Source organism: Tarenaya hassleriana, unplaced genomic scaffold, assembly GCF_000463585.1.
Source record: "Tarenaya hassleriana unplaced genomic scaffold, ASM46358v1 Cleome3, whole genome shotgun sequence".
Taxonomy (NCBI): Eukaryota; Viridiplantae; Streptophyta; class Magnoliopsida; order Brassicales; family Cleomaceae; genus Tarenaya; species Tarenaya hassleriana.
In genome coordinates, this window is record NW_010966177.1 from 4894114 (window position 1) to 4951814 (window position 57701).

General features: G+C 38.8%; 14 protein-coding genes across 18 annotated transcripts in view; 9 read left to right on the forward strand and 5 right to left on the reverse strand.

Moving 5' to 3' along the window:
- Nucleotides 1–344, forward strand: part of LOC104819425 (auxin response factor 2-like) — a 5343-nt gene extending 4999 nt beyond the window's left edge. Inside the window, exon 15 of the mRNA XM_010549490.2 lies at nucleotides 19–344. The gene's annotated coding sequence lies outside the window, so the exon portion shown is untranslated. The remainder of the gene's footprint in view (nucleotides 1–18) is intronic.
- A 1785-nt stretch (nucleotides 345–2129) lies between these two features.
- LOC104820164 (putative non-specific lipid-transfer protein 14) lies at nucleotides 2130–2835 on the forward strand. The gene is made up of 2 exons (XM_010550533.2): nucleotides 2130–2529; nucleotides 2729–2835. The coding sequence occupies exons 1-2, from the start codon at nucleotides 2171–2173 to the stop codon at nucleotides 2736–2738; spliced, it is 369 nt and encodes a 122-aa protein (XP_010548835.1). The 5' UTR covers nucleotides 2130–2170; the 3' UTR covers nucleotides 2739–2835.
- A 3110-nt stretch (nucleotides 2836–5945) lies between these two features.
- On the forward strand, nucleotides 5946–8126 carry LOC104820165 (protein NRT1/ PTR FAMILY 2.11-like). The gene is made up of 4 exons (XM_010550534.1): nucleotides 5946–6090; nucleotides 6225–6442; nucleotides 6536–7095; nucleotides 7173–8126. Exons 1-4 carry the CDS (start codon nucleotides 5946–5948, stop codon nucleotides 8038–8040), a joined length of 1791 nt encoding a protein of 596 aa, XP_010548836.1. The 3' UTR covers nucleotides 8041–8126.
- A 618-nt stretch (nucleotides 8127–8744) lies between these two features.
- LOC104820166 (ATPase 11, plasma membrane-type) lies at nucleotides 8745–9651 on the forward strand. Its single transcript, XM_010550535.1, is given in 6 exon segments — nucleotides 8745–8954; nucleotides 9031–9213; nucleotides 9302–9361; nucleotides 9363–9390; nucleotides 9393–9480; nucleotides 9555–9651. Coding segments are annotated over 6 exon segments (666 nt in total).
- Nucleotides 9652–10300: 649 nt separating this feature from the next.
- Nucleotides 10301–12495, reverse strand: LOC104819427 (protein NRT1/ PTR FAMILY 2.11-like). Its single transcript, XM_010549491.1, has 4 exons — nucleotides 12412–12495; nucleotides 11935–12152; nucleotides 11283–11842; nucleotides 10301–11200 (listed from the first exon to the last, which is right to left on the reverse strand). The coding sequence occupies exons 1-4, from the start codon at nucleotides 12467–12469 to the stop codon at nucleotides 10318–10320; spliced, it is 1719 nt and encodes a 572-aa protein (XP_010547793.1). The 5' UTR covers nucleotides 12470–12495; the 3' UTR covers nucleotides 10301–10317.
- Nucleotides 12496–12880: 385 nt separating this feature from the next.
- On the forward strand, nucleotides 12881–14968 carry LOC104819428 (chloroplastic lipocalin). 3 transcript variants are annotated; one of them, XR_772810.2, is made up of 6 exons: nucleotides 12881–13347; nucleotides 13472–13652; nucleotides 13743–14000; nucleotides 14083–14373; nucleotides 14460–14842; nucleotides 14914–14968. XR_772810.2 is itself a non-coding variant. In XM_010549492.2 (5 exons), exons 1-5 carry the CDS (start codon nucleotides 13280–13282, stop codon nucleotides 14736–14738), a joined length of 1077 nt encoding a protein of 358 aa, XP_010547794.1. In that variant the 5' UTR covers nucleotides 12881–13279; the 3' UTR covers nucleotides 14739–14874. The 3 variants fall into 3 exon arrangements, 2 of the variants coding, with proteins under 2 accessions (XP_010547794.1, XP_010547795.1); XM_010549492.2 differs by lacking the exon at nucleotides 14914–14968 and having other exon boundaries at nucleotides 14460–14874; XM_010549493.2 differs by lacking the exon at nucleotides 14914–14968 and having other exon boundaries at nucleotides 13475–13652; nucleotides 14460–14874.
- Nucleotides 14969–16121: 1153 nt separating this feature from the next.
- Nucleotides 16122–19365, forward strand: LOC104819429 (transcription factor bHLH79-like). 2 transcript variants are annotated; one of them, XM_010549496.1, is made up of 6 exons: nucleotides 16122–16579; nucleotides 17818–18024; nucleotides 18313–18378; nucleotides 18536–18604; nucleotides 18700–18777; nucleotides 19113–19365. In XM_010549496.1, the coding sequence occupies exons 1-6, from the start codon at nucleotides 16295–16297 to the stop codon at nucleotides 19155–19157; spliced, it is 750 nt and encodes a 249-aa protein (XP_010547798.1). In that variant the 5' UTR covers nucleotides 16122–16294; the 3' UTR covers nucleotides 19158–19365. The 2 variants fall into 2 exon arrangements, with proteins under 2 accessions (XP_010547798.1, XP_010547799.1); XM_010549497.1 differs by having other exon boundaries at nucleotides 17821–18024.
- Nucleotides 19366–19591: 226 nt separating this feature from the next.
- Nucleotides 19592–29172, forward strand: LOC104819430 (transportin MOS14). The gene is made up of 27 exons (XM_010549498.2): nucleotides 19592–19962; nucleotides 20498–20575; nucleotides 20714–20776; nucleotides 21300–21347; nucleotides 21451–21597; nucleotides 22105–22236; nucleotides 22487–22527; nucleotides 22925–23016; nucleotides 23253–23380; nucleotides 23646–23721; nucleotides 23891–24011; nucleotides 24087–24186; nucleotides 24546–24627; nucleotides 25410–25492; nucleotides 25656–25772; nucleotides 25969–26020; nucleotides 26206–26361; nucleotides 26589–26712; nucleotides 26811–26892; nucleotides 26981–27060; nucleotides 27147–27221; nucleotides 27310–27364; nucleotides 27578–27697; nucleotides 27779–27871; nucleotides 27964–28109; nucleotides 28292–28469; nucleotides 28571–29172. The coding sequence occupies exons 1-27, from the start codon at nucleotides 19840–19842 to the stop codon at nucleotides 28850–28852; spliced, it is 2874 nt and encodes a 957-aa protein (XP_010547800.1). The 5' UTR covers nucleotides 19592–19839; the 3' UTR covers nucleotides 28853–29172.
- Nucleotides 29173–31260: 2088 nt separating this feature from the next.
- Nucleotides 31261–34236, reverse strand: LOC104819432 (microtubule-associated protein TORTIFOLIA1-like). Its single transcript, XM_010549499.1, has 5 exons — nucleotides 33210–34236; nucleotides 33015–33120; nucleotides 32204–32718; nucleotides 31731–32106; nucleotides 31261–31632 (listed from the first exon to the last, which is right to left on the reverse strand). Exons 1-5 carry the CDS (start codon nucleotides 34008–34010, stop codon nucleotides 31616–31618), a joined length of 1815 nt encoding a protein of 604 aa, XP_010547801.1. The 5' UTR covers nucleotides 34011–34236; the 3' UTR covers nucleotides 31261–31615.
- Nucleotides 34237–35574: 1338 nt separating this feature from the next.
- LOC104819433 (succinate dehydrogenase subunit 7B, mitochondrial-like) lies at nucleotides 35575–37483 on the reverse strand. 2 transcript variants are annotated; one of them, XM_010549501.1, is made up of 4 exons: nucleotides 37321–37483; nucleotides 37176–37241; nucleotides 36674–36776; nucleotides 35575–36131 (listed from the first exon to the last, which is right to left on the reverse strand). In XM_010549501.1, the coding sequence occupies exons 1-4, from the start codon at nucleotides 37375–37377 to the stop codon at nucleotides 36076–36078; spliced, it is 282 nt and encodes a 93-aa protein (XP_010547803.1). In that variant the 5' UTR covers nucleotides 37378–37483; the 3' UTR covers nucleotides 35575–36075. The 2 variants fall into 2 exon arrangements, with proteins under 2 accessions (XP_010547803.1, XP_010547802.1); XM_010549500.1 differs by having other exon boundaries at nucleotides 37176–37244; nucleotides 37321–37481.
- Nucleotides 37484–38598: 1115 nt separating this feature from the next.
- Nucleotides 38599–40729, forward strand: LOC104819434 (vacuolar protein sorting-associated protein 29). Its single transcript, XM_010549502.1, has 4 exons — nucleotides 38599–38709; nucleotides 38833–38991; nucleotides 39798–39935; nucleotides 40218–40729. The coding sequence occupies exons 2-4, from the start codon at nucleotides 38860–38862 to the stop codon at nucleotides 40518–40520; spliced, it is 573 nt and encodes a 190-aa protein (XP_010547804.1). The 5' UTR covers nucleotides 38599–38709; nucleotides 38833–38859; the 3' UTR covers nucleotides 40521–40729.
- A 506-nt stretch (nucleotides 40730–41235) lies between these two features.
- LOC104819435 (aldose 1-epimerase-like) lies at nucleotides 41236–42980 on the reverse strand. The gene is made up of 5 exons (XM_010549504.2): nucleotides 42706–42980; nucleotides 42569–42618; nucleotides 42263–42386; nucleotides 42084–42182; nucleotides 41236–41958 (listed from the first exon to the last, which is right to left on the reverse strand). The coding sequence occupies exons 1-5, from the start codon at nucleotides 42887–42889 to the stop codon at nucleotides 41342–41344; spliced, it is 1074 nt and encodes a 357-aa protein (XP_010547806.1). The 5' UTR covers nucleotides 42890–42980; the 3' UTR covers nucleotides 41236–41341.
- Nucleotides 42981–47625: 4645 nt separating this feature from the next.
- Nucleotides 47626–52747, forward strand: LOC104819436 (ABC transporter A family member 2). The gene is made up of 16 exons (XM_010549505.2): nucleotides 47626–47994; nucleotides 48414–48645; nucleotides 48733–48902; nucleotides 48996–49181; nucleotides 49369–49464; nucleotides 49541–49744; nucleotides 49826–49985; nucleotides 50074–50300; nucleotides 50470–50587; nucleotides 50684–50760; nucleotides 50846–50935; nucleotides 51098–51241; nucleotides 51349–51663; nucleotides 51762–51842; nucleotides 51944–52120; nucleotides 52270–52747. The coding sequence occupies exons 1-16, from the start codon at nucleotides 47626–47628 to the stop codon at nucleotides 52561–52563; spliced, it is 2940 nt and encodes a 979-aa protein (XP_010547807.1). The 3' UTR covers nucleotides 52564–52747.
- A 2199-nt stretch (nucleotides 52748–54946) lies between these two features.
- On the reverse strand, nucleotides 54947–56683 carry LOC104819437 (probable inactive poly [ADP-ribose] polymerase SRO5). The gene is made up of 5 exons (XM_010549506.1): nucleotides 56014–56683; nucleotides 55700–55941; nucleotides 55470–55612; nucleotides 55296–55391; nucleotides 54947–55193 (listed from the first exon to the last, which is right to left on the reverse strand). The coding sequence occupies exons 1-5, from the start codon at nucleotides 56502–56504 to the stop codon at nucleotides 55149–55151; spliced, it is 1017 nt and encodes a 338-aa protein (XP_010547808.1). The 5' UTR covers nucleotides 56505–56683; the 3' UTR covers nucleotides 54947–55148.
- Nucleotides 56684–57701: the final 1018 nt, after the last annotated feature.

Consider the following 57701-nt stretch of genomic DNA (forward strand, 5'->3'; position numbering starts at 1 on the left):
TGAAGGAGAGGGGGGGGGGGGGGGGGGGAATGATAAGGAAAGAGGGGGTGGCATGGCATATGCAGAAAGCACAATTGGAATTTGGGCGAAATTGCAGGAGGGACATCGAGAGAAAAGAGCAATGCAAAGAGTGGTGGGGCGGGCCGAAGCAAAATACGTCTATGATTGTTTTTTTTTTTTTAGGAAGAAGGGGAAAAAAAGAAGAAAAGGGTTATCAAGTATTCCGGGCGGGCTTTAGGTTGAATCATGTTTTCCTACCACGTAACATATATTTGTTGGTTATTATGAATATATATTGAAACATGGACATTAATACAAATCTCTGTTTATGGGTTGTTACAATATTTCAGAGTATTTCGTGGGGCTTTGCTACTATTTCTCCGGTAATATTCTTTTGAAGAATATAGCCAAGATTTATACCGTCGTCTGGACAAACATTGTTGATCTATGCACCTAAAATATAAAAAGATACGACAGAAATCAATGATTCTCAAAATAAATATCGAGTTTTGAATTGTAATTTTTTATATTTGTAAGATTTTATCTCGATTGAATGATGTTTCTGGTTTTGTATCGATTTTCCTAATTTATCCTGGAAAAAAAAACAGTTGATATTTTATACAGGAGGAGAGAAAGCTAAAGGAGAGAAAAAAAAAAGGGTTTTGGTTTCTGGTTTTGGTTCGATATCGATTCGAATTCGGTTTTTACTAAAAAAATGTTCTGTATTTTTGGGTTTTTTAATATTCAATTGGTTTCGGTTCCGTTTCAGTTTATTCGGATATCAAGAAACATAATCATAGAGATATTTTGAGTTTTCGGTCGGGAAACGATATTGATTCATATGATTAATAGTCATTGTATGCATTATATGACTCGTACGACTAATAATCGTATGACTCACATGATCTGTACGATTCATATTGTTCACATTACTCGTATGACTCATAAGATCTCGTATGACTCACATAGTTTATGTGATTTATATGACCTTGTACGATCCATATAACTCATATGATCCGTATGATTCATATAACTCGTACGATTCATTTATCGATTACTTGACTTTCTCGTGTCGATAAGTTGTATTGACTTCCCCGTCAACGATCCAATATTCTAATTATTTACTCTAACCCTTTGTTCCATCGAAGTTTTTTCGTCCGTCTTTCTATAAAACTGTTAATTGTAACCTCTACCTAAAATTTCATTAGTATGGCCACTTTGGACTAGTTTCTTCAATCTCACACTTTCGCAATATATCTAGGCGCCAATGACACATCGAATTCAAGGGACACCCTATACCTTTATTTATTTTTCATTATATCGAGATTCCGATATACCACGTCGTAATCGTAAATAGAGAACGTCCCAATATTTTTATATCATTAGAATTCATTACATATAAAATATGACATTGATTTTTGTTTTGTTTATTATCATCTACCACAAAATTCGCATCTTTAATCCGGATTTGGTACTAACTACACAAGAGCGAACTCATTCTTAGACAAAGTTATTATATACAATATACACATAATTCTCTTTATTTTTATTGTTTTGAAATTGAAATAGAAATAATTACTCTAACCAAAATAAATGATTTATTAGTAATAGATTCCATTTTTTAGGCGATCAGAGACTTATCGAGCTTTGGTCCCGACCCGAAGTCTGATCGATCCTGCTCGTCCCGATCGGGTATCTGGATCTATATTTCTTTTTTTTTTTGGAGCAACCGGATATTATAGATCGAAACTTAGATTAATTTTGCAGCCGAGAGCAAGGCATATGATTGGAATTACGTTTCTCTTCCCAACTTAAAGCTCGAACTCGGAGCGGAACATATATTTTTCGTTGAGATACCCAAACTGAGTAACAGGTCTAATACCAAATCCTTGGTATTTTTTTTACGAGCATCGGGTTTCGGGCATCATTGACATCTCTAGTAAAAGATATTAAATTTTTTTTATACAAATAATGTTAAAAGCCATGCTGTGAACAGTGTCATGTGCACACGTATGATGCAGCCTTACAAACTTCATATAAACCACATGACAACCATGCACATCTTGTTGCTAACCAAACAATCCTTTAGCAAGAGGAATTGTATATAAGCCCTAACTTGTGCAAGAAGCAAAACCCACCCCCACACAGTTTTTTTTTAAAAAAAAAAACAATGGGAAAAACACTAAAGCTGATGATGCCCTTGTGCTTGTGGTTGTCAGCAGCAGCTGCCTTGGCCATAGCCGTGGAGGCTGGAATGGACTGTGGGGCGGTGGGGACGTTGATAGCGACGTGTACGGAGTACGTGAACTACGGGTACCCGGATCCTATACCCGGGTCGAGATGCTGCGACTCCATGAACGTGCTGAGCATGTACTCTTCCGACTCCACTGCCAGCAAACGGTGGCTTTGCCATTGCTTCATCCATCTCATCACCCTCTACAACCCCAACGCCACCGCCATTGCCACCTTGTCCGGCTTCTGCGGCGTCGTTTTGGGCTTCACCGTCGACCCCAACACCGACTGCAACTTGTGTGTACTCCCTCCTCTTCCCCCCCCTCCCCCTTTTTTGTTGTCGTGAAATCTACCAAAACCGGTTTATTTTAAACCGTAGACAAAGTATTTATTCCACTTAATTACTGAAACACGATTATTTCCTCATTTTCATGATTTTTATTCCCCTTTTTGTCCCATATGTCATTTGGTGTTCTAATAACATTTTTTTTAACAGCATTCAGTGACACTCATCTGATGCGGACGAATGTGATCATTTTTTTGGGAAGCAAGAAAGAGACTTTGTGGTGTTACATTGGACCGACGATGTTCTCGCGCGTGGGGTCATTACGGCTTGGAGACAAACGTTTAATTTTCATTATAAGTTATTTTATATAGTGCTAATAAAATTGTAACACAATTGTTATCTTAAATGAATGACTTTAGTAAAAATTATACATCAATAAATTAAAAATAATAATAAGCTCGTAGTACTTCTAATGGCAGATATATAAAACGCATGTTTTGATTATATATATTGCATGGAAATGATGCTAGTATACATAATCAAGACAAGCGTTTTATATATCATTGAAATGAATGGATATGTTAAAAAGAATTTGAATAAAGAATACGAAAAGATTTTAGAATGAGAACGTGGAAAATGAATACACTCGATCCATGTTCCACATAGTCAAAAGTGCAATTTACTAAATTTGGAAAATTGAATAGTAATTCTACTATGAGCCTTCTTATAAAGCACCCGTTTTGGGTTTGGGTTTGGGTTTAAAATATTGGTTTTTCTAAATTCTGTTTTTTCATTTGCTAAAATTTTCTATTCCGTTTTCAAAAATATTGAAAATATCTTTTCAGTGATATATAAAAAGCATGTTTTGGTTATGTATAATGAATTCATCAATTTGGACTGCATCCGATATTGGATCGATCCCACTCCAGACCGGACCGACCCCGAGTCACCGGATCGAGAGTGCGGAATTGGGCCGAAACAAGCCGAACGAAAAACCCAACAGTCTAGATCGGATCGGTCAAAATCTAAACCAGGCCTGTTGACGCATTGGCCAAGTTGGGTTTGCGATGAAAGACCCGCGGCGGATTTAGAAAAAAATATAAGCGAGGGTATGGATTTTATACATATAATTTTATAAAATCAAATGTCATTTTAACGGGGGCATTGGACAGTTTTCTTAGTATTTTTACAAAATTTATGCACAAATTTTATTATTTTTTTAATTTGAATGGAGACCTGTGTCCCCACTCCTCATCAAATAGATATGCCTCTGCCAGTAGTATGTGTATATATATGTGTGATTACATGTATGTACGTGTACATATATATGTATAATCCAAATTTGGGTGGTCTAGTGATAAAAGAACAGGTAAAGCATGAACTCGCACATACAGATTCATATATATATTACACACACATATATATATATATATATATATATATATATTTGTTGGAACATGTAATATACATTGGCATTATATACATAGTATAAGAAGATATTTCACCAAATCTTTATTAAATGTTCCAACAAATATTTGTTAAAATATTCTATTATATTTTCTATATATTAGTTGTATCTTTTAAGTCATCAATAATAGAAAAACATTTTCCTATTATGATATCAGAATCTGATTTTTGTTCTAATTTTTTTTCTTCTCATCAATAATATTGGTAGCATCCGAAAGCGACGATGATATACTAAATCCAATAGTATTATTGCCTTAAAATTGAATATCATCTTGCATTCTTTTTGCGCTTCATTTTCGTATAGTATTTTTTTTCCGACGGCGTATTCATCACTGTCAACCTCAGTCGATGTACTACTTTTTTTCCTTTTTCGACGTCTGTTTCTCAACGAAGCTCTTTAAGTCTGGTTTATATCTCTTTCAATTGGAAAACTCCGATCATCGATCTACGTATTTGCATCATTTTTTTTCCTCCGCCAGTCTCGCTGTCATGCATTATACATCGCGCTTTTGCGTCCTTATTTTTTTTCATCCGGTCTAACCGTTATACACACCATAATTTTTTATGTTGGCGACCTTATTATCGTGCAACTCAACTCGCGCATATGCACTGGACATCCGTACCATATCAGTTTCTAAGATTACAACTTTCAAACTCTTCAAATGTTATCAAGCAATACTGATTCAAGTCTGAACTACACCACCTCATGGAAGGTTAACACGATCACAGTTTCAGTTTTTATATAACAAGATTGAATTCATCGTAGATGATTCATCTTGAGAGAACATATAGAATGATGTTATCATTAATATCGTTATGATTTACCCTAAATATTACATCTAAAATATTCTATTGTATTTTTTTATATATAGGAGAACATTTTCCTGTTACATATAATATGAATAGATAAAATGGATAAGATTGAATTTACTGTACCATCTCTCGTATGGGATATATTAAAGAAAAAAATATTTTTCTTCTTTTTTATGGGTAAGAAATCCAATCAAGGTAGGCGTATTAAAATATTTATGGTAAGGACAGGATAAATTGTTTTACAAATTTCTGTCAGAATTTAAGGATTTAGAAATTTTTTTATAATAAGGATTTATGTATTATTTTGTTTCACCGATTAGAATTTAAGCTAGAAATTTCTGTACCCTTTTGGTCATTAGATGAAATTATCCTTACCTGTCTTTATCCGCATCATGTATTTAATTTACTAGATTTTCACTGTTCTATTTTGAAAATTTTGACGTCAGCATACTTGTTAATCACAATCTATATATATATATGCGATAAGTGGTGGACCCGTCGTATATTATTTTTCATACGTGTATACAAATGGAGAACGGTGAGAAGGAAAAATGGAATTTATTATTTTAGGTAATTATAACAACAACACTGATTAATAACATTGCTCAAGACAAACACATTATAATACTTTTGATTGTATGTGGCCGGTAAAACCGGCTAGATTTGACAACCGAATATATTTTTACATATTTTAGATTAATAATCTTGGTGGATATATACTGAGTTTTTCTTTTTATGTTTCCGATGTATTTAATGATTATATCCCCAAAAGAAAATGTAATTAGAGTCAAAGATGGAAGCACTAACTTTTACCCCCAAAGTCAAAGATGGGAACTAAAGAAATTTGTTTACTTGGAAAAATCTTTTTATATAAAGATTTTGTATTTCATTCCATAATGGGAGAAAAACTAATAATTCGTGAGAATCTAAAAATTTATAATGATCAAGAGAGAAAATAATTTACAGTGTTAATAAGTTTGGAACTAAATCGCAGAGTAATTGTGGTTTAAATAAAAAATATATATATATAAATATTCTTAAACGGAGTTTCACAGCGAAAAATTCGCTGCATATTTCCTGGTTGCGACATTTTTTTTTTTTTATCTCTTATCTATCTCTGTATAAATAAGAGAGAAGCTTGCGGCAGATGAAGATCGTGTCTGATCATATGGAGAGAGAAAACCTCGAGGTCGAAACTATTCAAAGACCCTCCGCCGGAAATGGCGGCTTTGCGGCGCAGGAGGCGAAGGTCGTCGTTTACAGAGGATGGAAAGTCATGCCTTATATTATCGGTACGAGTCTTTTCTTTTTCCAATAATTTGTTTTTTTTATAATTAAATTCCGGTGCATATTTCCCAGCTTCTCCAATGTGTATGATCTTAAGCTGTTTCTCAGTTGTGTCTGAATCTCCATGCCTCTGTCTCAGGGAACGAAACATTCGAGAAGCTGGGGATCATAGGGACAATGTCGAACCTTCTGGTGTACCTCACTTCGGTCTTCAACTTGCAGAGCGTTACAGCTGCAGCCATCATCAATGCCTTCAGTGGAACCATCAACTTCGGCACTTTCGTCGCCGCTTTTCTCTGCGACACTTACTTCGGCCGCCACAAGACCCTTACTTTCGCCATCATCGCCTGTTTTCTCGTAATGATCCTTTCTCTTCTCTTCTCCCCAACATCGTTTAATACCTTAAACCTTTTGTGTTCATTGGTGATTGATTCTCTTAATTCCTTGAAGGGAGCACTGGTGATGGAACTAACCGCAGCGATCCCACAACTTCACCCAGTTCCTTGTGGAACAAAGCAGGGGATCGAGTGTGAAGGGCCAAATGTCGGGCAAATTGCGTTTCTGGTAATGGGTCTGGGACTCCTCGTAGTAGGGGCTGGCGGCATCAGACCGTGCAACTTAGCGTTTGGAGCTGATCAGTTTAACCCGGAAACCGAGTCTGGGAAAAAGGGGATCGACAGTTTCTTCAACTGGTACTTCTTCACCTTCACCTTCGCTCAGATCGTGTCGTTGACGTTGATTGTGTACATACAGTCCAACGTCAGCTGGACGATTGGTTTGGCCATCCCGGCTGGTCTCATGTTCGTGGGTTGCCTCATTTTCTTCGCGGGTGACAAATTGTACGTGAAAGTGAAAGCCTCGGGTTCTCCCTTAGGTAGTGTAGCTCAAGTTATAGTTGTCGCTATCAAGAAGCGAGGACTCAAGCCGGTGAATGAGCCTTGGCTTGATCTCCACAACTACATCCCACCAAAATATGCAAACTCGAGGCTTGGATACACTGACCAGTTCAAGTGAGTTTTTCGTGTTTTCCGATGCTTTCTTGTTGTGGGTTTATGTTCCCTGAGAGACTCCTCCAAAATTCTGACAGGTTCTTTGATAAAGCGGCGATCTTGACCCCCGAGGATAACTTAAACCCCGACGGATCACCGGCCGAGCCATGGAAACTGGCTACCATGCAGCAAGTTGAAGAAGTGAAATGCATTCTGAGAGTGCTCCCCATCTGGTTTTCAGCTGCGATTTACTACCTGCCCATAGCCCAACAGATGACATACCCAGTCTTCCAGGCTCTACAGAGCGACCGACGCCTCGGTTTCGGGAAATTCGAGATCCCAGCAGCCACGTACGTCGTGTTCTTGATGGCAGGAATGACGGCTTTCATCGTCATTTACGACACTTTACTCGTGCCTCTCCTAAAGAAGAAAACCGGGAAGAAAACCGGTATAACACTCTTACAAAGGATGGGGATTGGAATGGCCTTTTCGGTAGCGAGTATGGCGATTGCGGGGATCGTGGAAGGACAGAGGAGAACCGTAGCCCTGACGAGACCAACGCTCGGGATCGACCCCCGGAGGGGGGCAATCTCCTCCTTCTCGGGCTTATGGCTGATGCCACAGCTCATACTGGCGGGGATAGCCGAGGCTTTGACGGCCGTTGGGCAGATGGAGTTCTACTACAAGGAGTTCCCCGAAAACATGAGGAGCTTTGCGGGTTCTATCTTCTACGTCGGCACAGGAATCTCGAGCTACTTGGGCAGTTTCTTGATATCGATTGTCCATAAAACGACGATGCATTCGCCGACGGGAAACTGGTTGGCCGAAGATCTGAACAAGGGAAGGTTGGATTACTTCTATTACATGATAACGGGGATTTCCGTTGTGAACTTTGTATACTTCTTGGTTATGGCCAAATGGTACAGGTACAAAGACATTGATGACGAGACGCAGAACGCTGCATGATGAGTCTTATATTCGTTTTCCATCTTTCTTTCTGCATTTTTTTTGGGTGCAAGTCACGGAGGAATTAATGAAGCATACATAATAGGGTTGGCTCTTCCTGCTCCTCTTGTACAGTGGGTTTTTTGAGATTAAGAATTGTGAGAACAAAATTGAAGTATTGGTTAAAAATATTATTTTTAATTATTAATAAAAAAAAATACTTGATGAGGTCAAACAAACATCTTTTTAACCAAAGGATAATCTTTCATGTTTCGAAAAAATCAAATCATAGGTTTGACATTTTTGTAAGGGAAAATCTAAAAAAAAAAACATTGAAACATTTCAATTTCGACCAAAAAAAATTGAATTTGATTTTTTGTCAAATAAATATTAAATTTTTTAAATGAATCTAAAAAAAATACTGAAGCACAACAAGTTAGAGATTGAGCGAAGAGTTCATGATGATGATGATAAGTTTGTTGAACGCGGTTTGCGGTCACTTGCTGTGGCGTACCAGGTTGCTGGCAAATCTTGTCAACTTCTTTAGGGCATCCAGCAATAATTTTTCTGACATAAAAATCTTAAGGTTGAATGTATTTGTCTTGAAGGAAGGGGACTGCAGGAGGGAATGCATTTGTCTTGAAGGACGGAGAGTGCAGGAGGGCCTTGGCAATTTGTTGGTCTCATGCCAAGAGATGTTAACAAAAAGGATCTTAACGACTGGAATGGATATCTTATCTGCGTTTCAACGAGTCTTTAGAGTTTTGACTCTCGAGAAAACAACACATGATGATATTAGGAAGCTCGCCTCAGCGATATACCTGCAATTTAGTATTACAAGTCAGACACTTATCTTTGTGACATGGTCACGACATTGGTCTTATGTGGAACATCCTGGTCTGTTGCTCGTGATGGCCTTCATCGTTGCTCAGTTGGTAAGTTGCCCTTACGTAAAACGTCTTTTTTGGGCGTCGTTTAATTCTATTCTTGGACTCATTTTCTTGCAAACAGGTTGCTACCCTAACTGTGGTCTATGCGAATTGGAGCTTCACGGCGATAGAAGGGATCGGATGGGGATGGGCCGGAGTCATCTGGCTTTACAACATCATATTCTACATTCCTCTTGATCTCATCAAGTTCTTCATCTGCTAGGCGCTAAGTGGTCGTGCTTGGGACCTTGTTATCGAACAAAGGGTAAAAGATTCTGACTTTCTGTATGCTCGGATTTTGGATACAGTTTGGAATGTGAATCCTTTCTTTCTGTCATTTTTCTTTTCCATAGATCGCATTCACAAGGAAGAGGGACTTTGGAAAAGAGCAGAGGGAGCTCCAATGGGCGCAATGCGCAGAGGACGTTGCATGGGCTGCAACCACGGATACTAAGATGTTCACGGAGCGAACCCATTTCAACGAGCTTAACCAAATGGCCGAAGAAGCCAAGAGGAGAGCTGAAATCGCTAGGTAGGTGACACTCTAACACTCGGCTACCGAATCTAATCCACAAGTTTCCATTAGAACTTTCAAGTTTCCATTAGGTTGCAGGAGCTTCACACGCCAAAGGGCCACGTTGAATTGGTGGTGAGACTGAAGGGACTCGATACAGAAACGATTCAGCAAGCTTACACGGTCTGAAACATTCCCGTCACCAGAAAATTCCTCGGCCGTCCTGAAGATGTCTCGGCCATGGACAATGGTTATACGCCCCAGAATCTGAAAATATTGGGTCAGCCAAACTCTGAATACATAAATATTGTGTTTTGTTTGGTTTATTTTTATTGGTCTTGGTGTCGTAATGATGCCAATAATTTTTTTAAAAGATTTTAAAAAAATACCATACTTTATCGGATAAGATAAAGCAAAATCCATATGATTCAATCTTTTTAAAACATTGAAAGATATTTTATCCTCCGATAGAGAAGAGGGAGATGCTATTTATTTCTCCATATCAAGCATTTTAAAAAAAATATTTCCTCGAATTTAAAATGGCATTTGTGCAAATACATAACATAACTTTTTTTGAATGCTCGTTTATTTTTAGTAAAAACATGAAATCATGAATACTCTACATTAATTTTCCATAAAAAAAATATTTTGCGTTTATTAAAAAAAATAAATGAATAAAAAAAGATAATATTCAGTCCATTTTGTAATCAAACTAATCATATTTTTCAGTCATTGCAAAACAAAGACTAAATCAACGAACTTTAATTTTGTTTTCCCCATTCGTTATTTACAAAAATTGATGAAGAGGCCGCCAAAGGAACATAAAACCCTATTTAAAGATGCGGACCAAGCTCATCATACAGAGTTGTTTCTGTCCAGATTCTCGGCCTCAGCTTCGGTCTCGTCATCAATGTCTTTGTACCTGTACCATTTGGCCATAACCAAGAAGCAAACAAAGTTCACAGCGGAAATCCCCGTTATCATGTAATAGAAGTAATCCAACCTTCCCTTGTTCAGATCTTCGTCCAACCAGTTGCCCGTCGGCGAATGCGTTGTCCTCTTGTGGATCATCGATATCAAGAAACTACCTAAGTAGCTCGAGATTCCTGTGCCGACGTAGTACATAGAACCTGCGAAGCTCCTCATGTTTTCGGGGAATTCCTCGTAGTAGAACTCATTTTGGCCGACGACCATTAAGCCCTCAGCTATCCCCGCCAGTATGAGCTGCGGGATCAGCCATAGCCCCGAGAAGGAGGAGACTGCGCCCCTCTTGGGATCGTTCCCGAGCGTTGGTTTCGTCAGGGCTATGGTTCTCCTCCGCCTTTCCACGATCCCTGCAATCGCCATACTCGCAACCGAAAATGCCATTCCAGTTCCCATCCTTTGTAAGAGCGTTACACCGGTTATCCTTTTGAGAAGCGGCTTGAGCAGAGTCTGGTGAATTATGATAAAACCCGTCATTCCTGCCATCAAGAATACGGTGTAGGTGGCGGCTGGGATCTCGAATTTCCCTGAACCGATGCGTCGATCGCTCTGAAGAGCTTGCAAGACTGGGTATGTCATCTGTTGGGCTATGGCTAGGTAGTAAACCGCGGTTGAAAACCAGATGGGGAGCACTCTCAGAATGCATTTCATTTCCTCAACTTGCTGCATGGTAGCCAGTTTCCATGGCTCAGCCGGTGATCCGTCCGGGTTTAACCTATCCTCGGGTGTCAAGATCGCCGCTTTATCAAGAAATCTGCCAAAAATACTTGTAGAAGTTTCTCAGAGAAAATGAATTGGTAACAAGAAAACATCCAAAAAGAGAATTATAAACTCACTTGAACTGGTCAGTGTATCCAAGCCTCGAGTTTGCATGTTTTGGTGGAATGTAGTTGTGGAGATCAAGCCAAGGCTCATTCACCGGCATCAGTCCTCGCTTCTTGATAGCGACGACTATGACTTGAGCTGCACTAGCCAAAGGAGAGCCCGAGGCTTTCACTTTCACGTACAATTTATCACCCGCGAAGAAAATCAGGAAACCCACGAGCGTGACAACGGGCGGGATGGCTAAACCAGCTGCCCAGCTGACGTTGGACTGTACATACACAATCAGCGTCAACGACACGATCTGAGCCATGGCGTAGGTGAAGAAGTACCAGCTGAAGAGACTGTCAGACTTTTTTTTCTCGGACTCGATTTTCTTGTTAAACTGATCGGCTGCAAATGGCAAGTTGCACGGTCTGACACCCCCTGCTCCCACTACGAGGAGTCCGAGACCCGTTACCAAAATCATGATTTGCCCGGCGTTTGGCCCTTTACATTCGATTTCTCGCCCTGTTCCGCAAGGAACCGGGTGCAGTTGCGGGATTAATGCGGTCAGTTCCATCACAAGTGATCCCTTCAAGGAATTAAGAAACTCACCAATAGTGAACACAAAAGGTTCGAGACATTAAACGTCGTTGGGGAGAAGAGAAGAGAGAGGATCATCACCAGAAAACAAGCGAAGATAGCGAAGAGAAGTGTCTTGTGGCGACCGAAGTAGGTGTCGGAGAGAAAAGCGGCGACGAAAGTGCCGAAGTTGATGGTTCCGCCGAAGGCGTTGATGATGGTCACTGCTGTAACGCTCTTCAAGTTGAAGACAGAAGTGAGGTACAACAGAAGGTTCGACATCGTCCCTATGATCCCCAGCTTCTCGAATGCCTCGTTCCCTGATCCAACAATGGAGGAAAACCAATTTGTTTTTTTTTTATCCTATCAATCCCAAAAAAAAATGCAATATCTGTTATTATTCATCTTAAGAACGAACGTGAGTTTCCATAAAGATTCAATCTTTTACGTCTGATTAGTTCACAACCGTGTATACAAATTCGTTGTATCAGCTTGATTTAATAATAATTAATATGATATATATAAAAAGGATGAAAATGTGAAGATATTTTGATCGTAATTTGAATACAAGGCCCGTACCTAGAATGAATGGGATGACTTTCCACCCTCTGTAAACAACCTTCTTCGTCGCTTCCATGGGAGGACTGTTCCCATCAGAAATTCTCCCACTGGCATCGGTTTGGAACGTTTTCTTATCCATGCTACAGTTGTGGATATAATAGTGCGACTGTATTATTTATAGTATAAGATATAAGATATTGAAGTAGGATCACTATCTATAAAATTAATATTTTTGTAAAATCGATTTAATATAATAGATAACAACTAAATCTTGTTAGATAAATATCCGTACAAGTTTATCCTAATCTTATATTAATTAATAAAAATTGACAAATTGTATCCGATACGGTTATCGATTTTCGATTGGGGAGAATTTGTAACGAATCATAAGAGAACGTGATTACTCTTAATCTTTTCTTTTGCTTTTTTTTTTTTTTTTTGGTTTTCTCAGTCGTCGATCCACTTTCTCTCTCTCCTCGAATTGCCGATTCTCCGCCGGGATTTTCTAGCGATGCCGACCGTTCTCAGTCTCCGGTTTGTCTTCGCGGATGGGTCATGAGAATCGCCTCGCCTGAAGAAGTCTCCGATGGCGGCTCCTTCCGACCCGTCCGGGATTCCAGCCGTCATCGGCGCTGACGTCATTCCGGCCGGCGATTCGGGTCATGGAGGAATCATTCGCTCGCCACCAGGACTCCGCCCTAATCCACCGTGTTGGCGTTTACTTCCATCCAAGGATGGATCATTGACAGCCGAAGAACATTTGTGTCTACTCTCGAAACGACAGCGTTTACAGAGGCAGAGCAGCGGGCGAATAAACCGACAAACACATCCACTTCTCATAAAAAGCTAATCAAAGGAAATCCGTGGCGATCGAAAGGAGCGAGGAATGATGGATACCATAAGCTTATCGAAGCCTCTTCTCATCAAGAGCTCCTCTCCATCTGTAACGACAAGGTGAGCTGAACATTTCCACCGCTCAGAGCTCCACAGCTCTCTCGATTCCGAACCCTAAAAGCGATGTGCTTTTTCAATTTTTACTCCCAAATTTCTTATGATATCCTCGCCATGATGAAAACAGCAGATGTTCCAGGATCTGGGTCGACACTGGATGTCGTTTCTCCAACACAACCCGTTGCAGGGTGTTTCGAAAGAAGATGAAGTTGAAATGTTCCTCAGAGAATCCGAATCCAATCAAGACATTGACAACCAGCTTCGTCTCTGGCTTTGCAACTGCTCTGCTTCTCTCGCAGGCGGGCCAGGTTTGAAAAATAATGCTGTTTGTCTTCTGCCGTAAGGTGTCATGGTTTGAGTTTTTATGATGTTTTTGTCATGCATTCTTTTCTTGCCAGGGTATTGCAATTGCATCTGATCTGCTGCCTAGTTACCAAAGATTTTGCCAACTAGCAAGTGTTGCTACTGATGATAATAAACCGACTCTTCTGCTTGAAAATGTACCTGATGGAAGAGGAAGCTCGGGGATGATGATGATGAGAGGTATGACTGCAAAGGACTTTGACCCGATTAGGTACTCGGGCAGATGGTTCGAGGTTGCTTCCCTGAAGCGTGGATTCGCCGGTCAGGGCCAAGAAGACTGCCATTGCACTCAAGTAAAACGGTCTCTTTGGTTATAAACACTTGGGCTTGAACTGGAAAATGTTTTTTTTTTACCGGTTTCTGTTCTGTTTGCAGGGTGTATACACGGTCGATACAAAAGCACCAGCCATCCAGGTCGATACATTTTGCATTCATGGCGGCCCTGATGGGTACATAACAGGGATAAGGGGCAGAGTTCAATGTCTGCCGGAGGAAGACCTAGAGAAAACTGAGACTGATTTGGAAAAGCGAGAGATGATCAAAGAGAAGTGTTACCTCCGATTCCCCACCCTTCCTTTCATTCCCAAGGAGCCTTATGATGTGATAGCCACCGACTACGACACGTTTGCTCTTGTATCCGGGGCCAAAGACCGAAGCTTTGTCCAGGTGCTGTGATTTCCCGAGGTTCTCAGGGTTGAATTCCTTCCATTGCTGCGTATGTATATATGTATATATGGTTTTTCGTGTTTCAGATATATTCAAGAACACCCACTCCTGGGCCAGAGTTCATCGACAAGTACAAGAATTACTTGGCACAGTTTGGATATGACCCAGCAAAAATAAAAGACACACCCCAGGACTGTGAAGCGATGTCAAACAGTCAGCTAGCGGCCATGATGTCCATGTCGGGGATGCAGCAAGCTCTGACAAACCAGTTTTCAGATCTTGGGTTGAAAGCCCCCATCGAATTAAACCCATTCACAAGCACCTTCGACACCTTGAAGAAACTCCTTGAGCTCTATTTCAAGTAATCCAAAGGATCGTCATTTTGCATCAAAGTTTCTGACTGTCGATGCCCATCTCCTTCCTGTGCCAGGCTCATTTGTATATGCTGCATGTATTATACATTGCTGAGGTACATTCTCTTCATTGGTTTCTCTTTCTCCATTGTCCGTCTCCTCTTTTTCTGATCCCAAAGCAATCCAGAGAGGAGATGTAAAAAAAAAACGAAAGGTAGAGAGACGAATGGCTAACTGGAAAGTAAAAAAAAAAATGTTCCAAAGATCAAGCAAGGCAACCATAATAAGGACCAAGGAGCAATAACCGAGGAGGGAAGGGAGCTTTGTTCGTATCACGTGCCTGACACGTGCTTGATTGAAGCATATGCAATTGAACCGTGACTGTTTTTACAGGTTAGCCCCTGGATGTGCTGGATATTTGCTAAAATGCCCTTTTAATCGAAAGTGTAACAAATTTTACAGTGAAATTTCAATTTATGAAGTTGTAAGGAATCTGAAAAAGAAACGACAGAACCCGAAGATCCTATGGTCGTAAGTCCGTATTTGAAGGAGTCCGGAGTAAGTTCGAGATCCGTACACGTCCTAGTTTTCTAGATAATACTTTGATGATTTATCCATGAAATGTAGAGTCGTTATATAGAGATAAAACATGAGCGGTCTTTAGGGATGGACAGAGATCATATATCGAGTAAAATCGAATTATTCGGATTCGTATCTATAAAATTTGGGTATTTTATTTTAATATTTATATTCGAACTCGAGGGTTTATATCCATGTATGAACATCCAAAAACAATGTCTGAGTATTCGTAGATATCTAGTTCCAAATTTATTTAATAAAAAGCAATAATATTTATACATGAAATTAAAAAAAAATTGAAGGTTTGATTATAGAGAAGAATGAACCACAGTTAAAGTAAAAGATAAAAAAGTTTGTGACAGATAGAGAAAACTAAATTTAATTTTCTTGACTTAATGTTAAAAAAAATGAGAAATCTTTTAACCTAAAATAATTATATTTTATAAAAATATTATAAATATATAGAGATATAATTGTTTATATTAAAATTATCCAGGGATTCGTACTAAAATCATTCGAATTCAAATTCAGATTTATAGGTATTCATGGATTTAAATTCGGATTCGGATTTAAATGAAGACCAATACCCTAAAATCGAATAATTTTATCGAATTTTAGTCTCCACGTGTCTCCATTTTCTCCACCTGGACCTCCTTTGTTTAAATAAAAGTAAAATCTATTAAATTCATACATCGTCCAACCCAGCCCAATATGGGCCCAATAAGATCTTTGACGTACGGTAGCTACGACTACGAGCAAGCGAAACGACGCCGTTAGTTTCTTTCAAAATAGGAACATCATGACGTCTTACCCCTCTCTCCCCCTCACTCTTCTCGGTTTGTGTATCTATTCCTCTCCTCACGCCCACACACTCCCATAAACGCGACAAATCGTGAGACCTCGCAAAGCTCAAATCCTGAGATTAAGTTCCTCACTTTTCGGATCTGGTTCTACCCTTTTTTGGATGAACTCGTGTATCATCGTCGGAAATGGACCCTCCGCTTGTGAGCGAATCTTCCTTCACTGCAAATCCTTCGTCCTATACCCTCTCTGAGATTTGGCCTTTCCCTGCCAACGACGGCCTCCGCTCTGGGCTCCGTCTATCGATTAATTCCGGCGGAAAGGCTGAATTTTTCGGCAACAAGGACATCTCGGCGGAGGAATCTACGGTGACGGAACACAGCGGCGGCTGTGGAGGAAGAAAGAGGAGGGATTTGAACTCCGAGGACGAACCTTCCAAGATGGCCTCTTCGAGCAGTAGCGGTAATGGGTTGGTGAGTTTCCCACTGAATTGCTCTCCTTTGTCGCTTTTGGATTTCTGATTCTTCTTGCACATGCCAGGAATATGATTTCCGTTAAGTCTGGTTTATGGCTTTCTCAGTGTCTTTAACTTCAACTGTGTTAGATTCTTAGTGTCTATTTCGGCAGTTGGTCCATTTGTAGGCGTCGAACCTGACATCGTGATCCCGTGTCTGACTCTGAGACTGCTTCTCTTCCACCGCGTTGAAAACTCCGACTAGGATTTGCTTTGACTAGCCGAAATGTGATAGACCGCATTAGATTTTGTTGGTTCCCCTGTGTACCATTATGGTTTGAAGCTGGAATGGGAGTATGACTTGGGAATCACTCGAAAGCTCATTCGTTTACAAGGAGAAAAAAATTTAAGAAGCTTTACCTTGCTTTGTTTTCATTTGATCCGCTAGTTATATAAGCAACAAAATCCGAACACTGGGTTTGACTCCATAACCTCAGCCTCAAGATTCGAACCAAAACGGATGGGACAAAGCATAGTTTTGTATCAGGACTAGTTTGGTAGATGACGTAGAGAAGTGATTATATCTGGAGCAAGTTTTTTGACTTAGTTTGAGCTTCGGACCCCTCATTCTGAAAGGAAACCACAGTGTGACGGTGTCAAAGCTCTTCATTTCCTTATCACTTTTGATAAACAATTGTTTTTATGTTTCTTTGGTATACAAGTCGAGTTTATTTGGTAGGATTTCCTTATCTGTAGTTTATGATCATTGTCCTTGATTGTTAGTACTGTTGTTGACTACCTTTTTTTATGCTTGCCTGGTCATTTAATTCCTGGAAAGTGGTGGGCTATGAGATAAAATCACAAGCAATTGACTAGTTAAGTTTGGCCCTTTATGTGCTTTATCACTTCAATCATCTCAGGAAACCTCCCCTAGCCTTTCTCCGAGAAATGGACGTTGTGAATCCAAAAGTATATCAGGTCCTCAAACCAAAGATATATGTGTATTGTTTCTTATTTTCAGTATGCTTGTTTCTCTGTCTTTGTTCATCTAATATTCGTTTTTAGTATCTTGACTGTGCCTGTATATATTTTTAATTTGAATGGTCAATGGTGCATAATCGATTCCATTTTGTTCTTCTATATACTTGATTCTCAACTCAAGGAAACTGGCAGGGAAATGGGTTTCCAAGAATAAAGCGTTTTTACTTGCATTTCTATCTGTGTAATGTGTAAATGGCTGGGTTGCCTGCTTTTTAGCAGAATGAATTGAGTGAGAAGAAGAAAAGGAAAGTTTCTGGATCAGAAAGAGAAAATGGGGATGTTGCAAGACCTGAAGGTGAAACAAGTTCTGGTGGTGGGAGCAAAGCAATGGAACAAAACAGCAAACCCGAGCCACCAAAGGATTACATTCATGTGAGAGCGAGAAGAGGACAAGCTACTGACCGGCACAGTCTAGCAGAGCGAGTAATTCTCTTTATTAATATTAACCTTTTTTGCCTTTATCTTCATACGGTTTTCAAACTATGATGTTTTCATGATCGAATCTTTATCATCTTACCATTGACATTGGTTGCCTTTTTCTTGTGTTGTAATACGTTTGCGATTGTCAAAAATAACACAAAATCAGGATAGTGTTTGATACAGCTAGGCAGGTTTTGCTTGTTCTCTTCCTGTTATACTCGTCAGCACAATCTTCATACCTTGTTTCATTCCCAAACGATTCTCTGACAATGTGATTTTTTTCTTTGGCAGGCTAGAAGAGAGAAGATCAGCGAGAGGATGAATGTTCTTCAAGATCTAGTCCCGGGATGTAACAAGGTATCTGGTGTTCTTCTAGTCTCACATTTGAAACTGCATTATTTTTTATTCTCTGTACATTAGGATCCATCACTCTTACTGCTGCTATTGGACTAATCCCTCCAGAAATGCATTTATGCTTTTGCAATATTTGATATAGTGTTCCACATGTTATCAGCTTATCGGTAAAGCTCTTGTGCTTGATGAGATTATTAATTACATTCAGTCATTACAACGGCAAGTCGAGGTATGTTGGGACGGACATCTATGTATTTGTATCTTTCTGTTAAGGATGCCATATATATATATATATATTCACGTTTATAACGATTTGGGCTGCAGTTTCTCTCAATGAAGCTAGAAGTTGTTAACTCGGGTATAGGCGTTGGTCCTGCAGGTGAAGTTTTTCCTTCTGGAGATGTAAGTCCCAAATCTAACGTATTCCATTCAATGCATTTATCATGTGAATTTTCAGAGTGTACGTCTAATCCAATCCAGAGATTGATAGCGAAAATCAAAGCTTTATCCTCTAGAATCAAGGGAATCGAGTGCTCTATAACGGGTCTCTCTTTTTTTCCCTTCGGCCTTTGTTGATTGGGCATGAAGCTGGTTTTTGCATTTTTTTTCAAGTATCCATCATGAAGGAAAGGATTCGCGCCGTTGGACCAAATAAATTTGAGATTAAGGCGTTGTTGTTGTTGTTGTTGTTATGCATTACAAAGTTTCACAACTTGTGGCGTTTATTGTGTTTGCAGCTCGGCTCTCTTCCACTCAACGTTCAGAGGAATATATTCGGTTAACGAGAAGCCAATGAAACCCGAGGGCCACGACCAGAGTGGCTGCACATCCATGCTGATGGAAACTCGGACCGATCTTCATAAATCTTCTCATGTTTATTGTAATTAATATCACTTTGTAGGCAATAGAGGGAGGGATGGGATTCGGCCCTATTCTTTTCTTTGTATCTTTTTAACTAAATAAATCACCAGATCATGATTCGTGAGATTGTAACATTTTGTCTTGTTAAAATCTTTGTTTTGGTTTGCTTCCTTCTCATGGTTTTTCAGACAGGAGTCTTCATGAACAAGATCCTCGGTGATTAAGGGTTCCACGTGGCATCGTAGGAGGTCCTACCGAATTCTCGCATACACACTAATATTCCCCTTCTATTTGAACTCAGTATTGACTTAATGTCAAACAGTATTTAGATCTGACGGCCGAGGCTTTGTCTCTTTCATCGTCTTCTCTGATCAAAATCCCGAAATTTCGATCTCTCTCACTCTGACGGAGAAAGGGTGGGGGCGCCAAAAAAAAAAACCCTTTTATCTAGTGTTGAAAAAAAAGGCTCGAAATTTTTGTTTTCGGCGAAATCTGATTCTCGTTTTCGGAGTTTTCGAATTCGATTCGAGGAAAACCCAGATTTCAGCTTGGCGATTTCTTCTTCTCCGGCAGGAGAGTGTTGAGTCACCGTAAAGGTTGGCGATGGAGCACCAGAATGCGGTCAAAGAAGCCCTAAATGCGTTGTATCATCACCCGGACGATACAGTGCGTGTTCAAGCTGATCGTTGGCTCCAGAACTTCCAGGGAACTCTCGATGCCTGGCAGGCGAGTCTCTCTGTCCCTCTCTCTCTCTTCTCTCTCTCTCTCTCTCGCGGCTAACTCTCTCCGGTGCTCTTACAGCTTTGGAATCCTCATTTCCTTAGGTTCTCTTGCTTGTTTTATAATAGAAAAACATGGATTTACTGTATTCGACTTTAGTTTCTTGTTCAGTAGTTTTGCTTTTAGTTAACTTAAAGTTTGTATTTCTTCCGTATTGAAAATGATGAATGTGAGGAGACGAGAACTGGGTTTTCAATACGAGTGATGTGATTTTGAATTTGTACAGATAGACTTCAGATTCAATCATCACTCTTTATTATTTAGCATGGAGAAGTAGGCTTAGAGCTTTTAAGTAGATTTTTCAGTGTTGAAGAATTTGATTTTCTTGGTTTTCTTATGTTCTTTTAGTGGCTAAATGTTTTTCTTGATCGAAATATGCTTCTTGATTTCAAGGATCGGAATTTTCGCTTCCTCAGCTTTTTTTATGTTTCGGTGGCTGTGATGTTTTTAAAGTATTGTTCATCTTTTGAATGTTCTATAGGTTGCGGATAATTTACTTCATGATTCTTCCAGCAATTTGGAGACTCTGATATTTTGTTCTCAGACGCTTAGAAGCAAGGTAATATAAATTAGACTTTTCTGTAAATTGTTGTATTATTCCTGTGGATTTGTTCTGTTCCAGAGAACTGCGAGCTACTGACTTAAGTTGCTTAATAGTCTAATACTTGTCTTATATGATGTTTTATCCAATTCAAAGGTTCAAAGAGATTTTGAAGAACTGCCACCAGGGGCTTTTCAAAAGCTGCGGGATTCCTTAACTGTAAGTTAATATTCAAACTCTCTGTGAGCCATTAGATAGTGCTGCATGTTTATGTGTATTGAATTGACTCCGACTACACTGCATATCTGAGGTTTCGGCTTTCCCCAAAGAGCAATAGTTTGGATCTATCTTAATGGCCTATATCTGGTTGTTCTTGTAGTAGATCGGAATTTAGATAAGTTTTACAGCTGGCTGTGGTTTAGGACGTTTAAATTTAGATTAGTCTTTTTTACATGATTATTTATTGAATATCCCAGAAGATTCTATTTGCAATCTGATCTATCTATTCAAAATTTTAAGTTTTAAGTTTGGGGCTTGTGGGTCAAATGTGGTGGGTACTCGAGTGCAGTTAGTGTCCACATGAAAAGTATATAGCAGCACTTAGATTATACAGTGTTTTGTTTTTCACTGGAACTGTCTTAAATACCTCATCAAAATATCCTACCTGAATAATAGAGGCTGTGCTCAAATACTTTCTTAGTTTTCCCACTGAAATTTTATTTCATTATTGTCTTAAATGCAGACATTGTTGAAAAGGTTTCACAAAGGCCCTCCAAAAGTTCGGACCCAGGTAAGTTTCAGAAAAACTTTCCCATCGTGCGAATATAGGCTATTGCTTATTTATATAAAAAGTCATGTACTTCGTCTTCTTTGTCAACTATTTTGCGTTGTAGATTAGTATTGCAGTTGCAGCCTTGGCCGTGCACGTTCCTGCTGGAGATTGGGGAGATGGTGGTATAGTTAGCTGGCTAAGGGAGGAGATGAATATGCATCCCGAATATGTACCTGGTTTCTTGGAACTATTGACTGTTTTACCTGAGGTATAGTAATATGTAGTGGTGTTTAGAAGTGAAATCATTTATGTAAAGGCTAATTTTGGTCTGACTTGATTTGTTTAGTCCCCTCTCTGAGTTATTCTGGCATTGTTGACCTAAGATTGAGCTAGACCTACCTTAGTTGACGGCCTTATTTAATATGCATTTTTTCCTTTACTGTTAGAGTTCCGGATATTCTTGCCCATGCAGGTGCGTGTCTATTGTCACTTTTAAAACTGTAATGTTAATTTGTAGTTACCATTCAATGAGAGCTTGTAACACTTAAGAAAGCTTTTCTGCATGGTGTTACTTGCAAAAAACATGAAAAATCATTTGTTGACTAAACAAAATGTTTGTAATAAGTTTTTATTTTCTACTTCGCTTTTTGGTTAGTTTATATATCTTTAGGGAACATGTTTTCATGCCATTGGCTGTAGACGACATGTTACATGCTTGAATTATGATTTAGCGATGAAGTTAGTCGTCAGATTTTTTTTTTTCTGCTATGATCAGGAGGCGTTTAACTACAAAATAGCAGCTCGTCCTGATCGGCGTCGTCAATTTGAGAAAGAGCTCACTTCTCAAATGGAGGTCGCACTAAGTATATTGGCAGCATGCTTAAATATAACCGAACTTAAGGAACAGGTTGGAGCTTATCTATATTCTCTAGGGTTCAGGGGATGGGGGATATTTTTTGTTTTCTAATGTTTAATCTGAATTCTCCTTCAAATTGTTGAAGTTTATGCTATTGTTTTCTCTAATTTTTGGAATAAGTTTCCCCTATCTCTGAATGCACAGATTATATAGAGGTTTCATGCTCTGCCCGAGTGTTTTTGGTTTTGCAACATTTCTATTTAATTTTGGACTGTTTTCTGCCGTGATTTTGAGTTTCCAGGTTCTTGAAGCGTTTGCTTCTTGGCTTCGACTTAGTCATGGGTATGGTGGTTTCTACTTCGTCCACATCTCTCTTCTTTTTTTAAAAAATCTACAATCAAACCTCTCATTCATAACATATTCAAAAAAATCATCAGGCTGAAAATAAACCAATTTCACTATACTATTATTGTCATAGAAATATAGTTTGACGGCACGTATCTAGAATTATTGTACGTCCTTAATTTAGTTGCATTTTTGTTGCCTGTTATTAGCAGAAAAGTATATATTTCGCTTTTTAATTTTTCAAAATGAGGTTTCTATGACCTGGAGAACCATCTTTTGACATCAGTAGTTGTACTTACTGGAATTTGGTTGTCTGCTCTATATACAATGGTATACAATTTGTTGATCATGAGACTAGCTAAACTGCAGTGGTATTATGTTGTCATTTTGTAAGGATTCCTGGAGCCATGCTTGCCTGTCATCCATTGGTGCATGCAGCTCTCTCAAGTTTGAACTGTGATCCACTTTCAGAGGCATCTGTGAATGGTATGCTCGTGACAGAGTCTTGTTCATATATTTGCAGCCATATAGTTTTAGACTATTTCTTTGTTTAAAAGGATCAGATTTGTTGGTTTGATTCTTAATCAAAGAAATGATTAAAGGCACCTGGGTGTTTTTCTTTTCTTTCCTTTTTGTATGAGTTCAAGTCAAGGCTCCTTTTATAGAATACAGTATTAGAACTTTTGTCAGTAAACTAAAATTTTCCTCTTTCATTTTTGTAGTCATCTCTGAATTGATACATCACACGGCATCACCGAACTCTGGTGGCATTTCTGCACAAACACCCTTGATCCAAGTGATTGTGCCTCATGTTTTGAGTCTAAAGGCACATCTGTTAGATTCTTCAAAGGTACTGAATGTGATCCTTAATTTTTATTTTTAGAGAAATAGATGGCATAGTCTAGTTTGAAGCATAAATACTGTTGCACATATTTTTTGTTTACTGTTTGAGGCTTGGTGAGGTACGATAGTGTGCTTAGGTACGTTGGCAAAGGCTGGTCCATTTTCTGGCATGTGCAAAGGAGCCCCTTATAAGTTCTTCAATCATGATGGGAAAAAAAAATATTTCAATCTCATGTATTTGCTCTTTTAGCTCTTAGTCGTTTCACTTTCAGGATGAAGAGGATGTCAAAGCCATTGCTCGATTGTTTGCTGACATAGGTGATTCCTATGTTGAACTGATTGCTACTGGTATATAACCTTCCTTTTAGTATTCCATGACGCTCCATTTTTACTTTTTATTCCCTTGGTTGCTTTTTAGTACTACAGAGATCCTTAGTTGCCTCGTGGGGATGGTGTCTTAGTGCATTTCTAGGGACTATAAAATGAATTCTAAGGTGGATACTATTCTTCACTCCAGGTTCAGATGAATCAATGGTTATTATCCAAGCCCTACTGGAGGTCACTGCACACCCAGAATATGATATAGCTTCAATGACCTTCAACTTTTGGCACAGCCTTCAGCTTACTTTGACAAAGAGGTAACTTCTGCCTTGCCTATGTTTGCTAGTTGTTCCTAGTGTCGTAATCTGAGCATGTAAGATTTAATTTGCCAGGGACTCTTATATTTCTTTGGGGAGTGAGGCATCCATTGAAGCTGAGAGAAACCGTAGGCTGCATATCTTCAGGCCAGCCTATGAGTCACTTGTATCCTTGGTGAGTTTGTCTGATATAGTTCCCAAGTTCATTTTTGTTATCCACTCTCTTTACCTCAAAAAGAATACTGCCACCTGTTCCTAATAAAGGCTTAGCCTTTCTCTAAGGAATTGCTTAAACTTCACATGAGTCAATTCTTTATGTGTACAAGTAGATTACTGCTATCTTTTGAATATGATAATACTGCTTTTTTACTATGATATGTCAGTTTGCTAAAATTTCATTGAGAGACCACCTTTTGGAGGAATGTAAAAAAATTAGTTGAATTATTCTTGTTCAGTGCACGCATTAGTGCATTACGGAGTTCGTGTTTCTTTTGTGAGTTTAAGCTTCTAGACCAAGTTGGTTGTCCTTCACAGGTTAGCTTCAGGGTTCAATATCCTCAAGATTATCAAGGTCTTTCATACGAGGACCTTAAAGAATTCAAGCAGACTAGATATGGTAATCTTATTGGCTTTTCTTCATCATTCTCTTAATCTTCAGAGACAAGGGGGTGTTTAAAGATAACAGTACCCAGTCCTCTAAACTGTCTTCAGCCTTTTCTGTTTTGATCAATGTGACATTGAAATAACACTTTGCATTACTCTTACAAAATAAAGTAATAAAAGTATTCTGGACAATTGATTTGGATTTGGCATAGATCGTAGAAAGGTTCAAGAGTTAATACTCATGAAGTAGAGAAGATAAGAATTTTGACAATATAAATTTGTCTGGGCATAGGTCTTCCACCATTTATATGCCATCAGATGTTGGAAAGAGTTTTCAGTAGTTCTTCTGTAGTAAGCAAATAGGTAGTGAATATGGGTATCAGAGTTTGCATTAGAGTACATTTCATAAATATCAAGTTTGCACCACAGCCTGATTTAACTGTTGGCTCTGGAGGATAGATGATTAAAGTAAGACAGTTGATTGTTTATTGCTGGTTAGGTCCCTCTGTGTTCTTCCTTGAAACTTGATTCCCATAGCAGATAGACCACTATTCTTCTGAGATTATTTTGTTTAGTCTCTTCGTTTTGCAGGGTGTGATTCCTTTTACTTCCTTTGACTTCTTCAAAATAGCTCTGATAAGCTATGACAGTACATCTTAATCATGTTTTACTTGTTTCCTTTTTTCAATTAGCTTTCTGGTGTGTTTGACCACCTCAGAGAATGCAATTGCTTCCTTTTGTCGAGACTTGGCTTCAGTTCATCAATTGTACTGATAGACTTTGTGATGTTGCCAGCTGTTGCAGATGTCTTAATAGATGCAGCATCGATATTAGGAGGTGATACAACCCTTAAGATTTTATTTATGAAGCTTCTTGAGGTGTGTGCTCTAATTCTTTTTTGTCAAAGAAAATTGGAGGTATTGAAGCAAGGTTGCTGCAACTTCCAATATTTTAATTAATATAATTACAGATACAGAAATCCCTGAGATCATTTGGGTTTTGAACATCACATTTTGATACTTATATTTATTATTTTTCAAGGCCAATGCTCAGTCAGGAAATGAGTTTAGAGAATGGCGTCCAGCAGAAGCTATTTTGTTCTGTATATGGGCAATATCAAATTATGTATCAGTTGTTGAAGCTGAAGTGATGCCCCAGGTTTGTGTTCTTGACAGTTCCCCCATTTGCGCATGGCTATACCATGCTGTTGCTGGCAGGTTTTTGTTGTAATTAAAAGGCTTGTATGGCTTCTATCAAGTACTTATGTTGCTTCCTTTTTTCCCTTTTGTGAATGTTCATATGTATTAGTTATCGATACTAATAAATTTATTTCCCACTTATCTTCTGCTTGCAGGTGATGTCCTTGCTTCAAAATCTTCCTCAGCAGGCTCAGTTGCTTCAGTCAGGTAATCAGGTTTTCTTTATAACATATATGGTGTTGGAGATAAGTTAGGTGGGCTGCTTGGTGCAATCTCACTGGTTTCTGATCTGCGGAATTCTCCTAGTGATTTTTTCATCTTCCCTGAATCAATGGCTATATTGTATCTGAAGCGTTGAATAATCAAAAATCTGATTCCATGTGTGATTTCAGCATGCTTGCTTGTCGGGGCATATTCAAAATGGCTTAACGCAGCACCAGCTAGTCAGTCTATATTGCCATCAGTTATAAGAATTCTTTTGAGTGGGCTGGGCACCTCCGAAGACTGTGCAGCAGCTGCAGCTCTGGCTTTTAGGCATATATGTGATGGTATTGTATTTGCCCTTCCAAACCTGGCCATCTTGCCTTCTTTTCGATTTTTAGCGTTATCATTGACAGTATTATGAGAGCAGTGCTCTCTCGTACAAAGAAATCTGGTTCATTTTTATTTTTTCTTTTGTATTTTGTGTTTTCCTTTTTTCTTCCTTGGATTTCACGAAATTGTTCCTTTCGGTACTTATCTGGCCTCTGTATTACTAATTGTACACATACTGCAGATTGCCGAAGAAATCTCTGTGGATATTTTGATGGTTTATTCGATATCTACTGTATGGCGATAAATGGGGGAGGTGGTTATAAGGTTTCTGCTGAAGATTCATTACATCTTGTTGAAGCCCTTAGGTATAGCATTTTGTGCTCTCTTTGAGTCCATTGATGGAGAGATGAAATTTCCTATCCATTTCATGTGTCGTTGATATCTCTGATTTTCAATTTTGCAGTATGGTTGTTACCGAACTTCCTTCAGATCAGGCCAAGAATGCTCTGGAGAAACTATGCTTTTTGGTTGCATCTCCTCTAAAGGTTAGCCACCTTGACAAATCGTGTGTTTACTGTTTGTATGATGAAATTTCTACTTATAGAAATGGCATTTGTAAATTTTGTAAACCAGGAAGTGGCTGAAGAAGGTTTGGACAAGAAACATGCTCGTGAATTAACTGTTCATATTGATCGGTTTGCCTACCTCTTCAGGTTTGGTTAATGTCTCAAGAATACCATGTTTTCTGCATGTCTTGCACAGTTGAACTTGATCTCACTTGCAAATGCGACCAATTTAGGTACGTAAATCACTCAGAAGCCGTGGCTGCTGAGATCAATAAGCATTGGCCTATCTTCAGAGTTATATTTGACGTGTAAGCATCTCTAGACATGTCAGTTGGATAATGTTCTTCAAACTTCTGCCATTTTTATGTTACCACTCTCTTTTTTCCCCCATGGCAGTCGTCCTTGGGACGTGAGAACAATGGAATCTCTATGCAGGGCATGCAAATATGCTGTGAGCTTCCTTTCTTATGTTATGTATTTTCATTGGCTGTGCTTCCTAGACATTGCGTTCACTGTTGTCTGGTAATGACCAGTTTATCTTTTGATTTCACCAGTTACTGTAGACTTAGTGGCGAGAAGAGATGAAATTGTTCTGCTACGAATATGTTGAGAATAATTGATAAATGAACTTTAAGCATGTAATGAACGAGACTATTTTTTGCAGGTACGTACTTCTGGAAGATACATAATTAATACGATTGGGGAAATGCTTGCAAAAGTTCAGTTCCTGTATCAACAGCATCATCAACCATGCTTCCTTTACCTATCTAGTGAAGTTATAAAGGTAACATTTCTTTTCTTTTCAATCAACCAGATGCTTCTATGACATAAAAATTTAGGGCATGCGATCTTCTTGGGCATTCAGATTTTTGGTTCAGACCCATCTTGTGCGGACTACCTAAAGAGCTTGATCGAAACCCTTTTTGCACATACGACATGTCTTCTGACGAGTATCAAGGTTGATTTCATTTAGCAGCATCTTCTTCTGGTTTTCTCATGTATATAATTTATCCTTGGTGACTTGGTATCCATCATATATATTCTTTCCAGGATTTCACTGCTAGACCAGATATAGCCGATGACTGCTTTTTGTTGGCGTCAAGGTGTATTCGTTACTGCCCACATTTGTTTATTCCTTCAGCTATATTTCCATCACTTGTGGATTGCTCTATGGTTGGCATCACAGTGCAGCACAGGTGTCTCTCTCTCTCTCTCTCTCTCTCTCTCTCTCTCTCTCTCTCTCTCTCTCTCTCTCTCTCTCTCTCTCTCTGTTAATTCGATTGGTTGAACTTGTTTATTCTTGTTTTTCTGTGTTGTTCCCCTCGATAGCTGATAGACAGAAGCTGATGTGCTTTAAACCCGCCTTTTGTTTTTTCAGAGAAGCATGCCACTCCATATTGACCTTTTTATCGGATATATTTGATCTGGGGAAATCTGTCAAGGAAGAACAGTTCATCCGAATAAGGGACGGTGTCATTATTCCCCGAGGCGCTACAATCTCCCGAATCTTGATTGCATCACTAACAGGAGCACTCCCCAGTTCTCGGCTAGAAACAGTAACCCAGTTTCCTTGTTAAAACACTAGAATGTCAATTCTCCTCTAGTATTTCCAACATTATATATACACGAATGTATGTCTCTGATTATGTATATATAGGTAACGTACACGCTGCTAGCTCTGACACGAACATACGGGCAGCAGGCGGTGGGATGGGCAAAGGAAAGCATATGCCTGATCCCTGAGACAGCAGTGACAGAGGCGGAGAGGACGAAGTTCTTGAAGGCATTGTCGGATGTAGCTTATGGGGCGGAGGTGAATACACTGATGGGACACGTAGAAGAGATCTCTGACGTGTGCCGGCGGAACAGGACCGTACAGGAGATTGTTCAGGCGGCTTTGAAGCCACTCCAGCTCAATGTGATGGTTCCTGTTTCATAGCGCTCATACATCAAAACACGTGTTTGGGGATGCGGGGGAGGGAGGGGGGCCAATTTTTTAAGTGGCCCTTTTGATATGACAATAAACATGTAGCAGTTTGTGTGTAATGCTCATTTCATTTGTTGGCGTTTTTAAAGTGGGTGAGAGAACCAGAGGGTTTTGGATGGAGAGCCATTTTGAGTTTGGCAGTTTTTTTTTTCTTTTTTATTTTTGTGATTTTCGTTTGTATCTTTCTTTATAAAACGAGGTGGGCATTTTTATGAACTCTAATGGGCCTGGGTAATACTATAATGGGCTTCAAAAGCTAGCCCTTTTCCCCATTTTTTTTTTTTTTAATGGAAAAACGAAAAAAATTAAATAAAATCTCCCGTGTTCTTTCTTTCTCACAAAATTGAAAATTCCGCTTCCACCGAGAGAGAGAGAGAGATGGGGATAGCAGGCAAAGCAGGGGATTGGGTGTTCAAGGGGTTTACGGCGGGGCTAGGGCTCGCTACCATCTATCTCACTGCCACTTTCTCCGTCAACGTCTATCGTGGCCTCTCATGGCACTCCGCTCAAGCTGTACGTCTCTCTCTCTCTCTGTGTTTCGTCTATGGATGCCTATTTGGCTGTTCCCTCGATTCGAGTTTGCTGATTTCTCTCGATCTCGATTGATTCTTCCTCGTCCGAACGTCGATCGTGCTTCGGTTTAATTTTGTGGCCGATTCATGTGTTCGTGTTAGGTTATCCGTCGATTCTGATCGGCTGGTTGAGAAAACCTTCTCTGTCGTGATGTCTTTATTTTTGTGGTCCGAAAGAATTTATAAACTACTTGACTGTTGCCTACTTGCTTGCTTTGGTAACCCAGGTCTGAATATAGGGCATACATTTGTTGGTCTGAGGAATTTTGGACCAATCAGTTCTGGGTTCTTTGTTCGGTCGGGTAATGAGCATTTGGGGGTTTCAGATTTCTCAGGGTTTCTGGAGGAGATTGGGTTATTGATCAGAGAATGCAATGTCTAGTTTGAGTCATGCTCTCCGAAAGGGTGTTTCTATATCTTTAGAGGTCAATGGTCCAAAATGCTGTTTCTCCCTTATTGTAGCTTATTAGACTCTTTACTAGTTTTTATCTTTATGTACAGTTCATGTTTTGTCAGATATAGAGTCAGTGGCTTTCAAGATTAAGATAATAATTCATTATGCGATGTATGAAATATTAAGTACAAACTGCTGATCTGGTCCGAGTTCCATCTAGTTAGGAGCTGCAATTTTTGTGGATCAGCTTGCTGATATTCTATCTCTGGTTCAACCATTTCTAGTAATACTCAGGATCTCGTTGGGAAACTTGCATGTTTAAGCCCCAATAGATGCAAAGTGTTACCTTTATTACTTCAATGACTTGATGTTGTTGCGAATTTCGAAAATGAATGGAAACGAAGAACCCGTGTGGAGAATCCCAAATAAACTTGGGATTGAGGCGATATTGTTGATGAGATGAACAATCAGTGGTTTACTCTCAGTGTTGCGTAATGTAATGCTGTACAATCGGATTTCACATATATCCATTTCTTATGGAGAATTTGTTTTGTTCACATGCATGCAGAAGCTGGAAAAGGAGCAAACTCAAGAGCAACCGGAATGATGCGTGTGTGAGTTTTCGTGTACGCCGTTTCTGTGTTAGCCCAAATACAAACTCTGTTCTTTCTTCGCCTGGGAGCAAATCAGCCAATTAAAGATAACATGAAATTTTGTTAAAGGAAGGAACTTCAAATAAATCTCTTGGTATTTATTTTGTTAACTGCTTCATCAAAAGAGCCTTTTTTGGTGCTTTGGCAATGTTGCCTTGCAATTTGTACGCTTCATTAATGGTATATATATGTGCACGGAGTTGGAGATTTCATGCCATTAAAACCCGAATTAACTAAATCTCGTGGACGGACATTGGTGGCAAAAGTAACGGTTTTTCTACAGTTCCTATATATGGTTTAAACTATTTTAGTCATGCTTATATTATTGGTCGTCAAGCAGAAATAGATACATATATATATATATATATCCGAAATAAATGAGGCCATGTGATTGTGACCAGCAGCAATTATGGAATAATCAAGGGGGGGAAAAGAGATATTAATTGATTTCTTAAATTACAAAAACAGTTGGCAACCGCACAATGATTCAATCAGTGATGATAAAAGCGAAGCAAAGCAAATGGAGAGACATGGTCCTTGTTCTGTACACTCTACTCTATAATACAACTCTATGTGTTCCGCGCGTGTAACGCTTTCGACCTTTTTTGTCGCATCTTCCCCGAGCCGACAAAACAATGTGATGAGTGAGTTACTCTTTCAGTGTCGTATTAATTAATTAACCGTCCAAGTCCTTAGACCATCGTGAATATGTTGTTATGTTGGTAATCGGAGTCTTATAAATTCTCAGCACCCAACTTTAGGGGAAAAAAACATAATCTCAGTAATCCCATCGGAATTACAAACATGAAGAAGAACCATCTCATCGCAATAACTAAACAAAAAAAAACATATATATACACAACTGTGTGTGTGTTTGATCCTCTCTCTCGACCCTTTTGGTTTTTGCTAGAAATTTTTTTCTAAGTGTTTGGTTGAAAGAATAACTTGGGATTAAGACGATGTTGATGTTGTTTGGTTGAAGGAATATCCCAAATGATAGAGATTAGCAGCTCGAGATCGAAAAATGGTGTTTATATAACTTAGTTCCAGCATTGGCTTTCGTCTGAGACTCTTTGAAACGGGAAGGCTTTCTTCCTCAGTTGCGAAGCATGCCTGCAAACGGGAAAGAGATCTCGTCGACGAGGCTGATCAAATCACAAGAACTATCCTATGATCTCAGATCCGATGTAAAGTAAAAAAAAACAAAATACCTGTAGGTTCCACAGTCGCGAAAGAATCGGATGGAATCTCAGCCAGCGGGTTGACAATAAATCTAGCAGTACCATTGAGCCGCATTCTCGAGCCCTGAAATCCAACAGTCTGTGCATTTCCACTCCTGTACACGGATGGAGTACCTGCATAATTGGACAACCTCGATGCTGGATACCGAGGCTCGGGTTTTCTCCAGAATTTGGGTCTAATGAATCCTGCCCCAGGAAGCAGACAACAATTGCTTCTGTCCGAACCAGTAGTCATCCTCCCATTCAATACCGCCAAGTCGTACGAGATCTCATCCAACGCTAGTTCGAGGCCATGAACACGTGTTTCCAGAGCACACATGCCCTTCTCTGAGCTGCCGACGAATCTCTATATGATAATAGGAAACAATTATGAGGTATGCCCTTTTGACATGATCAGGAACCGAGAAAACTTTTAGTCTCTTTCTCGAGCTTTAGTTACAAACCTGCAGGACATCCATTAGACTGGATTGCTGCTGTTCAATCTGAACCAGCTGATTACGGATCAAAGCCAAATCTTCAAAGCCCTTGAACTTAATATTCTGATTTTCAGACATTACATGTCCTGTTGCAGCAGCATATCTAGAGCTCTCACCGGATGGTGGAGGGTACGATAGAGACCTGGTGCCACCTGACCTCTGCACCTTCTCGTGATGGGTTTGACCTGATTCCTTCACGTTTTCATCTTGTTGGCGCTCTTCATCAACGGTTACAGCGGTAGAAACACTAGCTCCAGATTTCCAGTCCAACCTTCTCCTTGTGTTTGGTTTAATATGCGACACAAGACCGGTTTTCTTCTCGCTGCTTTTTATGTTAGTCCTTTGCCTGGCTGTGGTGGCTATCGAACTCTCAGGTGGAGTTGATCTTCTCGCTAGGAGGGTTCTTCCCCTTTTGGAAAATTCGATACCGGGGGTTGAAGCAACTTTAGATCCAGAAGGGTAACGCCCATCACTTGCATCATCTGCTCCATTGGCCACATTCGGAAAAGAGGAACAAACATAAACATCGTTGTCTTAACACCAAACTTGTCAAAAGCAGACTCCTTTGAAATCAACTGAGCTCGTCCAATCAACCTGATTTTCCAAGTTTCCTACATCTGAGACACTATTGACTGTCTGTCTTGATTAGGGTAAGATCTAAAAGTACGCTATTCAGTAGCTTAACACCAGAACAAGAAACAAGTCACAAGCAAGAAGCATGTATACACAGACTCGTGCAAACGTAAAGAACAGTGCAGAAGTGGGCGAGTGAAAATACCTTTGGAAGAAGCATTTGATCTGGGCGGAGAAATCTCGTCGGATATATCAGGCACTTGTTTCCAAGCCTCGATCATCTGATTCATCACTTCTCTTACTGCTTTCACCTACACACAGGCAAAACAAATTAATTCCAACATTGGATCGTGATTTATCGAAACGTATATATACATGATGGAATCAAGTTCTGGAAAACCTTGTCGTATTTTCTGCTTTCGAAGATCTTCAAACATCTAGTCTTGAACTCGGCTAGGTTATCTCTCTCCATAGCTGCCAATCTCCCCAAGGCTTCAGCAGCAGCCTTTCTCCCCGCCCAATCTTCACTGCCCAAGAAACTTAACAAGCAGTCCACCAGACCCTTTAATCCGCCGAAGCCCACGGCGGATCCAGCGATACCACCGGAGCTGATCACGCTTCCAATCACCACCAGACCCGCGGCTTTCGCCTTGAACGCGTCGCATTTCACCAGCTTCTCCAATCTCGGTAGAAGTACCCGCCCGAGCCGATCCGGATCCGGATCGGGTGCCGCGTCGATCGCCGCCGCGAGGCACAGCGCCGCTCCGGTCTGCGCATTGGTCTCCTGCTCAGTGAAGAGCGCATCAGACAATGGCTTCAGGAACGCCGAATCAAACGGCGGCTTTGTCGTCCGGGAAGAGAGCGCCGACACGGCCGCGACGCATGTGGAACGGATGGAAGAGTCCGGATCACGGAGGCGGCGCGTTAGGCGCGTGAGAATCTTAGACAGAAAAGGAGAGAGAGAGTTCGGAGGCAGAGAGAGAGACATAACCGCCAGCAAGTGGACACAATGCTTCCTCACCGCCAGTTTATATCCGGCGTCGGCGGAGGGGATAACGGAGATAAACGGCTGGAGATTTCCGGCAGCGGGATCAATACCTCTGGCAATGGACTCGAGTTCCTTAGCCGCCATTGCGAAAGTGTCTCTGTCTCCAAGCTTGGATAACAACACCGAGATCTTCTGCGTCATATTCTTCGCCATGTTCCTGCAGATGCTGAAATTCTCTCCGGAGAAGGTTGAAGATCAGTGACGCAGAGGATACGGCGGAGGAGCACGAGGAATGGGAAGAAGCGGTGGCATTTGTGTAAATATGCGCAACGGAGCTTGGTGGTTGGTGGTGGTGCTGATCTCGGTGGACGGTGAGGCTGTGTTCTTTATACCGCCTTCTGAAAGGGATGACCTGAAAACGGTGCCGTTTCAATGTACCTTGGACGTCAACAGGGGACTCGAAACGTCATCGTAATGACGGAATCCTTTATACTATATATATAATTTTCCTTATGATTTTCACTTTGGTATTTTTTTTTTCCGGAGAAATTTATATTTCAATCATCTTTTTTTCTTTTGCTGATTGATATGAAGATTTGGTGGTTCAATTGTCTTATCTTTCGGGCAAAAGAAACAAAAAAAAAAAGAAGATAAATTTATATTTGATTTGTGTTATGTTTGGTAATAAGAAATTGTAAGAGTGGTTGTGAAAAGAAACAACAATGATAAATGATATTGTAAATCTTTTCGTAAGACCACTAAAATTAATAAAGGATAAATTTCAAAACAACCACTGAATTTTTTCGACTCCTATCGAACTTTTACATTTTGTATAAAAGAAATCGGATATATATATATATATTTGTAATAAATATTATCGAATAATATGGTTATTCGTTTTTATTTATAAATAATAAATATTTATTCAGATATTATTTAAAATATAATAATAAATATCCTAGCCGATTATTATCGTGAAACCGATAATAAATAAATATTAGTGTGACGCGTATATATGACGTATCTGATATATCCCTGAAAATCTACCAAAAAACGAAACGTTGTAAATATATGTGTCTCATGTATCGTCAAATGTATAGGCATGTACAAAAACCAGGTGAAACTACTCGATCTTGGGTGGTATACTCGATCTTGGGTGGTATAGTGGTGAGAGAACATACAAAACATGCTCTCACCCTGGGTTCAAAATCAAATGTGGGGATGCATATTCACATGTGCTTCTTCTGTTCTCTGGGAGATGTAGTCGGGTCAAAGACTCGGTAAACTTCCGGATTATCAAAAAAAAAAACCAGGTGAAACTATACACTAGACTATAGAAAAACATCGTGCAAATATCATACATGGAAAGTTAGTGTCCTCACCTTACCATCGAGGCAAGTGTTCACTCAATTATTTGTACAGTCAATACTCAAACACAGAGATTTAATGCCGATTTCGACGATATCCTTTCTTAGATTTGGGTGGTGAATGAGGACAAAAATGGCAGATTTGTAAAACTTTGGGTCATCTAAATGTAGATATATATATATATACAAATTCGGTGAGCAGAAATTATCAAGAAAGGTGTGAATGCTCTGCTGTTTTTTCTCTATCCTCTTTTAACATTACGTGATGGCAAAAACTGATTTCAAATGAGAAATGATTAAGATATGGTTCCGTTCACTTTACGTGTGAAAAGAAAATACGATCAAAGCTTGATTGATTATAATGGATCAGAGGGTGAGTCCATTCACTAGAGATGGGAGAAATTTCCGGCTTGGTCTCAGAGGCAGTAATAACAATAATCATAATAATGTATGCTACTTCAGCTAGTACCATGGCGGAATGTGAGAATCCGCCATAAGCAATGTGCAAAAAAAGTCGACCTAAGGGAACCATGTTCCACCACCCATATGAAATATCCATAAGCTTATTCTAAAGTTGAGGCTGCAGCCACATTCTAGATGGGTCACACAGAATCTAAAGGCAGCCCGGTGCACAAAGCTTGTCCCCATTGAGGCGGTGCCCCGGGAAGGGCCACACAGAATCTCCCACCAAGGAAAAAAAAGGTCAAAGAATGGTTTTAATGGACGAGGAAGGAACCCATTACCCATAACCATGAGAAACAAGCCAATTCCAACAACAATATCCTTTCCTTTGTCCACTTATTGAGACGTCAAAGTGCAATAACCCCAAGAGTAGTACTGACTTTATCAAGAAGAGAAATGGGCAACATACATGCATGAGCTTCCCCTCCTCATTGCACGGTTGCACCTCTTCAATCTTCCCGAGCTCCTTTCATCATTGTTTTGACATAGATTTCATAGCAGCATCCTGAAACAGAAAACATGTGTCGAGTTTGAGAAGAAGAGTTGTAAAAAATCTAAAACAAATATAGCTCAGAATCGGATACACAGATGAACAAACAGTCAGAAAAGTTCACAGTTCCCCTATATCTATTACTGCTCACTATGCAGCACAAGACTCAATCACCATAATCCTCTGTAGTACAGACACTTTCAAAGCTCGACCATATTATATCTGTCCAATGTGAAATCAGATAAAGATTACAGACGGTGAAGTTATCATCAAATGTCTGCCTGACTGTTATGAGATCAAATCAGAGACACTACTAAACAGGGAGCAAAAAAGAAACTAATGAATGATAATACCACTATGAGTGTTCTTGATGGCAAGCTGCCAGATTCCAGTATAGAGATTCACAATGGAAAAGCAGTGAACATCTAAGCATATCAGTGGATGGATGCTGTATTTAGATATATCTAAACTGATACCAGATTATTTTTTATCTCCCCAAATCGATCGATTATCTGAGAAAGGGGAAAAAAGAGAGGAATGAAGCTAATCTTCTCTACCTGCAACAACGATAATTGTAAGCACATCTCCGATCCTCTTCACTCTGCGCACGCCCTTCTTATGCGACTTGAATTTGCTCAAAGCTGCATCCTCAGCCAAGAGCTACACGAGAATTCCATCAATTAAAACAAACCCACCCACATTAAGGGGAAAAAAAAGCTTATCTATAACGGAAATCAGAATCACAAACAACAATGCATGGCGTCAGGGGATTACATAAGAATTTCAGGCAATGTATAGAAGCTGACTTGTACAACCCAAACCTTTAAACACGTTTAGTGTCTGCCCTCTCAAATTTGAAACAGAAACTCCACACGAAAACTAAGAACTACAACTACTCATCATTATTGTTCGAATCAATCATCAATCAGGGCCAGATTCATACACCAAACCTTCATAATCAACTGAGCCCGATCCTACCCCTACTTCATCAAGACGAAGTAAAATCAGAACAAGGAAACAAAGAAAACCCTAACAACAAAGCACGAAATCAAATCTTACAGCTTTCTCGCGAGGCCCTGGCTCAACGTGAAACCCCCGACGGGACAGAGCTAAGGCATCATCGGTCTTCTGCACAGGAAGAAAAATGGTTCCTCACAGATCAAGTTAATCCGACAAACCCATTAACGAGATTCAAAACCGATACCTTGGAATGAGATCGAAAGTGCGACGAGATAGAGGAGTTGTTGAGCAAAAACGCCATTTTCGACGAGGAAAGAAGATCAAAGATGAAGAACAATAGCAACGACGGATTTGGATGAGGCGCAGGTACTCGATCAAACCTTCTGAAAATTTCTCAGGGCGTAAGAGCAAGAGAGAGAGTATATAAATAATTTCACGTTTCCAGTTTGTGCCCAAAACTACGGAAACATTTCATTTTGATCCCCACAACTATTTTAGTGGACATCACAACCCACTTATCATCTTGGAAGAGCCCAGTTCTCGAATGATTAGATTTTAAAATGTACACAAATGTATCAAAGGATCACAAAAACCCCACAAGGAGAAGAAAAAAAAATATTCCATTGGAATCAAACAGAATAATGAGAAAGTAAACAGAGAAACTATATATCCATAACTGCAGTATTCAAGACCAAAATGGAATCACAAGTTTCAGACATTGAACAACTGCCAACAACCAAGAATCAGACCAAAAGCATCAAACCTCAGCAAGTGGTTCTTGATTCTGAAGACAGAGCCTTGCCTTCCTTTATCCAACCTTAGATATTAGCAGCATGAACACAACAAGAGGGTTAAGAGAGATAGAGAGAGAAGAACCCTTCTGTTTTCGCCTCTGGCGGATGAGAAACCGAGGTTTCACAAGCCTCTTCGGATGTATATATCTCTCCAGGGCAGCTTAGGTTTTGGTGTTGTTTCCTTGACGATGAGGTTTCCTCGGAGTCACCATTTTCCGAAACGGAGAGCCATTTCAGGAAACTTAAAAGCTTTGTCCATCTTCTCTGAGCCTTCTCCACTGCATGAATGAACAGGCTGTAGCGACATCAGCTTCCAAACCTAGAATCTGGGAACAGTGAAGCGAGCTGTTGGTAAAGACACCGGAGATGGCAATCATCATCACATAAAGCTTGTGGAGTAGTTTCTGTCTTGCAGTGGACTGGATATGTTTCCGGTTCTTGACAACACCTGAATATAATCCATTACTATGTTCATAGAATGTTTGTAAGAAAGTGATGTCACTGATCACGAGGGAATAAATATGCTTTGGACCGAATGATTACAAAGTGACTGCGATTAAATGCGGATCAATTTCAGAGTCAAATCAATATTTATTATTTACCACACTGAACCGGTAGAGGTTGAATAATCGAGTCTTTGGTCCGGTTCAAATCGGTTATTCCGGTTACCACTCTAAGACGGCTATTGCAGACCGGTAAAACGACGGCGTTTAACTTCACCCCGCTTTCCCAGAATCTCAAAGCTGAAAGCGATCAGCGGGAGGAGGAAGAAAAAGTCTTCCATGGGCGATTTCTGAGTGGGATTCAGGTTCTCACGGGCCAAAGAGCAAATCCATCTGGTAGTCTTTCGTTTGCGATTTCTATCGATTTTCTGAATATGTAATCGTGATCTTAAGTTGTAATTACCCTTTGATGGACGTTTATAGCTTCGAAAGTTCTCTCTTTATCGGGATTTTGAGCAGGTTAGGGTTTTCGAGGAAATATCCAAAATGGTGCTCGTGTTGGCTTTGGGGGATCTACATGTACCCCACAGAGCGCCTGATCTGCCCCCCAAGTTTAAATCAATGCTTGTCCCTGGCAAGATCCAACACATCATCTGCACTGGAAATCTCTGCATCAAGGTAGTAGGGTTTTTCCTTCAAAAAAATTGTGAATCTTCTAACCTATTTTCCTCCAGTTTCAATGGCAGTCGTTTTCTGGTTGTCTTCTATGTAGGTTTCTTGTAGATTTTCTTGGTTTGTTTGAATTTTTCCTGTTTTCATGAAATGTAGTGAAATAGCAGAAGAGATGGTTTAAGTGAGAGGATCTATTGTAATCCACTGCTTGGAGATGGTTTGGTTGATCTCAGTATTTCGTTTGCTGAAAACCATTCAGGGAATGGATTGAACTTCTAATTGACTATTTGAATTCTTCCTCGATGGGATCTATTGTCCTTTGCCCTCATTAGATCCATTGTGGGTCGAATATTTATTTACTATGATCACTCTGAGTTCTGCATTTGTTCGATTGTTCAGAAGATTTCCCCTACCTCGGTTGCATGATAGTTTTCTATCAGTATTGTTGTGAGATGAAATTAGAAGATAATAAAACTACCCTCGTTAAGAAGGCTTAGATGTGAATTGTGTTTCATTATTATAATTGGAGCTGTTTTAAACAAGTTTGTCATACTCTAGCCTATCAAGTTGTTTATGTCTCGTGAGAATACGTCCTTACGTTTTTTTTTCCTTAAAAAAGATGAGTTGCATCTCATCTGTCTATGCGATGTTAATGCTTTGATTTCCCATCATGTTATACCTGGTATTGAATGTGCTAGTTCCTGCTTTGGCTTTTTGATGTGTATGGCCTAAACTACAATTTTGAGAACTCTCTTTTGCACCACATTTGTTTCGTTTACAATAAGCTTAACATCTTTGGTGGTTTTTTTTAGGAAGTTCATGATTACTTGAAGACTATCTGTGCTGATTTGCACATAGTCCGTGGAGAGTTTGACGAAGAGGCACGGTACCCAGAAACCAAAACACTGACTATTGGGCAATTCAAGCTGGGATTATGTCACGGTCACCAGGTTCAAAATCCCTGTTCTTCCTCCATTTTCCTCGAGCACTTTGTTTATAAGCTTACAGGTGTTAGATGTTAGCATATGTTATAGTGCATTTTCTTTCCTAATAATAAGCTCTTTGATGCATCACTTTGAGCATGAGAACTGAATTCGTACAGCGGAGTGGCAATCTTTCTTACATCCTTTTTACCGAGACAACCCTAGAACCTCGGTAAAAGAAATAGCATGACCGGTGACTCGTTGCCTGATTGTGAAGCCTACTTTTTAATCTGCTCTGCATTTTAACAGGTGGTCCCATGGGGTGATCTAGATTCGCTAGCCATGCTTCAGAGACAACTGGACGTGGACATACTTGTGACAGGCCACACCCACCAGTTTACAGCTTACAAACACGAGGGAGGTGTGGTGATAAACCCGGGATCTGCAACGGGAGCCTACAGCAGCATAAACTACGACGTCAACCCTAGCTTTGTCCTTATGGACATTGACGGCCAACGCGTTGTTGTTTATGTCTACGAGCTCATCGATGGAGAGGTCAAAGTCGACAAGATCGATTTCAAGAAGACCCCTACTACCAACTCTGCCCATTAGCAAAAAACAAGAATCATCTCGGATTCTGACCTCAGAACTTTTTTTTCCCTTTTATACTTGCTTGTGACTTCTGAAAACCGAACCTGAAAGCTTCATGTTTTGCAATTTCGTGAGTTATTCAGACATTATTGATGCTGGGGTGTACAGAAAAGTGCTGAAGTAGCAATGTTCTTTCTCATGTTCTTCCCTATCTGAAGCCCTTTTCTTTCTGCCTTCTCGTGTTCAGTAAAGAAATATATGCTATTATCGCACTTTAAGTCTTCAGTTCACATTGCATGGATTCTTCTGGATGATGTATTGACCGATTTACTGAGACTTTTTCTAATTATCCAACTGGCTTGTCGGTATTGTCATTTCGAGATTCGGTTCGATTATATCCAGGTTCGGTTATGGAAAGACTATAACCATTCAGTTTTCATATAAATATCGGTTTAATTTGGTTCTATTTCTTTCTTATTCGGTTCAGATTCGATTTTTTTGTTGTAAAAAACTCGTGCGTTTAGAAAAATTATTAATTTTTTCGGTTATTTCTTTAATGGTTCGATTCGAATTTGATTTTTTCGAGCAAACGGTTTTTATATCGGATTGATTTCAGTTATGGTTATATCTTATTCGGTTCGAGTAGTAGGTTAATAACCAATATGGGCACCCTACTTAGGATCACCCAATTCGACTTTGAATGTCTCTGTTTCATTCGCCGGTTTCTGTAACGAGCTTATCGAATGGGATTTCAAATCATTTCAGCTTAGATTGATTATTCCTCAAAAGCAGGAACTGCTCACAAAATTATTCACTTACAACTAAGGAGAAAAAAAAAAGGATCAATGGGCAGTGAATCTGAAGACCATAACATGCAAGTAAGTGTCTCCAGGGTTCACAATCTGAGAGGGGAAATTCTCATGATTCACCGAATCGGGAAACCCTTGCGTCTCCAGACACAGCCCTCCGTACTTGCTGTAAACGTACCCGCCTTTGCCTCGCACGCTCGTCAACATGTTGCTGGTGTAGAACTGGACGCCGACCTGGTTCGACCACAGCTCCATTCTCCGACCGGAAACGCTCTCCGTCACCACCGCCGTCCGCCTGAGATGCCCAGATTCTCCGTCGATGACGTAATTGATGTCGTAGCCGCCGGGAAGCTCGTCGATTCGGCTGCCGATGGGGCGGGAGCCGAGGAAGTCGTAAGGGGTTCCGGCGACGGCGGAGATCTTTCCGGTGGGGATGAGTTGGTCGTCGACGGGAGTGATGTGGGAGGCGAAGAGTTGGATGTCGTGAGAGAGGATGTCGCCGGAGCTCTGTCCCTTCAAGTTCCAGTAAGTGTGGAGAGCCAAGTTAATGGGCGTTGGCTTGCTCAGTGGCTTCGCCTCCATTTTCACCCCGAGCTTGTTCGTCTCCATCAGCATGTACGTCACCTTCACCGACACATCTCCCGGGAAACCTGTGTTCGTATGTCACATCAATATACATATATATATATATATATACTGATATACATATGTGTGTGTGAATATCTTTCAAAAGGAAGGAATAAAAGGAAGATGACGTCATGTTGTTTGTCTGAACCTTCTTCGCCATCGAAGCTGTCGTAAGTGAAGGTAATGTGACTGTCTGGTTTGTAGCTTTGGACTTTCCAGACCACATCACTGAATCCCTTTTTCCCACCTGATTAATTAAAAAACCAAATTTAAAGAAAATCAATATATATGTATATATATATATACACACATACATGTGTATGTTACCATGGAGAGTGTTTTTGCCGTCATTGGGGGCTAATTTGTGAAGATGGCCATTGAGCATGAATTTCGCCCCACCGATTCTGTTCGCCACTCTTCCCACGATCGCCCCAAAGTAGGTCGTATCATTCTGCGCAACAATTACCACAATCACCAATCCGTGTTAAATGGAAACAAATCTCCTATACTTTTATTTTTATTTAACATCTTAATATATACTGTTACAAAAACAGGTTAAAATGATTATAAATATATATACATATACATGGTAGTATGTGATTTTCAAATATTCAGATACAACAAACACAATACCTTGTAACCGTCAGGGGAATCAAACCCTAGAACGACGTCGTCTACCTTCCCTGGATTTCCATCAATAAACTCGGAATTTTATTACATTGCCAAAAAAAAAAATACATCATAGAGAGAGAGAGAGAGAGAGAGAGGACCGTTTTTGTCAGGGGTGAGGAGAGAGATCATAACAGCGCCATAGTTGGTGAATTTGACAGAGAAATCTCCTCTTTTAAGTTCGTAGATTCCAATCTTTTCTTCACACACACTGTACTCACTACACGACAACAACACTGACATCATCAGCACAAGAACTCCACTTACTGACATCAGCTTCGCCATTGTTGTAGACGACAGATGAGATAGAGAGAGAGAGAGAGAGTGTGTGTGCAGTTTTGTTCTTGCGATTTACGTGTGAGTCATGTGTCTGTATATATATATACACACACAAAGCGACACAGGGCTCACATGTATTTGCCTGCAAGTGGAGAGAGAGAGAGAGGGATTTATTCAGTTTTGATTTTTATTTTATGACGACGAAAAGTCCTTTTATTTGGATTTTTTTTTTCTTTCTAGATGAAATCTGTTTTTTTTCTTTCCGAAAGATCGATGCGATTTTTTTCCTTTCCAGAATTTTTCTCACTGATTTTTTCAATGTAATTTATGAGATTACGATTTGTTTTTAGAGCATGAGATCTCGAGATTTGGTTTGACCATTTATGTGTTTTGAATTTCAGATTTTGTTTTATCCTAACCACAACACCTTTATTTTCTCCTACCATCCTGATAAATTACAGTTATATATGTATATATATATATTGAAACATTTTGGGGAGAAAAAGTCAGCTATAATTTATTGTCCCATACAATTACATACTCCATATTTTTTGTTGCATTCACTGCTTTAAAAATTAAATTAATCAGTGATAATTTTATACGTATATAGAATTTGATTATAATTATGTAGATCAAGTTATTACCATTAATTTTTTAGGAATGCCCATGAAAATAATTGTATATGTCCTTTGCATTTTCAAAGAAAACCGAAATAATAATTGAGGAAGAAATTTTCTTTTTTATTATACTGGTTTAGATAATTTTTTTTATGGAATTATGGATAAGGAAGAAAAGTCAAATTTCTCCTTTTCTCCCGTTTTGTTTGGATTTACATTATTAGATTTTAATTTCTTGGCTTTTGGTGGGACCACGAACAAAAACGATGCCAGTCTACATTGAAACTCTCCGCACTGATTGCTTAACCCATGAAAAGTGGGACCATTTATTAAAAAGAAAAAAAAATATTTAATAAGAAAAACTTAAAAAACCTTCAACTTTTTTAAATACTCATTTGAAACCTTAAATATTTTCAATCCAAATAAATTTTCAATTTTTCAAAGATATCTAAAAAATATTTAACCATTATAAAACATTCATTTAAAACATCAATCATCTAAAACTCAAATAAAACATAAAATATATAAAAATATATAACAACTATAATTTTTATTAATTTATATATTTCAAATTCGATATAACAATGAAAATTTAATATTACTATTATATTTATAAACAAAACTTATATATTGAAATAAAAGATATAATACTTTATATTTCTATAAATATTAAATTTATGGATTGTTTCCACATTATAAATATATTTAAAAAAACTAATACATTCTAATTTTATTAGTTTATTATTTGAATTTTTATATGGATAATGTATAACTCTATAGTATTATTTTTTAAAATTTAGAGGTCTATTTTAATTTAGAAATAATCAGAGATTTAAATAGATCATTTTGAAAATAGGTTTTTTTTTTTTGAATTTTTCTCTCTAATACTTGTTTGTCGTCGAAAAAGGAATTTGAGTCTAAAAGTTAAGACAGTGGATATTTCTTTTTAAAATTAAAAAATTAAATGAATAAAATTTTATAATTAAATTATTTAAATTTAAAGTATTACTCAAGAGATATAGTGAAAAATAATATGTTTTAAAAATAAAAAACTAAATCTAAACGATAAAAACCAAAATTAAAACGCAATGAATAATCAAAACCGATTTTTATATGATGTTTTTGATAAAATATTTGTTCACGTTCAACAGATGATATACTAATTTCTATATTATCATGGTGAATACATCACAACATCTATATAAACCCTTGGACCGTCATAATAAAACAAGAGAGTCAAACACAAAGTCATATGGCTTCTTCGTCATGACTACATGAGCAGTTCAGGCCCAATACATAAGCATTTTCAGCGGCGGATCCAAAATTTTTTAACACCGGAGACAATAATTATAAATTAAATATAAAATATAAAAAATGTTTATCTTACAATTGAATTATACTCTACCATCCTTCATTTTTTGAAATCGTTCCATAACAATTTTATTTGTAATCATCTAAAATATATATATTTTTTATAAAACAAACTAAACACACTTAAAAATTTATTTGTAATCATCTAAAATATATATTTTTTTTTTATAAAACAAACTAAACAATCATTTAAAAATTGATCACTAATCCAGTTCTACAAAACTGTTTTTACAAAATTCATCGTTGAAAAACATCTTTCAACTGTTGTGGTGACAATATGTAAAGATTGTCTATCAAAAAGGAGAAAGATGTTTCTTTATTTCCATTATAAAAAGAGACAGATTTTTAATATTAATCAAATTTACGATCTTCTAATCTTCTATCAAATTATTGATATAGATTCTGAATTTACGTTGAAGATATATCAGTATATGGATAATGTAAAATGTTACGTTGCATGTATGTAAGGCTGGTCGAATTTATGAATCAAGTTTTCCAAGGTGGACAATTCTATGAGCTTTACAAGAAGCTGCGACAGTAGAATCAATCCCAAAATCCCCGCGGTATGGACAAGTTGACCATTTTTAAGTATAAAATTAAAATATTATACTCACAAAATATTAATATGTCGCATTAAAACGTCATCTCTTGCGTCATCTAATGTAAACCTAGCCCACTTTTTTTGTGTGTGTATAATTATTGAGTCCAAATAGTTAAGATACTTAATAAGAACACTACCATTTCTGGTATGGTTATATAAAATTAATTCTGCTTAATTAATATATAATTATATTTAAATCCAATTTTATCTAAATAATTTACATATACTAGAAACTTATAAAGTAACCTATTCAATAAATATATATATATATATATATATACACACACCAACATTTAGTGTATTCACATATTTAATTAGGTATACCAATAAAATAAATATTATTCATCCTTTGATGATTTAACCGGTAAAACGGTAACACAAAATATTTATTTTATCCCGAGTTCGAATCTCAAATTGGGAAGGAAAATATAATTTTAATTACATGACTTGTTTCTATTCCCGAAATTAGTATGGCATCGATATAAGATACCTGATTATCCAAATAAATAAATAAATATTAGTCTGTTAATGGCTCGGTTACTTTGATTGATTATGATTTATGAGCATTATTAATATATCGACTGGTCAGAAACTACTCTTCCTATGTGGTAATTTACTTGGACAAGAAGCAATGCATATACACATGTTCAACCAAATTAAAAAACAAATTATTTTTCATTTTTTTAAATCCAATTGCATATATATATATATATATATATATATATAGATATATATCGTAGTAAGAATTTCTTCAATCTATGGACCGTGGAAACTTTCAGTAAATTTCGTAGCCTAGTAAACAAATAAGACCAAAGTAAACAAAATCTTTGTTCAATGTTTTGCCATTAAATGATTGCACGATCTGTCCCATCATACCCTTTACTTGTCAAACGAGTTATTTGAAAAAAACTGACTATATATATATATATATATGTGTGTGTGTGTATATATATAATATAAGTGTTACCAACCCACGAAATTTTAGAATATACAACACATGCACATTTATAGTTCAAGACATATGTATAAACTAATTATGGAAAATATGATGATGTTTATGTAGGGGTGGGCACTTCGGTTCGGGAATTTAGTACCGACCCGATCCGTCCCAAAACCAAACCATACCGAACCGAACCGAACCGAATAACGTTTGGTTCTAATTTGGTACACTTTTTATGGAATCGAATGAACCGTTCCCGAACCGAACCGTATGAATACCGAACCAAAATTCGAATATTCACTAATATATGTGTAAATATTATAGTTCGGTACTTATTTGGTATTCATATAATGGTACCGTTCCGAACCGAACCGATACTAAAACCGAATCGAACCGAACCGTTTAACATTCGGTTCTAGTTTGGTACACTTTTTATAAAACCGAAAATATCGTTCCCGAACCGAACCGCTTAAATACCGAATCGAAACCCGAAACGTCCACCCCTATGTTTATGTATATTGGAAATATGCATATTGCATGGGGATGGATCCAAACGATGATACTAATTAATCATTTATTGTGATATCAACCAAAAAAAATATTTATTATAATAGATATTTTTTTATTGTAGGCCAGAGTTACCTAACTATATAGGGTTATATCATCAAAAAAAAAAACTAAATAGGGTTATTAATTGGACTGGCGATTGAATGGTATATATATATATATATATATATATTTGTTTCTGTTTACTTATATTTACTGATTTGTTTCCCAGGATATGAATATTCTGTAGCGGTTGGATGCAAAACGTGTATTCACTACGAGATCAAAGAGAGAATATATATAATCTACAATACAATCACATGACTGACACATGATCTCGAGATTAATTTGGTTAGCCAACAAAATTCTGTAGCGGTAACAACATAGTATTTTGTTTTTGACAAAAAAAAAACAAAGTATTTTGTTTCATATTTATTTCAATATATATATATGTATGTATGTTTGTAATCGTGTGTATACGTGGTCCGGTGTATTTCATTGCAGTTTCGTTTGGCTGACCAAACTGAGTGGCAAATCAGTAATTTTTTCTAACTACGCGGCTATAAATCTAACACCACGTCCGCGCTTTTTAAAAACCGCCGAATGACAAGCAACCTATCTTTAAAATCGGATCACACTCGGACAAAAAGAAAAACAGAAAATCGCCATGAATTTGCAGAGAGGCTTGCCGCTTCTCTACCAGCAGTTCTCAGCTCTGTTCTGGAAGAACCTTCTGCTCTCATGGCGGAGCAAGAGAGCAACGTTTCTTCAGCTTTTCTCTTCTTTCTTCTTCATCCTTCTCATCTTCTGTATCCAGAAGGCGATGGAGGCGAGCTTCGCGTCCTCGACGGCGCTCAAGACTGTCACTGATCCGACGGCTCTGATTTCTCCGCCGATTCCACCATGCGAGGATAAGTTCTTTGCGAAGCTTCCCTGCTACGACTTCGTCTGGAGTGGGAGTCAGAGCCCACGGGTGACGAACATCGTTAATGCGATTATGGCGAACAATCCGGGAAGACCGATTCCAAAGGACAAGGTATCTCTTAATTAGTGTTTTCAGGGTTTTGTTTCGTGATTTGGTATCTGAATTTGTGTACAAATGAAGGAAAATAAGAGATTTTCCCGAGGAAATGCGCTTACAACTTCTGCGCACCATACAGCTGATGAAATGAACGTGAAGTTTAGGCAGCTATTGGTATGGAAATCGAATCGAGAACAGCCGAAATTCGAGGCGTAAAAGAAGCCCAATCGATTTTCCATTTGAAGAGGATCTACGAAGACATAGTTTCAGGTGGAGTGAATTAGGTTTAGATTAACAAATTGGGAAAGAGGCCCTGAGATTGAAATTGGTGGGGATCCTGGAGGTCGATGTTTGTGTTAGGAAGATTGAAATTTGGATGTTTGATAGAGGACCAAAACGAATGCTAAAACATTTTGCTTGCATGTTGTATTCAGGTTCGAGCATTTAGAACTCCAGATGATGTGGATGCTTGGCTTTTCTCAAATCCTATGCAAACTCCGGGAGCTCTGCATTTTGTGGAAAGGAACGCTACAGTAATCAGCTATGGTATTCAGACGAATTCAACTCCAGAGATGAATCGAGGACGTTTTGAAGATCCGACGTTTAAGTTCCAGATCCCCCTTCAAATCGCCGCAGAGCGTGAGATTGCTAGGTCTTTGATAGGAGGTACTCTTCTTTTTGGGGTGATATTTGTGATATCTTTGAGATTAAGTTCTTTCAAAAAAGAATGAGAACTGAATATGCATTTTCCAGATCCAAATTTCAGCTGGATTGTAGGATTTAAGGAATTTGCACACCCAGCTATTGAAGCCATTGTTGCGCTGGATACTATAGGCCCAACATTCTTCCTTGCTATTGCAATGTTTGGTTTTGTTCTTCAAATGAGTTCTTTGATCACAGAGAAAGAGCTGAAACTTCGTCAGGTGCGACCGTTTTTGTCTGTCATTAGGAGTGACAGTGTTTGATACCACTTTCAATAATATTTTAACTATATGCTTATCTTTGTCTTTGGACAGGCGATAACGATGATGGGTGTTTTCGACTCTGCTTATTGGTTATCATGGCTCACATGGGAAGGAATCCTTACTGTTCTCTCAGCACTTCTGATAGTTCTCTTTGGAATGATATTCCAATTCGACTTCTTTTTGAAGAACAGTTTCGCTGTTGTATTCCTCCTTTTCTTGCTTTTCCAGTTCAATATGGTAATAGACAATTCCTAAGTCGCTTCTGTTTCTTCTTTTTTTTTGTTGCTCTTTTTCTAAGTCACTTTTGTTGAATAAGTATCTAATGATTTGTGGTCTCTGATTTTCTCTTAAGATGCTTGTATATATATACAGAGAGAGAGAGATTTTGATGCATCAAATAAGTTTATATGATTTGTGTTGCTAGATTGGCTTGGCGTTCATGCTAGCACCTTTCATTAGCAAATCGTCTTCAGCAACAACCGTTGGTTTTTTTGTGTTTTTGGTTGGCTTTGTGACACAGGTGTGGTTTTCTTTCTATCTGAAACTGGTTCATTACTTCAATTATTGAGTGTCGATAATCACAGTCCTAATTGCAGCTTGCTACATCAAGTGGGTTTCCCTATGGAAGCAATTACTCTGTCACACTTAGGGCGCTTTGGTCATTGTTCCCACCCAATACCTTCTCTCAAGGTCTACAGCTGCTTGCTGCAGCAACTTCAACTCCTCAAGACCCAGGAATTAGTTGGAACGATCGAGCAGAATGTGCACCAAATGATTCATCCGACTGTGTCATTACAATTGTATGTCAACCCTTTGACTAATTCCCATCTTATAACTGTGTTTCTGTTCTCTAACCCTAGGCAACTTTCATTTTTTGGCAGAACGATGTCTACTTGTGGCTTGTCGGAACATTCTTTCTGTGGTTCGTTCTGGCTATCTACTTTGACAATATTGTTCCAAATGCATCAGGTGTAAGAAAATCAGTCTTTTACTTTCTAAAACCTGGGTACTGGACAGGGAAAGGGGGAAACAGAGTTGAAGGTATTTTCCCCTCGGTTTTGTTTCTGTACTCATCAATGTTTATCGTTTGGAAAAAGTGATTCATAACTTGTTTTCTACTTTTCAACAGAGGGTGGTATATGTAGTTGTATTGGTTCAGTTCCGCCTGAGGATCATATTACACCGGATGATGTAGATGTCCTTGAAGAGGAAACCATAGTTAAACAACAAACAGCAGATGGCATAGTTGATCCCAACGTTGCAGTTCAGATACGTGGTCTGGGAAAGACATATCCCGGGATGAGGAAGTTTGGATGCTGTAAATGCAAGAAAAGCCCCCCTTATCATGCTCTAAAGGTGTTTTCTGTTAAGATCAAATACTTTTGTTCATATACATATAGATGCTTCAAAAATATATTATCCTAGTTCGGTTAATTGCAAGATACTAGTGTCTCTAGGAGGGTGTCCCTCTTTATTGCTTTTACAATATGTTTTCTTGAATTTCCTTTTGATTCAATGTTTTCAGGGCTTGTGGATGAATATTGCCAAAGACCAACTCTTTTGTCTCCTTGGACCCAACGGTGCTGGGAAAACAACTACCATTAATTGTTTGACAGGCATAACTCCGGTTACTGGTGGGGATGGTAAGAAGTTTGCTTGCCTTGTTTCTCTCTTTTTTTTTGTGGGGAGACAGTTTCTAAAGCATTGATCAATGATCACATTAATAACAATTTGAACAGCATCGATTTATGGAAATTCCATAAGAAGCTCCGTGGGTATGTCAAACATTCGAAAAATCATAGGAGTTTGCCCTCAGGTATCTCATTCTTGTTGGTACTCTCGTCTCTTAGCTACAGTTCTTAATTCCATCTAATTGATTAGTCCATCCTCTCTTTCTGTAGTTTGATATTCTGTGGGATGCTTTGTCCGGTGAAGAACACCTCCACCTCTTTGCTAGCATCAAAGGGCTGCCATCCGCATCAATTAAATCGGTATGTCACCAGATAATAGATAAATGAAATCTCCATTGATTCATATTTACAGAAGCTTTAGGTTGGAGATCCTGAATTTTCCTTTAAAAATGTCTGGTACGATGGTATCTGGTTTGGATTTAAGCATTACCCTTTCCAAATGTTTTTCTTCCATCGATACAGATTGTTGAGAAGTCTCTTGCTGAGGTAAAACTGACAGAAGCAGCAAAAGTTAGAGCTGGAAGTTACAGCGGAGGAATGAAACGCCGACTCAGTGTCGCAGTAGCCCTTATTGGTGATCCAAAGCTTGTCTTCCTCGACGAACCGGTCTGTTGCCGTGCATATATATATCTCAACATTTGCAAATGTAGTGTGTTGATGGTGGTATGCTTATATCTAAGCTCTGCTTTTCTCACCATGCATGGATTGTGTAGACAACGGGCATGGATCCCATCACAAGGAGACATGTATGGGACATTATACAGGAAACAAAGAAAGGCCGTGCCATTATTCTAACAACACATTCCATGGAAGAAGCTGACATTTTAAGTGATCGAATTGGGATTATGGCTAAGGGTAGGCTTCAATGCATCGGGACCTCAATCAGGTTGAAGTCCCGGTTTGGCACTGGTTTCATTGCTACCATTAGCTTCACTGAAAGCCATACCCAAGAAATCTCCAACGCCAATGGTGAAACTGGAAACACTGCTGCAATTTCTCGTGAGCCCGTGAAGAAATTCTTTAAAGATGTACGTCAATTTAAGCAGCCAATTTCTAGTTTTTCATCACTGTTAGACTTAAACTAATGCCTCGGATCTCGGGTTTGCCTTTTTTTTTTTTTTTGCAGAATCTTAACGTTGAACCAACGGAAGAAAACAAGGCCTTCATGACTTTTGTTATTTCTCATGACAGAGAGCAACTTCTGACTGTAAGCATCCAGAAAACTTTCAAGCCTTAACTCTTGTCATTATCGGAATCTCAGACATCAAACTAGGTTTCTTGCTTCTTGATTTTCCAACAACTGGACAGGACTTCTTCGCCGAGCTGCAAGATAGAGAATTAGAATTTGGGATCTCAGACATCCAACTTGGTCTCGCAACACTTGAAGAAGTGTTCCTTAACATTGCAAGACAGGCGGAACTTGAAAGCGCCGCCATTGATGGAACCATGGTCACTCTCGACTTAACATCCGGCTCCTCCATCGAGGTAAATCTCTAAACTTTCACGATGCTTATACGGTCTAACTTAAAAGGCAGATAGTTACGTGAAAAACGATCTAAGCTGACCGATCTTGCTGCCAACACACCCGATATATAGATCATATTAAAGCTTCTCCATGACTTCAAACACCGCAGATACCCGTGGGAGCGAGATTCGTGGGAATCCCGGGAACAGAAACGGCCGAGAATCCAAGGGGAGTAATGGTTGAAGTGTTGTGGCAACAAGACGAGACGGGTTCACTCTGCATCTCAGGACACTCCCCTGAGATGCCATTACCTGAAAACGTTCCGGCGATGGCTCCTCCTCCGCACCCGACTGATGGACGGAGAAGGCAGATAGCCGTTCGAGGTATTGTCGTTGATCCTAACTTGGTTAACTTCAGAAGGAGTGGCTCCACTGCTTCTCATTCTCAGCGTTCTTCATTGTGAATGGTTTTCTGATTTCCCTTCTTTTTTTTTCTCGCATATAAATATGGTAAAAAAAAAATGGTCTACATGTTTATTGTCTTATATATATGGTTGTAACTGATACCTACTTCTGCAATCATACACGTATATACCCAACTCGTGTCACGGACGTATTCTGTTTCATAAAAGGCCCATTAATTCTTAATATTTATATCAGGCCCAAATAAGGCCCAATACTAAAGCGTTAGATTTTTGGGGTTCTATCTAAAACAGACCCATGTGCTTTAGAGATCTTCGCCTTTTTAACCCCCATAAATTTGTATTTGACAAAATACCCCTCTTCCAAATTTAAAGCTACTGAATACTTAATTGATTCATGTCTAAATATTTTCCGGTGACTTGGATACATTGTAAACTGTAGTTTTGTATGAAGTCGACACTGAAAACATTGTCTTTATCAAAAGTGAGATAACCAATTTGATAGCGGCCAAAGTAAGCAGCAAAAAGACGAGTCAGAAAGTTTCTGAAACTTATTTTGAACAAAACATACCAAATAAAGAAAAGCAATCTTAATTACCCATTCAAACAACAAGTTCATGGACACCATAACATTACCTGTAACACCTCAAGATGCCGCCATCGTCAGTCTGTTGTCCAGCTCTGCTCCACAACCTCCCTCACTTTACGATGATATTCTCATTTATTCTCGCTGAACAATCGTGTTGCTTCTGAGTTTACTGGAAAATTCAGGTTGGGGTCACACAACAATGGATGAAGATGATCCACAAGTAGAAGAGACGAATTCAGATCCCAAACCTGTATGGATGTGAGTATAGTAGCCACGTCGTATATGGGGCTCCATTGGTTTTGTAGAATACCCAGGCAAATGCTTCCATCAGCATAAACTAACCAAAAGTTCATAAAAAGTGTGAGCCAAGACAGAACACCAAAGTCATAAGAGGTTTCACGACTTGCTCATCCGGTAAATCCAACTTACTGTTTGGATGAAGACGTTACAATACATGTGAGGACTCACATGGAAAGATAAAATTAGATACGAGACTACAAAGATAAAATAAGAGTAAAATATATAAAAGAGATATTACGAGATAACGTTTAAGATAGTTTGGACATGTACAATGTAGACCGCTAGATTTTGCGGTAAAAAATGTAGACAGTATAGGAATGTGTATGAAAAAAAGGGAGAGATTTACTTAGAGAACCAGTTATTAAAAATGATTTGGAATTATTGCAAATTTTTAAAAAACTAATTCAAAATCAAAATGAGTAGAATTGAATAATTCATGTGACCGATTTCAAATAAATTTGGGATTAGAACAATGTTAATATTGATGTAAAATAGAATTAGTGCCAAAATGTCAGAAAACATTATCACAAAATAAATCTTTAAGGGCTATTTATGTTTTAGAAACAATTTGGATAAATGACTTGTATTAGTATACAATATTTTATAGGACAAAAAAATAGTCATGTATCATGTAATTCTATTATATTAAACTTTATAAATCTTATTGAAGTTTAAAAAAATTGATTCTATATACCGGTTATACTGGATACTGATAACACTAATCGAATGAATAGAATTTATCACCCTTAATATGTAAAATAAACATAGAGTATAACATATATTTTAAATTTGAAAAAATTTCATAAAAATTCGAACTCTACCCTAGGGATGAAGTAATCTTTTAGACTAGTCTTTATACCGTTTAGTACGTTGATTCAAAGACGAACGAAGATTAGTCTGTAAGGATTAAAGATATCAATTTATAGTTAAACGTTGTTCAAGATATCTCGTGGTATATAAAAAAGAAATGTGATTAATATGTGGTTTACGTATTTAATATGTTAAGATTTAATTGAAACCGGTTTAATGTATAAACGATTTTTAAACGAATTTAATCCTACTGGTATCTCTCTCTCTTCTTGTTCTTTAAACATCCACTCACAGTACCAAATTCATCTCTGTGGGTGAGGCCTTGGACGACAAGACACACCGAAAAGCTGTGGGTTGTCCACCACATGCCGAAACCTCGTGTCCGCTCATCATCTCTCGACGTCGTCGCGGTCGGTCATCAGCAACTGCTCCACCGTGTCCTTGGACCAAATAGGAAAGCTTTCCAGCGCCATGAACCGTACGGACAGTGGGTGGGCTGGTTCTGATGCCTACAGAGCGCGGAATGAAAATCATTTCCGAGGATCAAAATTAGGCAGATTCAACAATGGAAGAGAAAGGAAGAAACTGCTGTTTGGATTTGTTTCCGCATTCGGAAGTGATGGGGAAAGTTGGCCATAAAGCTGGTGAGGCCATCTATGATTATGGTCCCCTTCCTCCATCTACTTGGCGTCCAAGTTATGTTAGTGTATCAAACAAGTACCATCATTGAACAAGAAGGGTGTTGTCTGAAAGCATTTGAGATATTACATTCTGCGTCAAGAATACAACAACTTTTGTTTGACAGAAACTGAAAAAGAACCCGATTCCTCGATCATTTGTCAGAAGCACAAACCCCTATTCACATGGCTCCCTTGGTCTGAGTAAAGAGATCTGCGTATCGTATCCTATGTAATCATCTTCTATTCCTTTAGCCGCGCTGTACATTTTCAGCTCTTGATAGAATCCGCACCGCCTGAAACATATGGAGAGAACAAATCTTGAGTTCATTCACTGTTTTTCTTGATGTTTTCATCGTCGTCGTCATCATCTATGGGATCAAACATGGAGCCATCACCTTATCTCTGAAAGTGGAGATGATCTCTTTCAGTAACTCATCTCCAGTCAGCCGTCTGATCCGTTGAACCAACTCAAACCTTGAGATTTTTCCCCCCTGTGGATACAAAACAGTAGCATTAACAAAAGACTAGATGACCGGAGTCCAAAGCAGGGCATTCGGAAACCAACTTACTCTCTGATCGCTATAGTGCTTCATAACCAGACGCATCTCATACGGCGACAGAAACTTCGATACTTGAGAGAGTAATGCCGGGAATGGAATGAAAGGCGAATTCGGTCTCTTTGGGCCATCCGATTCCGAGGCACTAAGCAAACCTACACAAACGAATCCCCAGATGCATAAGCCGAAACCCAAATCAAAGAACATCTACCAAAAAACCAAACCGAGAACATCATACTTACTTCCCAAGTTAGCTGGAGCTTTGACGCAGACAAGGATCTCGGGCAAGACATGGGTGTTCATGTGGGTGCTCCAGACAACATACTTCCTCGGAGACTGTAAATTGTCAACCCCTGAATCGAACTCTGGAGAGCTGGGACAGGACCGGCCTGAATACGGACGAACCACTTCCGACTTCCCAAGAATCACCCGGGAGAGCAACAAGAACCGCATCCCATCTCCATCAGCAGCCGAACACCTCAGACTGAACGAACAATCAATCAACAAAATCAGATTAAGAAACAATCAACAAAGACTGGGTAATAGAGAGATTTACCTCTCTTGAGGAGCATTATCGGGCGAGAGATACAGGCCGCGTCCGAAGAAACCGCCGTCACTGGGCGCGTTGAACCCGTGCTCGAGAATCTCTCCGACCTCATCCCTCTTCACGGCACACCAACCATACTTCACGTTCCCAACGCCGCCATGTTTCTGCTCCACCGCCTTTGCATACACATGAAACGCATGAAGCTTCGCCCGCCGATTCGCGCTCCGGAATCCATTCCTGAGGACGGAGACTACCTCACCGATCGAGCCCAAACAAGAAACCAACCGTCTCTTGACGAGATCGTGAATCTTATCCCCCTCCGGCAACTCTATCAGCCCGTTCTCGTCGGCGAACGACGGCCGATGATCACAAGCAGACCCAGAAACACTGCTTTCACAATCCGATACCACCGACACTTCCGCCTCACTGCCACTCGACTCCGTCGCCGGATCTCGGAGGAGGTTAGCCGGAGGGAACTCCAAATCCAAAGAAGAATTCATAGATCTCGGAAGAAAGTTGCAATCGATTTCTCAGATTGCCTATGGTAAAAGAATCAGATCGAAGCGAAGAATTGTCCACAAGATTCTTATATCAAAAGTAAGAAGAAGATTTTGAAAGAATCGACTTCGAGGAAGATGAAATTTGCAGAGAAGAGAAAGCAAACATCCAAAGGCTTTGACAGTTTGGTTGGGGAGCGAAAAGACGTTATGTGCCCTTTATATATATATACACATATGTGTATATATGTATGTATCTATGTGTTGTTATGGAAAGAAACCGACTCCTACATGGATTGGTACTCCGGTTTGGGTTTTCCGCTTTCCATTTTTGGATTATTTAATTAAAGTTTCTTTTTTTTGTTTCTCCTCCTTTCACTTGCAGCTTAAGTTTTCAGGTTTCAAAAAAAAAAAAAAACTACAGGTACAAATATATATATATATATAATTCTATAATTTTAAGTAATTGTTTTCTAGCGCAAATAAATTTTTGGATGATACATTATTTGGCGGTTTGGTGATAATTACGTGTATTTTATGAGATTTTTTCTTTGGTCTTAATCTAGTTTGGAGTTAATTTAGTTTCAAGACAGCGGTGTGTGATGGGGAAAGAAGGATTCGAAGGGAATGGGTGGGAAAGGTCGGCTACGCGGCGCTACCTGTTTTGCCGTGAGCCGGTCGTTTTCCGTGTTGAAGCGGGGAAAAGCCCCGATGCCATTGTTAAATTATGATAATACCCTCATGACATGATATATCCTGATGACGTGGGGCGTCCGGTTTTTTTTAAAACAAGGGGTCAATAATAATAAATATTTTGACCAAATAACGCTATGGACGAATATGGAACCGTTTAACAAGTTCAGGATTTAACGTGTTCAATTTTGTAAGTTTGGGAATTAATAGGCACCTCTACAAGTTTAGGAATTAATATTACTCCAAAATATAAGTTCAAATTTTTTTAGGGTTTTTGTGAATATAAAATATAAATATCTTTTAATTTCTAAATTGTTTATGAATTGTTTTAGAAAAATTTATATTAAAAAGAATATTTCTAAATCAAATATATTTTTTTAATAGTCATGAATATATAATCAAACTGTGAAAACTAAAAATAAGATAATAAAATAATGTTGTGGAAAAAATACATATCGAGCACATCAATGTAATTTATTTATTTAAATAGATTATTCTAATGACCCT

Bases quoted from the DNA above. Each gene is read 5' to 3' on its own strand.
- LOC104820164 (XM_010550533.2), top strand. From the start codon at position 2,171: ATGGGAAAAACACTAAAGCTGATGATGCCCTTGTGCTTGTGGTTGTCA.
- LOC104820165 (XM_010550534.1), top strand. From the start codon at position 5,946: ATGAAGATCGTGTCTGATCATATGGAGAGAGAAAACCTCGAGGTCGAA. The intron at 6,443-6,535 runs GTAATGATCCTT...AATTCCTTGAAG, and splicing joins CCATCATCGCCTGTTTTCTC to GGAGCACTGGTGATGGAACT. The intron at 7,096-7,172 runs GTGAGTTTTTCG...AAATTCTGACAG, and splicing joins GGATACACTGACCAGTTCAA to GTTCTTTGATAAAGCGGCGA.
- LOC104819427 (XM_010549491.1), bottom strand. From the start codon at position 12,469: ATGGAAGCGACGAAGAAGGTTGTTTACAGAGGGTGGAAAGTCATCCCA. The intron at 11,843-11,934 runs GTGATGATCCTC...AATTCCTTGAAG, and splicing joins CTATCTTCGCTTGTTTTCTG to GGATCACTTGTGATGGAACT. The intron at 11,201-11,282 runs GTGAGTTTATAA...TATTTTTGGCAG, and splicing joins GGATACACTGACCAGTTCAA to ATTTCTTGATAAAGCGGCGA.
- LOC104819428 (XM_010549492.2), top strand. From the start codon at position 13,280: ATGATGGATACCATAAGCTTATCGAAGCCTCTTCTCATCAAGAGCTCC. The intron at 14,001-14,082 runs GTAAAACGGTCT...TTCTGTTTGCAG, and splicing joins AAGACTGCCATTGCACTCAA to GGTGTATACACGGTCGATAC. The intron at 14,374-14,459 runs GTGCTGTGATTT...TTCGTGTTTCAG, and splicing joins AAGACCGAAGCTTTGTCCAG to ATATATTCAAGAACACCCAC.
- LOC104819429 (XM_010549496.1), top strand. From the start codon at position 16,295: ATGGACCCTCCGCTTGTGAGCGAATCTTCCTTCACTGCAAATCCTTCG. The intron at 18,025-18,312 runs GTAATTCTCTTT...TTTCTTTGGCAG, and splicing joins GGCACAGTCTAGCAGAGCGA to GCTAGAAGAGAGAAGATCAG. The intron at 18,605-18,699 runs GTATGTTGGGAC...TTTGGGCTGCAG, and splicing joins CATTACAACGGCAAGTCGAG to TTTCTCTCAATGAAGCTAGA.
- LOC104819430 (XM_010549498.2), top strand. From the start codon at position 19,840: ATGGAGCACCAGAATGCGGTCAAAGAAGCCCTAAATGCGTTGTATCAT. The intron at 20,576-20,713 runs GTAATATAAATT...TCCAATTCAAAG, and splicing joins CTCAGACGCTTAGAAGCAAG to GTTCAAAGAGATTTTGAAGA. The intron at 24,187-24,545 runs GTGAGTTTGTCT...TGTCCTTCACAG, and splicing joins ATGAGTCACTTGTATCCTTG to GTTAGCTTCAGGGTTCAATA.
- LOC104819432 (XM_010549499.1), bottom strand. From the start codon at position 34,010: ATGGCGAAGAATATGACGCAGAAGATCTCGGTGTTGTTATCCAAGCTT. The intron at 33,121-33,209 runs GTTTTCCAGAAC...GCCTGTGTGTAG, and splicing joins AAAGCAGAAAATACGACAAG to GTGAAAGCAGTAAGAGAAGT. The intron at 32,719-33,014 runs GTATTTTCACTC...CCAATGGAGCAG, and splicing joins ATCAAATGCTTCTTCCAAAG to ATGATGCAAGTGATGGGCGT.
- LOC104819433 (XM_010549500.1), bottom strand. From the start codon at position 37,377: ATGGCGTTTTTGCTCAACAACTCCTCTATCTCGTCGCACTTTCGATCT. The intron at 37,245-37,320 runs GTATCGGTTTTG...CTTCCTGTGCAG, and splicing joins ACTTTCGATCTCATTCCAAG to AAGACCGATGATGCCTTAGC. The intron at 36,132-36,673 runs GTAGAGAAGATT...TTTCTGTTTCAG, and splicing joins TACAATTATCGTTGTTGCAG to GATGCTGCTATGAAATCTAT.
- LOC104819434 (XM_010549502.1), top strand. From the start codon at position 38,860: ATGGTGCTCGTGTTGGCTTTGGGGGATCTACATGTACCCCACAGAGCG. The intron at 38,992-39,797 runs GTAGTAGGGTTT...GGTTTTTTTTAG, and splicing joins CTGGAAATCTCTGCATCAAG to GAAGTTCATGATTACTTGAA. The intron at 39,936-40,217 runs GTTCAAAATCCC...GCATTTTAACAG, and splicing joins GATTATGTCACGGTCACCAG to GTGGTCCCATGGGGTGATCT.
- LOC104819435 (XM_010549504.2), bottom strand. From the start codon at position 42,889: ATGGCGAAGCTGATGTCAGTAAGTGGAGTTCTTGTGCTGATGATGTCA. The intron at 42,387-42,568 runs GTATTGTGTTTG...ATTGTTGCGCAG, and splicing joins ATTCCCCTGACGGTTACAAG to AATGATACGACCTACTTTGG. The intron at 42,183-42,262 runs GTAACATACACA...TTAATTAATCAG, and splicing joins CGGCAAAAACACTCTCCATG to GTGGGAAAAAGGGATTCAGT.
- LOC104819436 (XM_010549505.2), top strand. From the start codon at position 47,626: ATGAATTTGCAGAGAGGCTTGCCGCTTCTCTACCAGCAGTTCTCAGCT. The intron at 49,745-49,825 runs GTATGTCAACCC...ATTTTTTGGCAG, and splicing joins CCGACTGTGTCATTACAATT to AACGATGTCTACTTGTGGCT. The intron at 51,664-51,761 runs GTACGTCAATTT...TTTTTTTTGCAG, and splicing joins TGAAGAAATTCTTTAAAGAT to AATCTTAACGTTGAACCAAC.
- LOC104819437 (XM_010549506.1), bottom strand. From the start codon at position 56,504: ATGAATTCTTCTTTGGATTTGGAGTTCCCTCCGGCTAACCTCCTCCGA. The intron at 55,613-55,699 runs GTAAGTATGATG...TCGTTTGTGTAG, and splicing joins AGCTCCAGCTAACTTGGGAA to GTTTGCTTAGTGCCTCGGAA. The intron at 55,194-55,295 runs GTGATGGCTCCA...CATATGTTTCAG, and splicing joins TCTCCACTTTCAGAGATAAG to GCGGTGCGGATTCTATCAAG.